Here is a 72,089-nt window from a genome sequence, read left to right on the forward strand (position 1 = left end):
CTTCAAGTTAATAGTTTTAAATCTGAAATTATACGCAATACTTCATACTTTCTATCTTTATGGTGCTTCAGTTTTATGTTAATTTATCCAAAAAAACAAGAGTGCACACGCTGAAATGTCTCGCCTTCTATACTAATCATTGATATTATGTTGATAGTCGTAAGTATAAAGCTAAGCTTTATTACAACTGTCACATAAACTTAACATTAACCAAGATAACTAAACAAAGACCAATGAACCTTGAAAAAGAGGTCCAGGTCAGATGAACCATGCCAGGCAGACAGGTACAGCTAACAATGCTTCTATACAACATATATAGTTGACACATTACTTATAGTTTAAGAAAAATAGACCAAAACACAAAAACTTAACACTGTGCAATGAACCGTGAAAATGAGGTCACGGTTAAATAAAACCTGCTCGACTGACATAAAGATCATAAAATATTTCCATACACCAAATATAGTTGACCTATGGCATATAGAATTAGATAAAAAGACCAAAACTCAAAAACTTAACTTTGACCACTGAACCATGAAAATGAGGTCAAGGTCACATGACATCTGCCCGCTAGACATGTACACTTAACAATCATTCCATACAACAAATATAGTAGACCTATTGCATATGGTATGAGAAAAACAGACCAAAACACAAAAATTTAACTATAACCACTGAACCATGAAAATGAGGTCAAGGTCAGATGACACCTTCCAGTTGGACATGTACACCTTACAGTCCTTCCATACACCGAATATACTAGCCCTATTGCTTATAGTATCTGAGATATGGACTTGACCACCAAAACTTAACCTTGTTCACTGATCCATGAAATGAGGTCGAGGTCAAGTGAAAAGTGTCTGACAGACACGAGGACCTTGCAAGGTACGCACATATCAAATATAGTTATCCTATTACTTATAATAAGAGAGAATTCAACATTACAAAAAAATTGAACTTTTTTTTCAAGTGGTCACTGAACCATGAAAATGAGGTCAAGGACATTGGACATGTGACTGACGGAACTTCGTAACATGAAGCATCTATATACAAAGTATGAAGCATCCAGGTCTTCCACCTTCTAAAATATAAAGCTTTTAAGAAGTGAGCTAACGCCGCCGCCGTAGCCGCCGCCGCCGGATCACTATCCCTATGTCGAGCTTTCTGCAACAAAAGTTGCAGGCTCGACAAAAACCCACTTTATTTTCAAATACTTATTCTGCCAAATGTAGGAACAATTGGAAGGTGTGGCGAGATACACATAATGTATTTTATATTTATATAATCAAAAAGTAAACATTAATCAATAACAATATTTTCATATTTACGTTACAATTGAAGGTACGCTTGTTCATTTATCTGTACTGTCATGTAATGTTGTCATTTTGGGAGTATATTTAACATTGCCATAAAGCGCAGGGTTGGCTAGCAACAAAATTAGGTTCAACCCACCATTTCTTTCTTAAAATGTCCTGTAACAAGTCAGGAATATGGCAATTGTTATATAATAGTTCGTTTCTATGTGTGTTGCATTGTCGTTTGTTTCAGTGGCACTTTAGGGTTACTGTTGTTTTGTTGTTTTCCTCTTATGCTTGAAGAGTTTACCTCGGTTTTAGTTTGTAACCGTTCCCTGATTTGTTTTCTCTAAATCGATTTATGACTTTTGAACAGCGGTATACTACTGTTGCCTTTATTTGTTGTAGTATGTGGTGACTATGTTTTGGTTTTAATTTATTTTGCTCTCTTCATATACATTTTGTAGTATGATATATCTGTTAAATGTTTTGTCAAAAGTCACATATGTTCTAACATATAAATGATTTTTGGAATGCAACCTAGACTTTATTGATTTACTTTCCAATCTACAAATAAACTTTGCTTTCTGAAATAATTTTACATCTCACATAGGTATACTATTGTTGTCTTTATAATTATGCATGCCTTATTTTATTGATTGTGTATTTACATTGTTTCATAGATCAAATTTATTCATTTAGTGTAATATGTTCACTTGTGTTAATGTCATTTGATCGAGGTAAGCCATGTCAATGGATATTTCTTTCTATATTGTCATGTTATACTATTGTTTCAAGTGAGGGTGAAGGTTGGTACCTATTTATACGTTTTAACCCGCGGCATTTTTTTTTACACTTGTCCTAAATCAGGAACCTGAAGTTCGTTAGTTGTCGTTTGTTGATGTTGTTTCTAACTGTTTCTCGTTTTTTATAAAGATTAGAATGTTGGTTGTCCCGTGTGAATGGTTTTACACTGGTCATTTTTGGGACCCGTTATAGCTTGCTGTTCAGTGTGAGCCAAAGCTCTGTGTTGAAGGATGTACTTGGACCTATAATGGTTTTTCTTTTACAAATTGTGACTTTTCTGATTGGCACTCATACAACATCGTCTTACATCTATGTATAATGGTTCTTTTAAATTTCCTTTTCCTTCTCATTGGGCTCATGATTTTGCGTGATAAGGTTTGAATAACTAAAAGTTGAAGCTATTTGAAAATCGTTCGTGTTGCTGGAAAAGAAATACATTAACTATATAAAAAAAAACTGGATCTTGTCGTAGATTTCAATCATTAAACTGTGCGTATTGTTGTGCGTTTATTTTCTACATTGGCTAGAGGTATAGGGGGAGGGTTGATATCTCAAAATATGTTTAACCCCGCCGCAATTTTGCACCTGTCGCAAGTCAGGAGCCTCTGGCCTTTGTTAGTCTGGTAGGATTTTTAATGTTAGTGTCTTGTGTATAATTCAGAGTTTAGTATTACATCCATTATCACTGAGCTAGTATGCATATTTGTTTAGGGGCCAGCCTCCGGGTGCTGGAGTTTCTCGCTACATTAAAGACCTATTGGTGGCATTCGGCTGTTGTCTGCTCTATGGTCGAGTTGTTGTCGCTTTGACACATTCCACATTTCCATTTTCAATTTTATTTTTCTCTTTTATAGATAAAAGATTGACACATTACCACTTAGAAGAAATTAACTGTAGACACAGAGACATGTCTTGCCTGAATGTAATTTGATGGAAAAATGCAAATGTTGAGAATAAAATAACAATGCATTTACTTTAATTTGAAATGCTAACTATGCATTTAAACATTCAGAGTAAATGAACCATATCTGAAAGTGCAGGAATAAATGATCTCCAGGGAAATGAGGAGTTCATATGTTTTTGCAAAGTTTTTCTGCATTGCAAATATTGTTGACTCACCATTAGTGGTTACTCATTTATTGAGCTGATCACAAATTTCATAAGGTAAACTATGAAAAAGTCAATAGACCACGAGTGAGGGGACATGTCCACTTGTATGTTTATCCATCTGATGAGTTAAGCCTTTTTCAACTGATTTTGATAGTTCTTTATTATGTTGTACAGTTACACCACTGTCCCAGGTTAGGGGAGGGTTGAGATCCTGCTAACATGTTTAACCCCGCCACATTCTATATGTATGTGCCTGTCCCAAGTCAGGAGCCTGTAAATCAGTTCGTTTGTTTATGTGCAACATATTTGTTTTTCGTCTATTTTTTTTTTGGGGTTCATAAATTAGGCAGTTAATTTTCTCGTTTGAATTGTTTAACATTGTCATTTCGGGGCCTATTATAGCTGACTATGCGGTATGGGCTTTGTTCATTGTTGAAGGCCGTTTGGTGACTTACAGTTGTTACTTTCTGTGTCATTTTGGTCTCTTGTTGAGAGTTGTCTCATTGGTAATCATACCACATCTTTTTTTATATTAATTTCAATGGAAATGAGATGTGACAATGCCTATTAATAACTCAGACAAAAATATCATTGACCTACCACATTATAAGTCGAGGGTTCCTCTCAAACTGACCATCACCACAAACTAATACGATATTGATTACTTAACTCCCAGAAACAGCACACACATGTCTTGCCGTCACTAATTTTTAGGCCAGACAATAAAATCAGTCAACACCATTCATTCTAATGAAAATAATTACTAATTTAATGTTATAAGTACAAAATATGCATATACATTTTCAATTAACATTTCAGCACTATTATAGAAAACAAAGCAAGACTGGATAAATAAAATCTCTTGTTAAATATAACATCATAATGAGCAATTAATTAACAGGCATTTATTTGATTATCATTTTTACCTATGCCCACATTTTGTCAATGACAATTTATTTATTACATTTTGAAGAATAATTAATTATCTTTTAATCTTTCTTCAAAATACCTGAAAACACTAAATCTAAATAAATAAATAGAAAAAATAATATAAATTATTGGCCTCTTAACTAATTTGATTTGCATATTTGAGGAAAAATTAACATACCTGTTAATTTTTCCTTCAAAATACATAAAAACATCTAATTTAAATAAAACAAAAATGTGTCCCTATTACACAGATGCCTCACTCGCATTATCATTTTCTGTGTTTAGTGCACTGTAAAATTGGCGTAAATATTGAGCATTATAATTAAAAAGATCATATTATAGGGAACATATGTTCTAACAGACGAACGAACAAAGGGACACACAGGTAAAAAAGCATAACAACCCTAAGTGAGGCATTGTAAAATAAATAATTGGCCTCTAGACCAGCTATTGGCTACTGTGAAACAATTGTACATATAACTGTTGTTTGAGGACAAAATTTCACAGATCCCTAATGACAAAATTTCAGACTGGCTTAAATTTTTTGAAACTCTTCCCTTACCCATAAAATTTAAATAAAATAATGCTTTTTACATTTAGAAAATTAATTTAATACCTATCACAAGCGATATATGTTTTTGTGCAGTACATTCTACTCCCTTTTCAACATTACAAAGATAAATACCTGATCAACTTTCAAAGAGGACAAATACACTTCATTATAAATCTCATAGTTTTCATGATAAGTATTACATGATACATACACATCATTTTGTAATATAAATATCTGAGTACCTATATAATATTTGACAATACACATACGGTGGATTCATTATGGTTTGTTGGATGTCAATTTTTCATGGATTTAGTAGCCATGGGTACAGGTAAACAATGAAATTTGATGTTCAAAGAATGAAAAATTTTCTTAAGGCTTTTATGCAAACATCGGCAAAACCATGAAATTAAATATCAACAAACATACAAGTTTTACTTCATCCATGAAAATTGGTACCCACAAAAATAAATGAATCAACAGTACACATCATTTCTGTAACTTGAATATTTTGAGTATATTACATAGAAGAATTTCCTTAAATGTACCCAAAAAGACATTTTATCCATTTTAACTTTTTCTAAAAATAAACATATGGTTGCAAAATATCTTATTGAGTACAACGTTGGCATTCATCTAAACATTCATGACTAGATTTACTTGCAATCAATAAGTAATAATATATTATACTTTTTGATCTTCAAATTCAAGGATTCAAACACTAGCTTCACCCTACAGTCTTCTTGCATGGTATTACACTAGCTTCACCCTACAGTATTCTTGCATGGTATTACACTAGCTTCACCCTACAGTATTCTTGCATGGTATTACACTAGCTTCACCCTACAGTATTCTTGCATGGTATTACACTAGCTTCACCCTACAGTCTTCTTGCATGGTATTACACTAGCTTCACCCTACAGTCTTCTTGCATGGTATTACACTAGCTTCACCCTACAGTCTTCTTGCATGGTATTACACTAGCTTCACCCTACAGTATTCTTGCATGGTATTTTAAATGAAGAATGAGCCATTCTAAATTTAAAAAAAATCTATTTAGCTTTTATCTGGTAACTGGCAGTGATACAAGAAAATTTAAATAATTAAATTCCAACAATAAAGGTTGATAAAAAAAAGCAGTATTATTGGCCATACCTGAGAACACATCTATTCAGCACAAAGCTACTGAAAAAGTTTAACTGACATTAAATCAAGATTTTGTAAGACAACTGTAAATACTACATATATGGATTAATTTAACAGGATTAACAATAACAGAGTTAATGACATCAAGAACAGGATTTGTTGTTAAAAAAATTGTACAGGTTTTGCGGAACCCAGTGTCTTGCCTACTTTGGCAAGTTTAGTACAAAACCAGGATAGTTTAAGAAAGTTATTGAAAATTTAAAAACTTTCACCACAGAGTGAATGTAATGTTAACTGGCAAAAAATCTACTTGTAAGTCCATTTAGAAGAAATATACTGAAAAACCAGAATTTATTTTTACAAAATCTACGTCGATACAATTTTATGATCATAAACAAGCTTCTGTCCAAGTTTGGTAGAAGTCCGGGATAGTTTAAGAAAGTTATTAAAATTTCAAAAACTTTAACCACAGAGTGAATGTAATGTGGCAGAAAACTAAGTCCATTTATAAGTAAAAAACTGATGAACAGGAATTTTTCTTTACAAAATTTACTTTTGGAAATTATTATATGATCATCAATAAGCTTCTGTCCAAGTTTGGTAGAAATCCAGGATAGTCTAAGAAAGTTATTAAAATTAAAAACTTTTAAACATAGAGTGAAAATTTGTGGAAGCCTCTGCGAGTACAGACAATTAGGTTGCTATTTCTCATTTTTGCGACAAAATTTGCAGGCTGGACAATAAAAATACAAACAGACAGTATTTGTACTTGGTGCTGAATTTCATACTAATTTTTGGTTTATTGCTTTATACATAAATCGGGCTGTTAGTTTTCTCTGTGACTTGTTTTACATATGACATTTCAAGACTTTCGGGTATTGAAATAATCACGTTGATCTATTTATTTCTATGATTACAAAGTGCTTTGTAGTTTTAAAGAAAAGGATCATATAAAGTTTGAACGCTCACAAGCCAGGTGGGTTAATTGGAACATTTTACAAATATTAATTTCAAACAACAAAACTCCAAGATGATTTCGAAAAGGTTTGGTTTTACCTTAATTACTGTTTATTTAAAAAATATAAAGGTATATGTAGTATAAAATTGGGGAATTTCATTGGATGATATTTTTCTTAATGATACACTGAATGTAAATTTGATCAAGGAATAATATAACCTCATCAAAAAGTTTGGTCCTAAAAATTGAGAAATTTAAACATGGTGAAAAAACCTGTCTTAAAATAGATTTTTAAAATAATGAAAAAACATGAATATTAATAGTACATGTATACACAATGGCAGTTTACACTTACTAGAGGGTCTAAAGAGCCTGTGTCACTCACCTTGGTCTATGTGCATAATAAGGGCATATGATACAGTTACAGGGGAGGTTATGACGTTGCTAACGTAAAATGTTATTTTCGCAACATCAAAACTGTGACATATCGGTAAAAGATGCATTTTTCAACTGATTTTTATCATTCAAACTGATTTAATTTGAAAAAGAGTGCACGGACCCCTATTTTTTTAAACTATTTTGTTTCATTTTGCAGGGAGAGTATGTGGACCAAATTTTATAAAACTGTAAAAAGTGGATTTTTTTTAATTTTGATAAATATACAGCAAAAAATTATACGTTTTTTTCTCAATTCATGACCATTTGATAAATATGAGTTATTTCTGAATAAAAAATGCATAAATTTTCAAAATACTTATAAAATACAGAAATTACAAATTATTTAACAAAAAACAATTTGTGTTTATCTTTTAAAACAAAAAAGTTATGGCTTTCTTTCGAAAACGGAAATACGGCCAAAAATCCAAATTTTGAGCAAATATACAAAATTTCGACCTCATTTAACTCAAAAAGTAGCACATGAAGGTATATTTTTCATTACATATTTGATTTAATCAGGCAAAAAATAGCCTATATGGAAATTTTCAACAAACCGTAAATACGGGATCAAAACTATAAATTGTTTGCCCTTAAGCAAAGGACACAGAAGGATTCATGACAAAATTGTGTTTTGGTGTTGGTGATGCGTTTGTAGATCTTATTTTACTGAACAATCTTGCTGCTTAATTACAATTATCTCTACCTATAATGAAAGTGAAAGTGGGAAATATTTTGAAAAAATTTTAAAAAATTTACAAAATTTATAAAAATTGTTAAAAATTGACTATAAAGGGTAATTACTCCTTAAGGGGTCAATTGAACACTTTGGTCATGTTGACCTATTTGTAGCTCCTACTTTCCTTTACATTATTGCTGTTTACAGTTTATTTCCATCTATAATAGTATTCAAGATAATAACCAAAAGCTGCAAAATTTTCTTAAAATTACCAATTCAGGGGCAGCAACCCAACAACAAATTGCCCTATTGGTCTGAAAATTTCAGAGCAGATAGATCTTGACTTCATGAAGAATTTTATTCACAGCAGATTTGCTCAAAATGCTTTGGTTTCAGAGATATGAGCCAAAAACTGCATTTTTACCCTAAGTACTATTATTAGCCATGTTGTCCATCTTGGTTCGTGGGCGGGGTCATCAGACACATTTTCAGCTCACCTGGCCCAATGATGATTGTGGCCAAGTTTGGTTTAATTTGGCCCAGGAGTTTCAGAGGAGAAGATTTTTGTAAAAGTTAATGTTGACGGACGACGACGGACGTCAAGTGATGAGAAAATCTCACTTGGCCCTTCAGGCCAGGTGAGCTAAAAAATGAAAGACTGTTTATGAAGTAATAAATGATGGTATTAAAATAAACAAGTCATTATAAATATACAGTTAAAAAGAATTATATCTAACAAATAGGTAATCACAAGGCCATACAATGGTCAAATAAAATTAGGTTCTGTCTGTTTATCTGTATATATTTTACTTATGATATCTGATAACAATATATAATCAGCTACATATGATTTGGTTCAGTAGATGACCTTATGAGCTTTGAACTCCAGAAACATTCTTTTCACAAGAAATCTCTGATATTCGATTATTCTATAATAGTCTGATTTAATATTCTCTTTTGAATATTTGGAATAGCACTGCCACTGCATAATGCAAAAACTTAACAATGGCAGGTATTAAAATAGTAGATAAATAATAAAAAATAAATTTAATCACAACTTATTTTTGAAGAGAAAGTCTTCAATAATGCAAATCAATAGAGAATAATTAATTCAGAAATTATTGCAAGGTTTTGAACGACTGGGTGAGTATTACTTTAATTAGAACAGACATTAAGTTATAACGGTATACATGTATCATTATGCAGATTTTCCAGAAATCGCAAAAACTCATCTTGTTTTTTTGTCCATACTTAAAAAATTGCAATAATAAATGCACTCAATAATTTATGAATTTACAAGATAAATAGAGTATCATAGTACATGTAGTAATTGCTATATTTTAGCACCAAAGCATACAGTGTATTTCTCATGTCATCTAACATGGGCTAAAGTTCTTATTCAAATTCAAAGTCTACAATTCTATCACAGAACAGGTAAATATATGCACATAGTTCTTAAAGGATTTGCATAATTAGGAATCCTTTAATATGCTTGGTTATATACACTTCTGATTGTGGCAGTATTATTTTTTCAGTAGGCTGTGTTCATTGGGCTACTCTTGTTACAATTATAAACAACATGGTAGCTTGAATTGAGGTTACACATATAAGACATGTTTAATAAACATTATTTCCATCTAATCATTGATAAAAATAATACAAAGTTTAAGAATTACAAGAGTGAAGCAATTTTTCCAGGGTTTAGTCATGACTAAATTTGACCTTCATTTTAATAAACAAAAAAAACAAAAACAGATATAAGATTTGAAAAATTGGTACAAACTGTCTCAAGTTATTTTCTTAAAAATAAGAAATTACTATTTCACAACTAAGAATAATAGGAGACAATTAATTTTACAATTGCAAAGGGAGATAACCCATTTCACAACTCTTGAAAATGGGAGACAACCCATATTCCACATCTGCAAATTTTTGAAAATCTCCATGGGGGATTTAGTGCGCGACCAGATTTTTAAGGGTTACAATTTTAGCCACTGTTCTGTGTGCATTGTTTTTTACTCCGAAAATAGTCTAAGTTCTCTTTTTTTTTCTTTTGGTATACTAATGATGAGCTTGTAGGCCTTGATTTCTTTTATTTGCATGATTCTTGTACTATTAAATTATAAAATTGACAAAATAACTGAAGAATAGAGAAAAATGGCATTAAAAATAAAAGACCTTCTTATCTATGAACCTTGACTCAAAAGACCTAAAACTACATGTCCTAAATTAAGAAGGATGAAGACAGATTTTGATTTAGTCTTACTTATGGTCGTATCAGTATCAATGAGAAAATGGATAAAATTTGAGTTATCTTTCTTTGTATTCAGAGGTGTTCTTACCGGTGGAGGCTTATACAGTAACACAGAAGAAGTGAATACAAAATGGCGTCGATTTTAAATCAACAGACACATCACGTCTGGTTTCAAAATTTAAACGGATTTCAAGATAAACGATGTTTTTTTAAGAGTTCATTACAGTTCTCATCTTTCAATTAATTATGATTTTGTTGTGGAACTACAGCAAATGTTGCAAATTGTGCTTGTATGATCAATTGTTTGACCAAATTTGTGTATACAAATTAATTTTGAGGACTGTTACGACCCACTAGGTAATCTGATTACATACAACCACTAATTATGACACCTGTTGTGACTGTTGATTAGCGTAGGGTCGTTAACTTGTCATAATATGTCCCCAGGTAAAATTATAGATTCTTTAAAATTGATCAGAAAAACTTCATAATTGGTAAACAATAATTTTTTCGGGTATATTTGGTGAAAATCGGGATTTTGACTAGTTTTACGATCCTCATATTGGGATTCGGGTTGAGGGATAAAAATCGGGATGTACGAAAATCGGGATAGTTGGCAGGTCTGATATTCATTTGTAAGAACTCTTGAAAATGGGAGATAACCCATGTTAAATAACCTGCCAGAACCTTCCATAAGAACATTATTTATCGCTGTATAAAACTGTATCTTAATCTGGCAAGTCTTTACAATGTGTACAGTTTTCCATCTCATTAATGTATTCTTCAACTTGAATTGTTGTCTCTGCTATACCATACTTTTTTTGTACCATTGCTGATGCTAATTTTAATACTTTTAATGGGTCTGCATCTGGATCTTCAAAATAAAATTGTTCTTAGAATATAATTCAAATAAATTAACAATAAATTCTCCTTTAATTCTGATTGCCTATATAAGGTTGGCTCACAATTTCTAAACAAAAACATCTAATTTTATTATTTAAAATTTGTATCATACACATGAAAATGAGTAGGTTCCAAATGGGTTAACTTTTTTCAGATCAAGCCAAATTAATACAAATTTGGCATAGAAAAATATTTCAATACAATACATATTATAAATTACGAAGTTGTGACCCCTTAATGCTTAATATTGTATTATTTGTGTTGAAAAGTCAGTTTTGGTGCATTTTTCCATAATTTATATTTTCGTTTAGCATTATTTAATGCCAAAATGGTTGTGTCTATGGATTCAATAGTAATCATGGCAACTTTTGTTATGAATATTATGGATTGTAGGTTGGGGCTATGGTTGTTCTAAAAAAAAAATCTGCTCTTTGGTCAGGTTGTTGTCTCTTTGACATATTCCCTATTTCCATTCTAATTTTTATTTTACCATATTTTATACAGTGACAGGCCATTATGTAGATCCATAAAGATAACATACATACCAACAGCTATATGAACAGATAATGCTATTTTATTGAGTGACAAGGACCACATCCTTAAATCGTGTAGATCCTTTACTCCTGGAATGCTATAAAAACTTCCCTGAACTTCAACAAAGTTTAAACTTTTTGGTGTACCTAAAACAAAAATATGTATAACATTAAAAGTCAAATATAATTTATATGACAGTGTAATTGACATATCTATTTTTGTTTTCTTTGATACATATGTCGAGGCTCTGTACTTTGGGTTATTGTTCTATTATAATTTTTGTATTCCTGTCTATTATATTTGCTAATGCTTTGACTATATGTCCTTTTGTGTTTCTTTGATACATAATGACATGGTTCCCCCGTTTTTTTTGAAGAAATACACAATAGGCATACAGATAAGTGGCAAGAAGAACAAGGTAAACTTCTAATCTACATTCTGCAGAGGATATATCTAAAAGAACTATAGACTCTATTCTTTTCATCCTTTGAACGACAAAATTATTTTATATCTCTATCTGTGTGATGTTTACATTCTGACGTCAAACGCGTTAAATGCTAAACAAACCATTCAGTCCCAGTACTTAAAAATCTTTCAATCCTTTATGGGTGGATTTAAAATACATTAATAAAATACAAAAATAAGAAAGCAAATAAAAAATAATGAATGAGGTTGTTAAATTTGATATGTATGCCTTTTTGTGCTTCTTTGTTACATATTTGTATGTTTTTATTGTGATTAAGATTATAACATAGTGTTGACTGCTGTACCCCTATTTTTTTACATGTTTACTAATTGCGTCTGATTGTTTTGTTTACACATTGTTGTCAATATTATGAAATTTGATGCAACTGACATACAAGTATGAGGTTTAGCTAGCCATAAAACCAGGTTCTATCCACCATTTTCTACATAGAATGCCTTTACCAAGCAAGGAATATGACAGTTGTTATTAATTCATTTGATGTGTTTTAGCTTTTGATTTTGCCATTTGATTAAGGACTTTCTGTTTTGAATTTTCCTTGTAGTTCAGAATTTTGGTGAATTCTCTTTTTTATATTCATCTTTAAAATATTTTTTATAATTATAATTTGTTTTAATCAAAGTGCTTGCAAGCACTAAACAGGAAAGGTTGCTTCAATTTATCAGTATGGTTAAGAATTAAATATTGCATTGGTTGTGGTTGATTTCAGTCTGCACCAAAAACTTTTTCAACTACTAGTCCGAAGACCAATATCCTGACATTTCTCTTATTGGTCCAAACAAATTTTTGCAAAAACTTACTAGTCCGAATGAAATTTTACTAGTCTGGGGCATCGGACTAGTGGCTAACCGTGCAGACTGTGATTTAACAGCAATTCTAGACAAAGGAAAATAACTTCAAAATTTTTAAGATGATTTTAAAAGTGACATTATTTTATTTTTACAAATGTTTTAGAACAGATATTAGATTCCTGAACCTTGCAAAAGTCATGTAATTTTCTTGACAAGTGAAACATCATTTTGTGCCTTGAGTATCTGAGCATATATAACATCAAGATTTTTGGAAATGTTCATGGATAGGATGTAGAGAATGTTATGATCATGCAATCTTTACCTAAAAACTTTTTTTGTAATGAATCACTTGAAACGTCTTAAGTTGTAAGTGTCATTGGTTTGACAAATGATGTATACCCTAAAAACTTCAATTTTACCAAAATAGTTGAGTTATCAGTAAATAAAGTTTACCCTCGTCACAGGAGAAAAACAACCTTATCAGAAATACAAAAAAGAAGATGTGGTATGATTGCCAATGAGACAACTCTCCACAAACGACCAAATGACACAGAAATTAACAACTATAGGTCACATGACTTTGAAATTGCCACCCTAAATTCATAGGTATTACTACAGCCTTAAAAAATCTGGGTGAACAGGAAAAGACTTTAACAGTAGGTTAGACTGTATAAATGTTCAAACACTGAAGATTTATTATTATTTGTTGGAAACTAATTTGATTGTTCAATGAATTAATATTTTTTTTAGAGGAGTATGCAGACTTTGCCATATACACAAAAATGCAAGTTTTCCTCAATCCATGAAAATTGATACAGAAAAAAATTATTGAATCCCCAATATACTTATTTAAAGAACTCTTTTTTCCAAAATGTCTTTATACAAGAGTGCACACCCTGAAATGTCTCGCCTTCTATACTAATCATTGATATTATGTTGATAGTCCTAAGTATAAAGCTAAGCTTTAATACAACTGTCACATAAACTTAACATTAACCAAGATAACTAAACAAAGATCAATTAACCTTGAAAATGAGGTCAAGGTCAGATGAACCATGCCAGGCAGACATATACAGCTAACAATGCTCCTATACAACATAACTAGTTGACCTATTACTTATAGTTTAAGAAAAATAGACCAAAACACAAAAACTTAACACTGTGCAATGAACCATGAAAATGAGGTCACGGTCAAATAAAACCTGCGCGACTGACATAAAGATCATAGAATATTTCCATACACCAAATATAGATGACCTATGGCATATAGTAATAAATAAAAAGACCAAAACTCAAAAACTTAACTTTGACCACTGAACCATGAAAATGAGGTCAAGGTCTCATGACATCTGCCCGCTAGACAGGTACACCTTACAATCATTCCATACAACAAATATAGTAGACCTATTGCATATAGTACAAGAGTGCACACGCTGAAATGTCTCGCCTTCTATACTAATCATTGATATTATGTTGATAGTCCTAAGTATAAAGCTAAGCTTTAATACAACTGTCACATAAACTAAACATTAACCAAGATAACTAAACAAAGACCAATGAACCTTGAAAATGAGGTCAAGGTCATATGAACCATGCCAGTCAGACATGTACAGCTAACAATGCTTCTATACAACATATATAGTTGACCTATTACTTATAGTTTAAGAAAAATAGACCAAAACACAAAAACTTAAACACTGTGCAATGAACCGTGAAAATGAGGTCACGGTCAAATAAAACCTGCGCGACTGACATAAAGATCATAAAATATTTCCATACACCAAATATAGATGACCTATGGCATATAGTATTAGATAAAAAGACCAAAACTCAAAAACTTAACTTTGATCACTGAACCATGAAAATGAGGTCAAGTTCACATGACATCTGCCCGCTAGATAGGTACACCTTACAATCATTCCATACAACAAATATAGTAGACCTATTGCATATAGTATGAGAAAAACAGACCAAAACACAAAAATTTAACTATAACCACTGAACCATGAAAATGAGGTCAAGGTCAGATGACACCTGCCAGTTGGACATGTACACCTTACAGTCCTTCCATACACCAAATATACTAGCCCTATTGCTTATGGTATCTGAGATATGGACTTGACCACCAAAACTTAACCTTATTCACTGATCCATGAAATGAGGTCGAGGTCAAGTGAAAACTGTCTGATAGACATGAAAACCTTGCAAGGTACGCACATATCAAATATAGTTATCCTATTACTTATAATAAGAGAGAATTCAACAATACAAAAAATCTGAACTTTTTTTTCAAGTGATCATTGAATCATGAAAATGAGGTCAAGGACATTGGACATGTGACTGACGGAAACTTCGTAACATGAGGCATCTATATACAAAGTATGAAGCATCCAGGTCTTCCACCTTCTAAAATATAAAGCTTTTAAGAAGTTAGCTAACGCCGCCGCCACCGGATCACTATCCCTATGTTGAGCTTTCTGCAACAAAAGTTGCAGGCTCGACAAAAAATGAAATTTAATATTGAAGGACAGAATTTGTTAATAGGCAAGTTTTCATCTATTGAAAGAGTGAATTTTCATTTTTTTGGGTCTAAAACTGATGTTCTATTAATAACCTACCTTCCATTAGTACTACTAAAATATCTCTGACAACAGTGATTGTAGTCACCATGACAATTATAGAGAAAAGGAATGTGCATATTGGATCAGCCATCTTCCATTCAGGCTAAAAATAGAAAAATAAGCATTTTTCAAAACAGCCAACAAAAAAAGAAAGAAAGAAAGAAAAAAACAACACATTTAGAAAAACCAAATAGAAAGCAAATGTTGTATTTTTCATCTTCCTTTAAGGCAATTAAAAACCAGATGCTCTGCAGGGTGCAGCTTGATATGACCGCAGAGGGACAACCCTGAACAGTTGGGGCAAGTATGAACACAACATTCAAGCTTGATACAGCTCTGAAATTGGATTGTGATTAAAATATAGTTGACACAGAATGAATGTGGTCTTAGAACTTAAAAAATTTAAATTGGACATTTACCTATTATGGTACAATATCCAAAATCTAAATACATGTTTAGATTCAGCATATCAAAGAACCTCAAGAATTCAATTTTTGATGAAATCAAATAAAGTTTAATTTTTGACCCTTTCGAACTCAATGTGGACCATTTTGATAAAAGGGCCAAAATATCAAAAATCTAAAAACATGGTTAGATTCAGCATATCAAAGAACCCCAAGAATTATTTTTTTTGTTAAAATCAAACTAAGTCTAATTTTGGACCCTTCGGACCTTTATGTAGACCAATTTAAAAACTGGACCAAAAATTAAGAATCTAAACACCCTTTTGGCCACTAATTCCTAAACTGTTGGGACCAAAACTCCAAAAATCAATCACAATCTTCCTCTTGTGGTTATAAAACTTGTGTTTAAATTCATAGATTTCTATTTACTTATACTAAAGTTATTGTTTGAAAAACCAAGAAAAATGCTTATTTGTGCCTTTTGGTCCCTAATTCCTAAACTGTTGGGACCAAAACCCCCAAAATCAATCCCAACCTTCCTTTAGTGTTTATAATAGTTATCAAAAGTACCAGGATTATAATTTAGTACGCCAGATGCGCGTTTCGTCTACATAAGACTCATCAGTGACGCTCATATCAAAATAGTTATAAAGCCAAACAATACAAAGTTGAAGAGCATAGGGGATCCAAAATTCCAAAAAGTTGAGCCAAAAACGGCTAAGGTAATCTATTCCTGGGACAAGAAAATCCTTAGTTTTTCGAAAAATTCAAAGTTTTGTATCAGGAAATTTATAAAAATGATCACATAATTGATATTCATGTCCACACCGAAGTGCTGACTACTGGGCTGGTGATACCCTCGGGGACGAAACGTCCACCAGCAGTGGCATCGACCCAGTGGTGTTAATAGTTATCAAAAGTACCAGGATTATAATTTAGTACGCCAGACGCGCGTTTCGTCTACATAAGACTCATCAGTGACGCTCATATCAAAATAGTTATAAAGCCAAACAATACAAAGTTGAAGAGCATAGGGGATCCAAAATTCCAAAAAGTTGTGCCAAATACGGCTAAGGTAATCTATTCCTGGGACAAGAAAATCCTTAGTTTTTCGAAAAATTCAAAGTTTTGTATCGGGAAAACCCGGAAATTTATAAAAATGATCACATAATTGATATTCATGTCCACACCGAAGTGCTGACTACTGGGCTGGTGATACCCTTGGGGACGAAACGTCCACCAGCAGTGGCATCGACCCAGTGGTGTTAATAGTTATCAAAAGTACCAGGATTATAATTTAGTACGCCAGATGCGCGTTTCGTCTACATAAGACTCATCAGTGACGCTCATATCAAAATAGTTATAAAGCCAAACAATACAAAGTTGAAGAGCATAGGGGATCCAAAATTCCAAAAAGTTGTGCTAAACCTTGTGTTAAAATTTTATTGATTTTAAGTTACTTATACTAAAGTTATTATCCGGAAATCATATGTCTTATTTTTGCATTTTAAAAAAACGTTCACCCATCCCTAACTGCTTTACGCTTTACTGATACTTTTTTAATTTCTGAAGTATTTTTGCTCCAATTGTTTTTGAATTTTTGTATTTGGAATCCTCTGGTTTTATTCATGTAGTACAATTAAACATTTTGCCTGCTAACCTCTACTTTTCTTTTTATGATTTTTTTTGTGAATTTTTTATGATTTTTTTATAGTTTAAAAAGCCATTTTTTTGTTCCTTCATTCAAATACAATCAATGTATATATCAGTCTTTTATTAAGCTTGAAAATTGAAAACATCCTTAAGTCACTATGAACATGATGAAGTGTTAAACCATATAAATAATATCTTACATATTGTAAGAAATATTAATTTATGTAAATCCGTAACTTCATACTTTTCTCTCTCTTACCTTAAAATATATCATAATAGCGGCAATCAGTACGCCAACACTTTGTATAAGATCTCCCATTACATGGATGAATGCTGCTCGTACATTTATATTACTTTGGTGAGAATGGCCACTGTGATTGCTATGGTCACCCTCTTCTACATCCTGGTTAATTATAGTTTTATAATTTTGTCGTGCAGGTGAATCATGGGAATGAGAACTACCTCCATGACTATGGCTGTGCTGATGTAGGGTTAACCCCATGCTAAAAATACATAAAAACATCAATGAAAGAGGATTCCTTTGTGTTATTTATAGTTTTATAGTTCTGTAATGCAGGTGAATCATGGAAATGAGAAATTCCTCCATAACTATGGCTGTGCTGATATAGGGTTAACACCATGCTAAAAAATACATTAAAACATCAACATGGTATGGGTGTCTTTCGCCATCTTGGATTGTAAATCAAAGAGCTACAGCGCTGAAGGCAGTTAACCAAAAACCAAGGCAAACGTAATTATGAAAACTATGGCAATGTTGCTTCAACACTAAACATTCATATATAGTACATTTATGTTTATCTAATGAATTAATTATTAAGGCAAATAATTTATATGTTATCAAGGTTTCAAAAGCAATGCATATATCAATGTATATCAAGTTTTTATGGTGAGTCTGCAGTGGTACAAATTCGCAATGATTGCAGTTGTTCTACTTGGTAGTTAACGTTGGTTTTAGTTGACTGCTAGTAGTACAAGTTGACTTAGTAAGAACAGTAATAGTATGAATGGACTGGTTTCCCTGGAAAGAAAACTGAGTTTGTGTTCTATAGTACAAAAGTTATGAGACACGAATCAGACAAATGTTCACTACTACAGGGATCAAAGGTGAGGTCTGACTGACCTGCCCGTAGTAAATGTGAATTTGTTATTTTGTCTCATACATGAATATATATGGTTTACGGGTAGGAATCTCGACGCTTTTCAACTTCTCAAACTGGAAGGGGTAGGGTGACCCTAGGGACTTCCCCTACCTTTCAGTTGATTTGTTATATTGTCCAATACATGAATATATATGGTTTAGGGATGGGGGTCTCATCGGTTTCAAGGTTCTCAAACAGGAGGGGTGGGATGACCCACAGGGACTCCCTCTATACTTAATCTGATTAGTAATATTGCCCATAGATGAATATAAATTGTTTAGGGATGGGGATCTCGACCGTTTTTAAATTCTAAAACAGGAGGGGTGGGGGTGACCACAGGTACTTCCCCTATATTTCATTTAATTAGATATATTGTCCCATACATGAGTATATATGGTTTAGGGGTGAGGATATTGACCATGTCCAAGTTCTCAAACAGGAGGGTGTAAAGTGACCCCAGGGACTCACCCTATATTCCATTTGATTTGTTATATTGTCCCATACCTGAATATATATGGTTAAGGGGTAGGGATCTCAACAGTTTTCAAATTCTAAAACAGGAGGGGTTGGGGTGACCCAAGGGACTCCCCCTATATTTCATCTGATTTGTTAAATTGCCCATACATGAATATATATGGTTTAAGGGTGGGGATCTCGACCGTTTTTAAATTCTAAAACAGGAGGGGTGGGGTGACCCACATGCACCGACTCTCCCTATATTTCATTTGATTTTTCATATTGTCACAAACATGAATATTTATGGTTGAGGGGTTGGGATCTCAACCGTTTCCAAGTTATCGAACAGAACGGGGTAGAGTGGCCTAAAGGACGCCACCTTTGTATATCATATGATTTGCTTACATTCAGGTATTATATAATATAGTTGCATTATTTGTGAAAATAAAGTAAGAAACTTCCAGCTACTTTAATTGACCCTTCAAAATTGAGAAAAAAATAACCCTTCAAAATTGCAGTAATATGTTTACACTTTAAAAACATCTCACATGCATTATCATCATTTATCACTGATGAAGAAAATTTATAGATTAGATATACTGTTCCCAGCTGTCACATTGTATTTGATTTTGACATTAAAATTTGTCAAAAAGTAATTTTGAGTGTCTGTATAAAATATTTTCTGCTTTTTCTTTCTTTTACATCTATCTTTTGGTTTTCAATTCTAGTGTTAATATTCATTTACCATGCATAGATGTATTTTGTCACCTGAATGGATTTGTCAGTAGTTGATCGCAAAAACACAGAATTACCCTTATCCGCTTCCGGAATCGGATCCGATATTGCAAAATTTTGTCTTCACGGCAGCCATTGTTATTGTGTTTACAATGTTGTTTTTGTCAATCAGATACGATTTTACACATTATTTGTCGGCGATTTTCTGTATAAAGCTAGCGGTTGAACAAAATGAACATCGCTGTCATGAGTTATAATGATGAAAATAAGTTTTTATATCGTTGATTTGGAGACTTTAGTAAAAAGGTTTGCAAAGATACTTCTTATTTTCTTTCAAGTAGAAGGTGACTCCGTCGAACGTAGCTAGAAACCAAGTCGAATTTCTGCCTGCAAAAGTGGCAGTTCGCGGACCTCAGAACACCGCTTATTTGCACCCCTGTCTCCAAATTGAAAAGATACAAAAAAATCATCTTGAAATTGCCGCCAACAGCATGAACAGTTGAACTAATAATATAATAGACTACTATATACTAAGTATTGATGACAAACAATATTCCTACGACTTTTGCCATTTGGGAAATCTAAACTACGTGTCTTAAGAGATTTTCGGCGATTAAATATTTCATACAATTGTTTTTTGACATCTTAGCCAAAAGCACACGTCAAATAAACTACACAAGGATTCCTAATAAGCACTACTTCTTATGTGTAACTTCAAAACTTTTGGATGAATCGACGATCATTTAAGGTTTTTCTGGTCATATTTTTTGTAATCCAGAATAAAAAGTATTTAAAAAGTGTTCAATTAGTTATATATAACATAGTAGCCAGCTAGATGATAACAATGGCAAGTATTTCACCATTTATTGGGTAGAATACAAATCTAGGGTGCTCGCATAATGCAGCTTAACTGATAAAAACACAGAATGCATGGTCCAGATTTTCGATCAAGTAAGCAAAATCTGATGCAGGAATGCAGATAACTAATGTGAATTTGCATTTAAAAAAACAAATTTATAAGATTATAACTTATAAATATTAATATGATTACAAGTGTTGATTATTCTGCTTGATTTTTAATATTTTTAATTTTGCATTTAAAGGGGAGGTTACTCTGAAATAGTGCATTTTCTGAAGGAATTTACATGGAATTTTGTTATTTTGTATTTTAGCCAGGAAAAACGCATTGTGATCCTATCTTTTCTTTTGATTATTCTCAAATCTTTTTCTAAAATCTAACTTCTCGTATTTTATTTTACAATTCTATCATTTAGTTTAGCTTCTAATCACATAATGTTGATTTTTTTCTTTAAAATATATATGCAAAATGTGTCATTTTGTCATGACCTGTAGCATGAGAAATAGTGCTGTGACCTATCATTTTCATGATTTTTTTTAACATATATCAATAGATACTACGTTTTGGCAAAGTATGAACAAATTCTATCATTTATAATTTAGACTCCCATACCATTTCTTTGCTAATAATATAGTTTAAGTGGAAATAAGGCACAATCATTCATATCTTGTGTTGGTATGTGTACAGAGGAAAAGAATCCAAGAAAAACAAAATTCCTCAAAACCCAGTGGCAAAATAATATGAATAACTAAGTTCTTTAATGTGGTAACACACATTTTGACTAAAATTAATTTGGCTTGTTTCATTTTCATGAAATCCTGACAAAATATCTGAATTGACCCTTTGACAAAAATATATAAATTTCTAAAAAGCTAGAACCAATTTATGCTGGAAATTTTCTAGATTTTTACAGAGTTATCTCCCTGTAGTGTATTGTATAACCTTTATCACCTTCTACTCCGTATTATTTCAAATTATAATAAAAAGACTTTAATATTTATAGCTGAGTTCTGAATAAATGTAGAAGCAGAAAAAATGTCAACAAAGAAATGCAGTCTAAAGTTTATCAAAATTCAGTGTAGAAAAAATGACTGACTTGGATTTGCTTCAATTTTTGGTGTTTTCATTCCCCTAATAAGCACCACATTTAGGCTATATCATAGCAACCAGTTTTCATTGGCGGAGGAAGCCGGAGTGCCTGGAGAAAATCTACGACCTTCGACAGGAAAACTGAAAATCTAGTCAATTAAGATTTGAGTCAAGTGTACACCAGCCGGGTTCGAAACTCACAACCTCAGTGTTGACTGGCTAGTGATTACAGAAGTAACTACTTAGACCACTTGGCCACTGAGGCCCCTCGACTGACTTGGAAATATGCTACTTTTTTTTGAAGTTTTATTCATTCTATTTCTTATTACTTCAAAGATAAGTAAAAATCTGTTAGCAAGACTATGCACAGTTTGTGATCCATATTCTACGGATTCATTAGTATTGGTGGGATACCAATTTTCATCTAGATTTCCAGGGTAAATGGAAACCATGAATTTAAATGTTGAACAAAGTATAATTTTTTCATAGAATTGTACATTGTTGTACATTGTTGTATGCAGACTTTAGCAAAACCATGAAATCAAATATACACGAAAATTCAATTGTTCCTCAATCCAAGAAAACTGACACCCACGAAAATAAATGAATCCCCAGTAGAGCCAGACATTATTCAGTATGGTTGAAGACTACTAATATCCTCTGGTTTTACTTTCATGGTGAGTTTCTGTCTGACCATTATTGATACCCCATATATATATTTTACATAATTTAATTTTTATTGGATCCAGTAAGAACCTGATATTCAGTGGTTGTAGCTTGTTGATGTGCTTCATTAGTGTTTCTCGTTTTTCTGTTATATAGATTTTATTAGACAGTTGGTTTCAATTTCCTGTTTGAATGGTTTTAGTCTTGTAATTTATCTAGCCTTTATAGGGTGCTGTTCAGTGTCAGCCAAGGCTCCGTGTTAAAAAGCCGTACCTTGGCCTATAATCACTATGGTTTACTTTTACAAATTATGACTTGGATGGACAGTTGTTTCATTGGTACTTATACCACATCTTTTTATATCTATCTACAAAAAATGTGTTTTTTACAGAATACTTACAATAAATTAAATGCCACGCCACAGGAAGCTATTATTAACATCACTGTAGCATTAATATCATAATCGTTAGATATCAACCTCTTGATGGCCATATAAACTACGATACCAGTTAACACCCACAGCATTAATATGGACGATAATGCACCTAAAATTTCTAAAAAAAAAATGAGAAAGAAATTTTAGAAAAATAAATAAAAAAATCTAAAAATTAGCAAAGAAATTAACTGACTAGTATTAACAAGCTAAAATGTGTTTGCAAAATAAAATGAAATTGCCTACCTACCTACCCTATTTTTTTTCAGCCATTAGCATAAACACATGTATTTTATTTTTGGCCTTAACTATACAATATAATTTTCATTAACCAATGTACATTATTCCATTTGGCGGCTTATGGTTCAAGGTTAACATCATTCTATGGTAGCATTTTGTTCAAGGTTAACATCATTCTATGGTAGCTTTTTTTCAAGGTTAACATCATTCTATGGTAGCATTTTGTTCAAGGTTATGGTTGATTTACTGAAATTGTTTATTATCTCATTATTGATTTTAGATATACATTGAGTCATAGACCCAATTTATTCTTTCAGTGAATATTCACTTGTGTTCTAATGTCTTTTGATTGAGTTGAGCCATTTCAATTGATATTTTACAGTGTGTCTTTCTATGTTGTGATGTTATACTATTGGTTCAGGTAAGGGTGAAGGTTGGTACCTATTAAACTGTTTAAACCCGCTGTATTTGTTTGCACCAGTCCTAAGTCAGTAATCTGATGTTCATTGGTTTTTGTTTGTTGATGTGGTTCATATGTTTCTCGTTTTTGAATATAGATTAAACAATTGGTTTTCCTGTTTGAATGGTTTTACAATAGTCATTTTTGGGGCCCTTTATAGCTTACTGTTTGGTGTGAGCAAAGGCTCCATCTTGAAGCCCGTACTTTTACCTTTAATGGTAAGCTTTATACATCTAATAACATGAATAGTGTAACATCACAACATAAAAAAAAGACACACTATAAAATATCAATTGAAAAATCTTATAAAAATGAGTTACCTGCTCTATACCACCCAAAGCTAAGTTTCTTGGTCGGTTGTCTCGAGGCAAGCAGCAAGGCTAACAAGCTCACCATAAAACTGGCAAAGTCTGTCAACAGGTGAGCGGCATCAGATATGATCGCTAAACTTCCAGCTATTACTCCACCTTATAAAACATTAAAAATAGAAACCAGTGAAAAAACTGGCAAAGTCTGTCAACAGGTGAGTGGCATCAGATATGATTGCTAAACTTCCAGCTATTACTCCACCTTATAAAAAAAATTATAAAAATAGAAATCTGTGAAAAAACTGGCAAATAGTAATTTTTTAGGGCCCTTTATCATGTTATATAACTTGCTGTTCAGTGTGAGCGAAGGCTTCGTTTTAAAGACCATACCTTGACCTATAATGGTTTACTTTTATAAATTGTGACTTGTGTGGAGAGTTGTCTCATTGGCACTCATACCACATCTTCCTTTATAAAGTCTGTCACCAGATGTGCGGGATGGGATATAATTGCTAAACTTCCAGCTATTACTCCACCTTATAAAACATCAAAAATAGAAATCAGTGAAAAAAACTGACAAAGTCTGTTAACAGGTGAGCGGGATGGGATATAATTGCTAAACTTCCAGCTATTATTCCACCTTATAAAACATTATCATGATTATGAAAATAGAAATCAGTGAAAAAACTGGCAAAGTCTGTCAATAGTTGAGCGGCATCGGATATGATTGCTAAACTTCCAGCTATTACTCAACCTTATAAAACATCAAAAATAGAAATCAGTGAAAACGGCAAAGTCTGTCATCAGGTATGATTGCTCATTTCCAGCTTTACTCAACCTTATAAAACATCAAAAATAGAAGAAAAGTGAAAACAGCAAAGTTTGTCACCAGGAGGGCAGCATCAGGTATGATTGCTAAACTTCCAGCTTTACTCCACCTTATAAAACATCAAAAATAGAAAAAAAGTGAGAAAAAAAACTGACTGCAGGTTAGTGGCCTTAGATACAACTGGAAGACTTCAAGCCACCTTATAAAACATTAAAAATAGAAATCAGTGAAAAAACAGGAAAAGTCTGTCTGCAGGTAAGCAGCATCACATACAATTGGTAAACTTCCAACATTTATTCCACCCTAATAAAACATTAAAATTAGGAATCTGTGCAATCAGTGAAAAAGTTGGCAATCAATGGACATTAAGACAATCATTAATGTCTTTATATTTGTTATGAGCAATTGAAATGCATTGATTGTCCAAAAAAAAGGGGGTCCAACCACCGGAACCTCCTCCGCCCCACCCCACCTCCACCCTGGCTCCACCACTGATTTATAAAATGATTTGTTTCTAGAACTTAGATCCAGACTCAAACCATAAAATCTTACCTATAATTTCTGCGACCATAAATATGAGACACAGCACACTAGCTAGAATCAACCTGTTCCTGGCTTTCTTGTCTACACCAGCTGTGCTTCGTAATGCATGACAATGGTCTGTAATAAAAATTGTTAAAATTCTGAAAAGTCTTAAAATTCTAAATATTGCGTTTTTTTTATTGTGATTGTTAAAGAATTACAAGTGAATTAGTTAACAACAAATTAATTTCAGAAAGGCTGCTTACAAAATAATACTGCAAATTATTGGGTCTATTTGACACATTCCCCATTTCTATTTTCACATTCTCAATTTTATTTCCACACCAAATAAACTAAATCTAATTGATTAAAGTATCTGAAATATGGACTTGACCACCAAAACTTAATCTTAAACATTCACTGATCCATGAAATTAGGTCGAGGTCAATTAAAAACTATACGGCGGGCATGAGGACGTTGCAAGGTACTGACATACCAAATATAGTTATCCTATTACTTATAATAAGAGAGAATTTAACATTACAAAAAATCTTAAATTGTTTTTCAAGTAGACACTGAACCATGAAATGAGGTCAAGGACATTACCATTGGACGTGTAACTGAGGGAAACTTCATAACATGAGGCATCTATAAACAAAGTATGAAGCATCCAGGTCTTCCATCTTCTAAATTATAAAGCTTTTAAGAAGTAAGCTAACATCCTGCTGCCGGATCACTATCCCTATGTAGAGCTTTCTGCGACAAAAGTTGCAAACTCGACAAAAACAGTGCAAAATTTTCTTAATAAAAATACAGAGTAAAAAATACTGTCAGCATAAACAGGACTTGTCTATGTGACCTCGAACTATTGTACTGTCAATGTTCTTAAGGCATCTAACTGGTGGTCTAATTAAAACAAAATTCTATTTTTTATAGGGAACTTTACCTTATCAGAATATCATCAAGATCTACCTTAAATAAGTTACCTGCCGAACCGTAACTCTAATGGTCCTTGATATATTTTTTTTAATTTTTGTCGACCATAGACTGATAGACTTGAGCTCCCAAATTGTCAAAAAATATCAATAGGACCTATAACATGTATAAGCTAAGGTTCCACTGCTACTGTAAAGTCAGAAATTATTGAATGCATTTATTATTGCGATTTTGTCATTTGAGACTAAAACGCAATTTTAATTCAAGGCCGTAGCTACCCTTGAGGCAAGTGAGGCAAATGCCTCACTAAAATTTCGACACTGATTATTTTTTTGATACAAATATATCAATATAATAGTCATTTGTTGTTCTGTCTCAACCTTAATTTCTATATAATTTGTCATCATTCCTTTTAAACTATTCTTCATGGATATAACTCAGCATCTCAACGGCCGGGTGATGTTTCTCGATAACATTAACCTAGTAATGATAATCATCATGGATCTCTGGTTACAAACAGGCTCTTGCAGAAAAGGAAAAGCGACACTGAAGGTAAAGAAGGAATAATTCTAGTAAACTAGTTTTTTTGTGAACAGAGTTTGAGTATTGCATATAACTTCATTAGAACAATCCAAAAACGATAAGTAGATTGACAAATCAAGTACTGGTCTTCGGAAGGGAGCAGTGCTGTCTGCGTATTCATTTTTTCGTTTAACCAACTCTGGACAAATCAAGTCATCGCAAGGGGGCAGTCCTGTCTGCGTATTCATTTCACGAACTTTTATCTTTCTCTTTACAGATAAATAAAATATAAATAATATGAAACATGCATGGATTAGTTTCTATCCATGTTTCTTTAACCTTAAAAATTGAAAGAATATCCAATATTCCAATTTGATATTATTGAGGAATGGTAGAACCTTATACACAGGATTTTGTCTTTACTTATTCGGGACTACGGAATTTCGGTTCTTTATATTTGGGGTTTCGGAATCGGACACCCCATACCCCTAACCCCTAAATTTATAGATTCTGGAACTAAAATACCACCAGCTATTTTCAGAAATAATTTGAAATTATGGACCTACATGTAAACATCAATCAAAGCCTTAAAGGCTGTAAAAGCAATTGCTGCCATGTTAATGTTTGGGGACTTTTATTTTTCATCCACATATATACAAGAATTAAACCTGACATGAGTGTTGTCTAGTTAAAAGTAAGAAGGTTTTAACTTTATATAAATAAAAGACTTTAGCAGAAAGTCATTTTTAATATGTTTTATATTTCACAAGGAGACAACACGTTTACCAGGCTAAAGTTGGGGTCAAATATACATGTGCTGAAACATATAACTCAAAAAGAAATCATCATGGATTATCCCCTGGTAGTGTTTGTAACTTCCTTGGCAATAATTTCCTTTATTGATTTAATTTTAACAATTTTCATTATTAATTTATATTTAACCATTAACACAAATGATTAAGTTAAAACATTTCAACTTTCCAGACGCAAATGTTAAACCAGATGCTCCGCAGGGCGTAGCTTTATACGACCACAGAGGTTGAACCCTGAACGGTTGGGGCAAGTATGGACACAACATTCAAGCTGGATTCAGCTCTAAATTTGGATTGTGATTAAATAGTTGACACAGCATAGGTTTCTGACACAGAATGAATGTGTTCTAATGAACTTAAAATTTTTGTTTTCTCTTAGAGCAATTCACTATGCTGTTGAATATTAATCCTCTCAAAAAAATGTTTGAAGAAATTTTCTTTTTTATTTATGAAATTTCAAATGAGAAATATTGATCCCAATTTTTTTAATCACATCCCCCTTTCCCTTATTCCAAAACTAATCTCAATTAAAATTTCTAATGGAGTTTGCAACAATAACTACTCATTTAAATACATCATAAAATATTAAGATGTAAAAAAACTGCTTGTTATCACTGAATGGTAAAGATTATTTTAATTTTTCAGTTGGTAGTAAAAAGTGAATATACATTGTATATTGTATATAACAAAGATTTAAGTTGATTCTGGACAAAGAAAGATAACTCCAATTAAAAAAAAATCTTGCTATTGCACAATATTTTGCAATTAGATATTTCTTGCTTACTATTCTGGACAAAGAAAGATAACTCTAATTAAAAAAAAATTTGCTATTTCACAATATTGTGCAATTAGATATTTCTTGCCATTGCGCAATACTGTGCAATTGAAAAGACTTGCTATTGCACAATACTTAATATAATAATTTTAGATCCTGGTTTGGACCAACTTGAAAACTGGGCCCATAATAAAAAATCTAAGTACATTTTTGGATTCAGCATATCAAAGAACCCCAAGATTTCAATTTTTGTTAAAATCAGACTAAGTTTAATTTTGGACCCTTTGGACTTTAGTGTAGACCAATTTGAAAACAGGACCAAAAATGAAGAATCTACATACACAGTTAGATTTGGTATATCAAAGAACCCCATTTATTCAATTTTTGATGAAATCAAACAAAGTTTAATTTTGGACCCCGATTTGGACCAACTTGAAAACTGGGCCAATAATCAAGAATCTAAGTACATTTTTAGATTCAGCATATCAAAGAACCTAACTGATTCATTTTTTGTCAAAATCAAACTAATTTTAATTTTGGACCCTTTGGACCTTAATGTAGACCAATTTGAAAACGGGACCAAAAGTTAAGAATCTACATACACAGTCATGACAGTTAGGTTCGGCATATCAAAGAACCCCAATTATTCAATTTTGATGAAATCAAACAAAGTTTAATTTTGGACCCTTTGGGCCCCTTATTCTGTTGGGACCAAAACTCCCAAAATCAATACCAACCTTCCTTTTATGGTCATAAACCTTGTGTTTAAATTTCATAGATTTCTATTTACTTATACTAACGTTATGGTGCGAAAACCAAGAAAAATGCTTATTTGGGTCCCTTTTTGGCCCCTAATTCCTAAACTGTTGGGACCTAAACTCCCAAAATCAATACCAACCTTCCTTTTGTAGTCATTAACATTGTGTTTAAATTTCATTGATTTCTATTTACTTAAACTAAAGTTATTGTGCGAAAACCAAGAATAATGCTTATTTGGGCCCTTTTTTGGCCCCTAATTCCTAAACTGTTGAAACCAAAACTCCCAAAATCAAACCCAACCGTTCTTTTGTGGTCATAAACCTTGTGTCAAAATTTCATAGATTTCTATTAACTTAAACTAAAGTTATAGTGCGAAAACCAAGAAAATGCTTATTTGGGCCCTTTTTGGCCCCTAATTCCTAAAATGTTGGGACCAAAACTCCCAAAATCAATACCAACCTTCCTTTTGTGGTCATAAACCTTGTGTTAAAATTTCATAGATTTCCATTCACTTTTACTAAAGTTAGAGTGCGAAAAGTAAAAGTATTCGGACGACGACGACGACGCAGACAACGACGCAGACGACGACGCCAACGTGATAGCAATATACGACGAAAAATTTTTCAAATTTTGCGGTCGTATAAAAACGGGAAAGAAATAAAATATCTTACAAGACATAAACATGTAAAGAATAAATGTATATTTCAGCTTAATAAAAATATTTTCATAATTTTACTTTGTCATCATTTTTAAAACTAAGTTCCAAACATTATTGCTCAGTTGATATGTGTCCTTCTGATGCGGTACGAGCACAGGCACTTCTTTCTATCCATAGGAAGGTCGATTATCCATATAAATAGTTTTATATATTGTATAGGGGCCAGCTGAAGGACGCCTCCGGGTGCGGGAATTTTTCGCTGCATTGAAGACCTGTTGGTGACCTTAATTCTGCTGTTGTATGTTTTTCTATGGTCGGGTTGTTGTCTCTTTGACAAATTCCCCATTTCCATTCTCAATTTTATTATACGAACAAGAACCAACAGCTCTACGTTGCTTTGATATTTATCAATTTTCAGGAAACATTGCGAAAAATGATCTTCAATATTTCGAAAACATGTGAAATAAAATTGCTAACACGGTGGACCGTCGAGTGTCAACAAACGTAGTAGACTTGTTCACTGAAAAGACGAGGATAATGGTTTCATCTGACATTTGTTATGCAAACCCAGTTTTGATCATGATATTTAAAAAGACGTACTTTTTTTCAAGCTATGTATTAATAAACTAGAAAATTCCAAATTCCAAATTGTAAATATCTCTTCATCTGGACCGACTTGGCATCTACTACGTTTGGACGGGTCCATTTCATTAGTAAGGTGATCGATAAATATTACGGAGTTTTGACAGAAAAGGAAAACGAACTTATTGTTATGTGTTTTCAACAAGGGTTGAAAATTAAAGACTTCTACAGCGGTCTCTCCTCCAAAGTTAAATGGCAGGGTGAATTCAGTGACAGCTTTAACATCCAACAAGGAGTTAGACAAGGGGGTATTCTATCAACCCACTTATATAAAATATTTGTGGAAGATCTTCTTAAAGAACTGGAAGAAAACTCATTAGGCTTTATATTAGGCACAATATACTGTGGCGCACCAACATGTGCTGATGATGTAGCACTACTGAGCTCAAATCCAGAAGAACTTTAGGTGATGCTTAATATTCTACAGAGATATGCAAACCAACATCAGTATACTATTCACCCGACTAAATCCAAAATTATCCACTATAGATCATCAAAAAATCCCGAGCCTTACTCCTGGAACATGTCGGGAAAGAAAATTTCTGCTTCTGAAGAAACGGTACATCTGGGTGTAAAACGAACATCTAGAAAGGAATGTGATATCAACATAGAGGATCGCATCAAATCTGCAAGAAGAACCAAGTATGCTCTAATGAACTCAGGTCTGCATGGAACCAACGGCTTAAATCCCAAAATCTCCGTTACAATATACAAAAGCTATGTATTACCTAGACTCTTGTATGGCTTGGAAGTCCTAACTCTTACCAAAACTCAAATGGAACTACTGGAAAAGTTTCACAAAGAAACTCTCAGATCAATTCAATCTTTCTCTAAAAGAACTGCTATTCCTGCCATTTATTTGCTACTGGGTGTCCTACCGGTAGAAGGAGAAATCCATAGAAAGAAACTGACACTCTTACATGCAATTCTGTCCTGTGACAACTCTAAATTAAAGGAAATTCTTAAAAGACAAATATCCGTCAATTCCGATAATCCTAAAAGCTTCTTTCATCAATCAATTTTACTGCTACAACAATACAACCTGCCAAACATTCTTGACTCCAGTATAAAACTTCCTTCAAAAGGTGTATGGAAAAAAATCCTGAGATCCACAATTAACAAATACTGGACCTATGAACTACAAGAAAAGGCAAAGTCAAAATCATCATTGAGTTCACTCAACACAACCATTTTAGAGATAGGTACTGTCCACCCAGTCTGGGAATCTGCATCACAGAGCTTGTTAGATGTACGGAAAAGCATGATCAAAGCTCGTATGCTCACTGGTACATACTTGGTACAAGCCGACAAATACAAATTTAGTCAATACAAGATAAATGCAACATGCCTGCTGTGTCAGAGGGAGGACGAAGATTTAACGCATGTCTTAACATTCTGTCCAGCTTTAAGGGAAACTCGTATGAAGTATTTCCTTCCTCTCAAAATCCTGGTCACAAATATCATAGGTTGCAAAGGATGGGAACAACTTTTTAACATTAACCAAAACATTGTAGCACTTTTGCTAGATTTCTCAGTTTTCCACAGTATGCAAAACCTCAGTAAAACCCAGAAGATGAATGTCGAGTCACTGACTAGAGACTTCTGTTACAAAATACATATCTGCCGCTTACAGCTTCTTAAGAACTTAGAAAACAAGTGAAATTCAAATGGAAATATGTGAATGCTAGGAATGATTAGTATAGACAATGTACTTTAGTAACTTTTGTACCTAAGCAATTTTTACTTTTTTACTTATGATGGACAAGTTGGGTTTTAGATTTTATGCCTCCAAACATGTACATTTTATTTTTCTAATCCTGTGAATATTTTTCCATCCCAAACTTATTTGTATTTTTATCTCTTAACCATGTTAACCTTGTTAACATCTCCACCATATGTACAGAGCACGTCTACTGGCCCTTTTTTACATTATTAATTTTGTCGATTATTTTTACCTTTTTTTGTTTATTTTACTTTTTAACCCTATTGTAATTAACTTTTAAAAATATAAAATAAATCTTTGATTAACCCACTAATGTAAATACTCCTGATTACCCATTGCGGGGTGTTCCTTAGATAGGAAGCTAATACACAAGAAAGAAAGAAAGACAAGGGTTTCGTTCCGCTAAATTATTTGCACAAATAAAGTTTGTCTATTTTTAGATTACAGATAATAATTTGACACTACGCATTAACCTGTGTAGTGATTTTGATTTTACGATAAATGTATGAATGAACGATAATTTTATGAATGAACAAGAGCACCTGACCTCTTAAAGAAACACAAATTAAACATAAAAAACCGTATTTATTAGGAGATAATTCAGTTAAATTTTCAATACTAAATCAACAACTGAAATGAATCCATATTTTGTTGAAACATCGTACGAACGGCGGAAAACGGAATCGCATTTATAAAAATGTACTTTTTTTCACTCGGAATTCTATGTTATTTAATAGTCAAACGGTTGACCCTTTAAATACAAAAATACATCTACAAGAACATATTCTGAAACTTCTTAAATCCAATAACTTTTTTTTAAAGTTTCAAGCTATGTATTGCATTAGAAAACATACATAGGTGTTAAAGAATGACTGACCAGGAGCCTGTTTAACAAAATACTATGGCTTGATCTGGGCGGAGTCTCTGATCTGGGTCACAAAGATGGCCATACGCGACGGCATAAAAGCAATTGCTTTAAAAACTCCATTCCAATTCCCCTGTACCCATATCATATATACTCTATAGATAGAATCATATACATTTATCTTATCTCATTCTATCCCTAGTTTGTCTACTCTTTGTCAGCATAAAAGCGAGTTTAATATTTTGTAACTGCAACTGTATGATGGTGCTTACAGGAAAGCTTAATTCCCTTTTGCAAACAAAACTGTTACTACCGATGCTGCTACCAAATTGCTGATGGAGAAAGGATTGGAAAAAGACATTGATCATTGTGTTGATGATAATGTGCTTCCTTTAGAAACACAGACTGCCCTAAAACGACTGAAAACTTGGAAAAGAGCATGCATGAGTGGCGAGAGATTGTGCGGGCTTGCCATGTTCATCGCGATAAGGATATCAGCACACCAAATTATGATTCTGAAACAATTTGACTGAACCGGCCATGGAAAAATTTGGCAAACTCTACTGAATCGATGTTTGTTCTATGTTCTGGCAGCAGACTCAAATCAGTAATATTTGGATGATTATCTTGCATATAAGTTTAAATAAAGTTGTTAAAAATTTGGTATTAGTAAAAGTCTTAAAATATAAAAAATTATATAAAAAGTGTCCAAATTCAAAACATTATCAAACTCTCTAAAAATGCCTAGAATGCAGGATTTTGCACCATTCATTTCATACCTTCCAAAAAAAAATTTGCCTCGCTTCGCTCGGCTCAATGATTTTGCCTCACTAAAATAAGATGCCTAGCTACGGTCTTGTAATTTTTGCGATATTGAGAAAAATCCTGTATAATTCATCTGAAAAATTGCAAAATGTGACTTTAAATTATTGCGATTATAACCCTGTTGCATTTTTAGCAATAATAAAAACATGGCAATAATTTCTGAATTTACAGCACCTAAACGTCTACTGAGTAAGAATTATAATCAAATGTGTACTTGTGCACAGTGACTATGATCATGACAGATGATACATGTGGAACTGGCTGGAGATTCTGAGATCTGTCCCATTTTTTGTTGCGTTTGTGTTGCTAGACCTTTGGTTTTATGTGTAGTGTTTCGACTTTTCATCTCTTTCCGTATTTTTCAACTTTTTTTAATTGGAACATTTTGTGTAACTTGTTTACCTGAATAATTCAGAAGTTATATTTCCCTGATCTGAGTATGGGATCATGATGAAGGGTATTTGAAAATAATACCCAGAATGCATAAGATAATGAAGAGTATTTGAAAATACTACCCAGAATGCATTAGATTCTGAAAGCTGCATTATCATGATGGAGAAAAGGGGACATGGAGAAGGATTAAATTATTCAAATTTAATACTTATGTTATCATATCTGTTTTTTTCTCAATGAGCAGTTTTATCTTTTTTTTCATAAATCATCTATATTAAACCTGGCAACATTTTCCTGTTTAGGTTGATTTATAAATAGATTCTGTAAATTCAGAAATTATTGTTTGCATTTATTATTGCAAATTTTGAAAAATGGACAAAACTGTGAGCCTATTTTTTGCTATTTCAGCAATATTATGCATAAAAATATATTAATCAAATATCACAGTTCTTATTATTACGATACTCACACTGTGAGTTACATTTATAAAGACCTACAAATGTAGCAATACTTAATTTACAGTACAAAGCAAGTTGATCTGTGAATTACTGCTCACTGATGCTACCCAGCCAAAACTGGATAATTTTTAATATTAATAAGTGAAAAAAATTAGAAAGTGTTTGGTAAACAGGAAGTTGCTGAGTGATGAACCTGAAAATGCATCACATCGTATAGCTGACTTATTTAAACCCTGAAACCAAATTTCAGATATCCTTATGATGTAGTTCCTGAGAAGGATGCAACGAAAAATATTCATTGGATGGACAGACAGACAGAGGTAAATCAGTATACCACACTTTTTTAAAGCAGGAGTATAAATATGTTTACTTTGACAAAAAGAAAAAGAATATTGATAAAGTTTTTACTGACCTCCACTCTCAGACACACTTCCAGATGGCAATGACAAACTGTAAATATGATAAATAAAATAGTGTTTATAGATTAAAATCATACATATATTATTACATGTTAAACAGAAGTCTCAGACTCAACAAAAATGTTTATATCTAAAGGAATATTAAATGAGTACATACTTTCTAAAATCATATAACATTTGTGCCAACAATTCGCCTTTTCAGAATCTAAAGGCCTATGGGTAGTGTCATTGTCCGTACAACAAAATGAAAATAACGTTATTTCATTGGTTGAATTTCAATTGTTTAGAAAGTGTTTAGCCAATCACAACATTTTGGTGTACTGTGAATTTTGAAAATACTTCCCAGAATGCATTAAATTCTGAAACAATAATTTTTCTAACTGAAATTATTCAGTCCACTTTTCATAATTATTCACACCTGAAACTGTACTTACTTTTTTATCTTGTTTAATCACCTATTTATATTCATATCCATTTGTTAAATAGATGTATTTTTATTTTTGGACCCCCAACAGTTATACAAAAAATGAGATAAAATCTATCTAATTCATATATAATAAAATCTATGAGTCAAGTATAAACAGTCTAACAAATTATGTAACAATATTTCTCTAATACAAGAATTGCAGCAATACACAATTTTTTTGTCCTTTATCTGTCCAAAGGGAAATAATCATAAAATTCAATTGCTGTTATAGTGTTAATTTATACTGTAGAAACATTAATTTTGGTTGGGTTAAAATTTCGTGGTTTTGTCTCTCTATAACATTTCATGGGTATTAATTTTGTGGTTTCCTATTTATGTATGTAATGTAAATGAAAGTGAAGCCTAGCAAATCCAGAAGTTTGGTGGTGAAAAATGGTAAAGTTAAGGAGGAAAGGTTTAAAATAGGAGATGAGATAATACCAACAGTCTCAGAGAGGCCAGTTAAGTGCCTCGGAAAATGGTTGAACAACGCCTTGTCAGGTAAGTTGAATGTGGAAGATACATATAAGCAGTTGGACGCCTGGTTAAAGGCAGTAGATAAGAGTTGACTACCAGGAAAGTACAAGGCATGGATTTACCAGCATGGGATATTGCCTCAATTGCTGTGGCCACTTCTTGTGTATGATGTACCAATGACAACGGTAGAGGGAATGGAAAGAATATCAAACAGTTACTTACATAGTTTCAGCAGTGTGGGCCTATACAGTTTAAGAAGCAAGTTACAGCTACCACTCAAGTCAATCACTGAGGAATTCAAGGTGACCAAGGCTAGACAACATCTGACGTTAAAAAACAGCAGGGATGAGAAAGTACGGTCAGCAAAAGTAGAAATAAGAATTGGAAGGAAGTGGTCGACAAAGAAGACAATAGAAAATGCTGAGTCACGATTAACACAGTGAGATAGTTGGCAGAGTTGCAGTTGGAAGACGGGCTGGATGTTACACCTACAGCAAAATGGAGAACAGCAACATTGGGAGAAATAAGACACCTGGTACAGAAAGAAGTACGATCAATGGAAGAAGAAAGTAGAATGGTAAAGGCAGTGAGCATGAAGAAGCAGGGAAGCTGGTTAAACTGGAAAGGAGCAATGCAAGACAGCAGAAGTTAGGATGGAATGAGATCTGAAAGAATGAGCCACATAGGTTGCAATTCAAGCTGAAGTCAGTATATGATGTATTGCCAAGCCCATCTAGCAACATGAGGATTGATAGATGACCCAAAGTGTGTTCTTTGTGGTAAACAGTAAACTCGGAGCATATATTATCTTCATGCTCGAGTGCTTTGAAAGACGGGAGGTATACATGGCGACACGACAAGGTATTAGAGACACTAGCAGACACCCTAGAGAGAAACATCAGGTAGCCAAGGAAAAACAAGGAAGAACTTACTTTTGTCAATTTTGTTAAGGAAGGAGAGAAAGGACAGAAGAAGAAGGTGGAAGGAAGCGGTTTACTGGTAACAGCAACTGATTGGCAAATGTTGGTGGATCTGAAGCAGAAGTTACAATTCCCACCACAGATTGCAGTAACAAACCAGAGATCTGACATCGTCATTTGGTCCGCCTAAACAAAACAGGCAATCCTGCTCCTGAACTAAACCTGCCATATATAGGAAGAAAGAATAGGAAATGCCAATGAAAGAAAGAGATTGAAGTATCAAGATCTACTTGCAGAATGTAGAGACAATGGATGGAGGGTTTGGTTATTTCCAGTGGAAGTGGGAAGCAGAGGGTTTGTAGGACAGTCTATGTGGCGAGCATTGAGAGCACTTGGTATTGTTGGAGGGGAAAGAATTAAGCTGATTGGTAACTTGTGTAAAGAGGCAGAGACAGCATCGATGTGGTTATGGAGAAAAAGGTCAGAACCGTGGAAGCAGCAAGAGTTGTTGTCCATTCGTTTGATTTGCTTGAGCTTTTGATTCATCATTAGAGAAGGGACATTCTGTTTGGAATTTTCCTCTGAGTTCAGTATTTTTATTATTTTAGTTTTCACAAGCTACCATCAAGCTACCATCAAAAGCTGTATAAATCTAAAAATAATTCCAGTTTCAGAGCAAATAGGGGGGAAGGATCTTTATCAGGACTATGGGATCGGGTGTTTTTAGTCTCAGGATTTCGGGATCGATCCTTTCTGGATCCGGGAATTCTTTTTTCAAATTTTTCGGAATGGCAGGATTTAAATTTCTTTAAATTCTGGACCTCAGGATTTCATGTTTTTAAGTCCTTAATTTCAGGATTAGGACCCCTCCTAACCCTAATCCCCCCCTTAAATATTGAAACATTTGGAAAAGTAATTCAGCTTTACCTGTTAAACATTGGAATCATTCTCCTGAACTTTTTCCAAAAATATTTAAATAAACTTGCATAAGTTAAGCAATAACAATATCGGTATGATCCTGTTATCATGGTTATATATATATTATGATATTTTTTCACAATCTGATTAAAAAACAGATCTTCAGTGTTCAAGCCTTGCTGTCTTATAACAATTATGATTTAAAGAACAATCTCGTTTTAGCACATGCAATTATGACCCGACAATTGTTTGTTCAAAGTTCACATTTAGGATTTTGTATATTTTTATAATGTTATCTTTTTATTATTATTCCGAGTCTTCATTGCGTTTCAATAATTATTAGTTTGTTGTATTTTACCCGACAATTGTTTGTTCAAAGTTCACATTTAGCATGTTTAGGATTTTGTATATTTATATAATGTTATCTTTTTATTATTATTCCGAGTCTTCATTGCGTTTCAATAATTATTAGTTTATTGTATTTTATACTATTCAAAAGATACTTGTATTTTACACTTAACTATAATCCTTTCATTCAGATTAATTATCAAAGATTTATATCCGTCTTTATGATAAAAGGTTCTGTAACAAAGAATATAGATAATTTGACACTAAGTGATAACTGCCGAAAGCAATTCTTGACAAACTTATACGAAGCATGTTTTTAATCCCTAATCCCCGCTTTCGGCAAAACGCGAATTATTATTTAATAAAAAGATATATGATTGGTACATTTTCCGCATGTCAATCAGTCTTTTGAATTTGTGTTTTATATTTGTGTTTATGTTGTTATTCAGTTATGTTTTAAATATATGGATGCGAAATAAATATGAATACTTTCCAGCGACTTAGACTTTATCTAAGCTACCGCTAGTTTCCCCTGAAACTAAGGAATATGACAGAGGTGACCAACAACCTGGTCATACAATGTCGACACAATTCTTGCGTTACTTGTAAATGGAGTAGTTTTAATTGTTCATACTTTTTATCCCATGCAATGTCGACACAATTCTTGCGTTACTTGTAAATGGAGTAGTTTTAATTGTTCATACTTTATAGCCCATGCAATGTCGACACAATTCTTGCGTTACTTGTAAATGGAGTTGTTTTAATTGTTCATACTTTTTAGCCCATGCAATGTCAACACAATTCTTGCATTACTTGTAAATGGAGAAGTTTTAATTGTTCATACTTTTTAGCCTATGCAATGTCAACACAATTCTTCCGTTTCTTGTAAATGGAGTTGTTTTAATTGTTCATACTCGGAGTGATGTCATATCAGACTATCTTGTTGCAGATCAACATGGTGTTATTAATCGTTTTTTTAATTTTCATCAAAGTACAGTAATGCTATATGCTTGACATTCTTAATTTACATTGCTGATCTTTGACTTAATGGACTGATAATAATTTATAATAATATTTTGCACCCTCCCACAGACGAACTGACACTATTGTTAGATTGCAATAGGGGTCGGGGATCTTTAAATTAAAATCTCATTTTACAGATAATAATATTGAGGCTGAGGCTAAGAATACAAACTGGACATCTTATTTACTGAGGCTAGGAATACAAATGGGACATCTTATTTGCTGAGGCTAGGAATACAAACAGGACATCTTATTTGCTGAGGCTAGGAATACAAACAGGACATCTTATTTGCTGAGGCTATGAATACAAACAAGACATCTTATTTGCTGAGGCTAGGAATATAAACAGGACATCTTATTTGCTGAGGCTAGGAATACAAACATGACATCTTATTTACTGAGGCTAGGAATACAAACAAGACATCTTATAATTTACTGAGGCTAGGAATACATACAAGACATCTTATTTGCTGAGGTTAGGAATACAAAATGTACAAACAGGACATCTTATTTGCTGAGGCTAGGAATACAAACAAGACATCTTATTTGCTGAGGCTAGGAATACAAACTGGACATCTTATTTACTGAGGCTAGGAATACAAATGGGACATCTTATTTGCTGAGGCTAGGAATACAAAGGGGACATCTTATTTGCTGAGGCTAGGAATACAAACAGGACATCTTATTTGCTGAGGCTAGGAATACAAACAGGACATCTTATTTACTGAGGCTAGGAATACAAACAAGACATCTAATTTGCTGAGGCTAGGAATACAAACAGGACATCTTATTTGCTGAGGCTAGGAATACAAACAAGACATCTTATTTGCTGAGGCTAGGAATACAAACAAGACATCTAATTTGCTGAGGCTAGGAATACAAACAGGACATCTTATTTGCTGAGGCTAGGAATACAAACAAGACATCTTATTTACTGAGGCTAGGAGTACAAACAAGACATCTTATTTGCTGAGGCTAGGACTACAAAGGGGACATCTTATTTGCTGAGGCTAGGAATACAAACAAGACATCTTATTTGCTGAGGCTAGGAATACAAACAGGACATCTTATTTGCTGAGGCTAGGAATACAAACAGGACATCTTATTTGCTGAGGCTAGGAATACAAACAGGACATCTTATTTGCTGAGGCTAGGAATACAAACAAGACTTCTTATTTGCTGAGGCTAGGAATACAAATGGGACATCTTATTTACTGAGGCTAGGAATACAAACAAGAAATCTTATTTGCTGAGGCTAGGAATACAAACAAGAAATCTTATTTGCTGAGGCTAGGTATACAAACTGGACATCTTATTTGCTGAGGCTAGAAATACAAATGGAACATCTTATTTGCTGAGGCTAGGAATACAAACTGGGCATCTTATTTGCTGAGGCTAGGAATACAAACAGGACATCTTATTTGTTGAGGCTAGGAATACAAATGACATCCTATTTGTGGAGGCTAGGAATACAAACAAGACATGCTAGGAATGCAAACAGGACATCTTATTTGCTGAGGGTAGGAATACAAACAAGACATCTTATTTGTGGAGGCTAGGAATACAACCAGGACATCTTATTTGCTGAGGCTAGGAATACAAACAAGACATCTTATTTGTGGAGGCTAGGAATACAACCAGGACATCTTATTTGCTGAGGGTAGGAATACAAACAAGACATCTTATTTGTGGAGGCTACGATTACAAACTGAAAATCTTATTTGCTGAGGGTAGGAATACAAACAAGACATCTTATTTGCTGAGGCTAGGAATACAAACAGATCATCTTATTTGTGGAGGCTAGGAATACAAACAACAAGACATCTTATTTGTGGAGGCTAGGAATACAAACAGGAAATCTTATTTGCTGAGGCTAGGAATACAAACGGGATATCTTATTTGCTGAGGCAAGGAATACAAACAAGACATCTTATTTGTGGAGGCTAGGAATACAACCAGGACATCTTATTTGCTGAGGCTAGGAATACAAACAAGACATCTTATTTGTGGAGGCTAGGAATACAACCAGGACATCTTATTTGCTGAGGGTAGGAATACAAACAAGACATCTTATTTGTGGAGGCTAGGATTACAAACTGGAAATCTTATTTGCTGAGGGTAGGAATACAAACAAGACATCTTATTTGTAATGTTTGTGGAGGCTAGGAATACAAACAGGAAATCTTATTTGCTGAGGGTAGGAATACAAACAAGACATCTTATTTGCTGAGGCTAGGAATACAAACAGATCATCTTATTTGTGGAGGCTAGGAATACAAACAACAAGACATCTTATTTGTGGAGGCTAGGAATACAAACAGGAAATCTTATTTGCTGAGGCTAGGAATACAAACGGGATATCTTATTTGCTGAGGCAAGGAATACAAACAGGACATCTTATTTACTGAGGCTAGGAATACAAACGGGATATCTTATTTGCTGAGGCAAGGAATACAAACAGGACATCGTATTTACTGAGGCTAGGAATACAAACTTAAGTAATGGTTAATATTTTACCTTAGTTGTACTTGAAGTTCTTGATCATTCCTTTATCAATATAGCAAATATGTTTATACAAAATTAAAGACAATTACTGCATTAATATCTATTTACAGTTGTATCAGTATACATGATAATATGAGCAGGGGTTCAAATTAGTGGTGGTCCGAGGTCCGCGGCCTTCCACTTTTGCAATTGGACCTTTGTTTTGGTTACTACATATGCCTGAAGGACCTTCACTATGAAGGAAAATAAAAATTAACTTTGCCAACCTTTTTCACCAAAATTTCCAAACAATCTCAAAATTTATTTTCATCTTTATTTTTCATGACAGTGATGTTCATTTTGTTCAACCGCTAGGTTTATACCAAAAATCGACAACCAGTAATGTGTAAATCCGAGCAAAATCATATTTGACTGACAAAACAACATTGAAAAACAATGGATGCCATAAAACCGGAAATGCAAAAAATTACAAAAATTAGGGCGAATAAGGGTTATTCCTGGTTAGCCGATTAAATACAAGGAAAAAATAAAACTTTCAGGCAGGGGACAAAATACTACATCTATGATGATGAAATATAAACACAAGAATTGAAAACCAAAAGATATACTTCTGAAATGAAAGAAAAAGCAGCAAATACATGTATTTTATACAAAAACTCAAAATTACTTTTAGTTCACACATGTTCATGTCAAAATCCAAACCAGATGCCCCGCAGGGCGCAGCTTTATACAACCGCAAAGGTTGAACCCTGAACGGTTGGGGCAAGTATGGACACAACATACAAGCTGGATTCAGCTCTAAATTTGGAATGTGATTAAATAGTTGACACAGCATAGGTCTCTGACACAGAATGAATGTGGTCTAATAAACTTAAAATTTGTTTTTTGCCTTTGAGCAATTCACTATGCTGTTGAATATTAGTCCTCTCAAAAAATGTTTGAAGAAATTTTCTTTTTATTTATGAAATCTGAAATGAGAAAAATTTACCCCCCCCCCCCCTTCAATTTCTTTTTCACATCCCCCTTTCTCTTATTCCAAAACTGATCTCAATTCAAATTTCTAATGGAGTTTGCAACAATAACTACTCATTTAGGTACATCATAAAATATTAAAATGTAAAAAAAGGGCTTGTTACCACTAAATGGTAAAGATTGTTTTAATTTATCAGTTGGTAGTAAAAGTGAATATACATTGTATATTGTATAAAACAATGATTTAAGTTGATTCAACTACTATTCTGGACACTGAAAGATTACTCCAATTGAAAATTTCTTGCTATTGCGCAATATTGTGCAATTAGATATTTCTTGCTATTGCGCAATACTGTGCAATTGAAAATACTTGCTATTGCACAATACTGTGCAATTGAAGATTTGCTATTGCACAATACTGCATGTGCAATTGAAAATGTCTTGCTGTTGCACAATACTGTGCAATTGAAGATTTCTTGCTATTGTTGAATACTGTGCAATTGAAAATTTCTTGCTATTGCACAATACTTAATATAATAATTTTGGATTTTGATTTGGACCAACTTGAAAACTGGGCCCATAATCAAAAATCTAAGTAAATGTTTAGATTCAGCATATCAAAGAAGCCCAAGAATTCAATTTTTGTTAAAATTAAACTTAGTTTAATTTTGGCCCCTTATTCCTAAACAGTTGGAACCACTCAAACACCCAAAATCAATCCCAACCTTCCTTTTGTGGTCATAAACTTTGTGTCAAAATATCATTGATTTCTATTTACTTAAACTAAAGTTATAGTGCGAAAACCTAGAAAATGCTTTTTTGGGCCCTTTTTGGCCCCTAATTCCTAAACTGATGGGACCAAAACTTCCAAAATCAATCCCACCTTCCTTTTATGGTCATAAACCTTGTGTTTGAATTTCATACATTTCTATTTACTTAAACTAAAGTTATAGTGCGAAAACCAAAAGTATTCGGACGACAAAGACGCTGACGCCAACGTGATACCAATATACGACCAAAAAATTTTCAATTTTTGCTGTCGTATAAAAACATGTGACAGTAATTTTCTTTATCATTATTAAATGTTGATATTCCATGCAGATTTTTTATAGTGTAAAAATATTACTACAATTCCAAGAGGTAATAAATTTCTTGTCAATTTTGAAGGGCCAGTAAAAATCTAGAAGTGTCTGACTGTTCACAGAGGAACTTAAATATATATACATTATCACTGAACTAGTATATATTTGTTTAGGGGCCAGCTGAGGGATGCCTCCGGGTGCGGGAGTTTCTCGTTCATTGAAGACCTGTTGGTGACCTTCTGCTGTTGCTCTATAGTCAGGTTGTTGTCTCTTTGGCACATTCCCCATTTCCATTCTCAATTTTACAATAGTGCAACTTGATATGATACACTTAAACAGCTTTGAATTTGAACTGTTTAATATAATAGTATAACTAGTATTTAATTACCAATAGTTGAGACAACACACCCACCCACAGTGACACCCTTCCAAATACCAAAAAAAAGATTATTTGAATTTATATAATAAAATACAAGCTAAGATAATTACATTAATTAATAAACATATTATGCAACAGTGATTTAACAATGAAACAAGCTAAAATTAACCTAACACAAAAAGCACATCATCAGTTTTGTATCTTACAGAGTTAAGAAATATTTCAAGTAAAAGTAGGACCTGGAATTTAGGTTGTGGACCTTTCAGTTTGGAGTGTCGTGTCAAAGGTCCTGACCCTTCCAGTTTTCAATGTTAATTTGAACCCCTGATGAGGCAGGCATTACCTGTGTGAATTATTTTTTAAATTCAAACATGTTATTAATAAAAGAAATGGAAATACTGTAAGGTTTCCGATTTTGGTTCTGTTGTTTGGGATTTAGTTGTAACGTTATTTAAGTTAAGACGTCATATTCAATGAAAACAAACAAACGCTGTCCACAGGTAACGTTTTTTCATATCAAACAATTATTAAAAATGAATTGGTATTGAGTTCCTTTCGTTCCTTATATTTTACTAAACTGATAAATATACATATTATTTAAAGTCTCATGCAAACAAGACGGGAAAAGGAAGTAGATTTCTGCGCCGATGTGGGGATTTAAAAAAGTCTGAAAAAAAAGTTAATGATTTTGAGTTCATTAGTAGAATGAAAATTTCGTGAAATTTTCCTGAATTTTTTCATTCTTTCTTATTTTTATTTTTCTACCGTCCCCATAATATTGTACTTTATACAAGCTATTATCATTTTGAGGACTTTCAGAAAGATGAGCTTTAACTAATCATGCTAATGGGATAATCCTCTTCAAAGAAATATTATTTATTTTACCACAAAAACCAAGTAAAAGGATGTCAGGATATAAATTCAATACACTTACTGTTACATGCATGTACAATGTAACCATGCTTACAACAGGTACAGAAGTAAATATTAAACAATTACTGTCTTTTGGTGAGGTAAATGTGTGGTTATATTGACTTTTGAAAAACTGTAATTCACTGAGGCCAATGGCCAACATGAATATTAGTTTTTCAAAAGTCAACTTAACCCCATGTTTACCGAAACAAAAGACAGTAATTGTTTTATTCCATTTTCCGAGAGAAATGTATGTCGTGATCATTATTTACCACAAGAGTGCACACACTGAAATGTCTCGCCTTCTTTACTAATCATTGATATTATGTTGATAGTCCTAAGTATAAAGCATTATTACAACTGTCACATAAACTTAACATTAAACAAGATAGTTAAACAAAGACCAATGAACCATGAAAATGAGGTCAAGGTCAGATGAACCATGCCAGGCAGACATGTACAGCTAACAATGCTTCCATACAACAAATATAGTTGACCTATTACTTATAGTTTAAGAAAAATAGACCAAAACACAAAAACTTAACACTGTCCAATGAACCGTGCAATTGAGGTCATGGTCAAATAAAACCTGCAGGACTGACATATAGATCATAATATATTTCCATACACCAAATATAGTTGACCTTTGGCATATAATATTAGATAAAAAGATCAAAACTTAAAAACTTAACTTTGACCACTGAACCATGAACATGAGGTCAAGGTTAGATGACATCTGCCCGCTAGACATGTACACCTAACAATCATTCCATACAACAAATATAGTAGACCTATTGCATAAAGTATGAGAAAAACAGACCAAAACACAAAAACTTAACTATAACCACTGAACCATGAAAATGAGGTCATGGTCAGATGACACCTGCCAGTTGGACATGTACACCTTCCAGTCCTTCCATACACCAAATATACTAGCCCTATTGCTTATAGTATCTGAGATATGGACTTGACCACCAAAACTTAACCTTGTTCACTGATCCATGAAATGAGGTCGAGGTCAAGTGAAAACTGTCTGACGGGCATGAGGACCTTGCAAGGTACACACATACCAAATATAGCTATCCTATTACTTATAATAAGAGAGAATTCAACGTTACAAAAATTCTGAACTTTTTTTTCAAGTGGTCACTGAACCATGAAAATGAGGTCAAGGACATTGGACATGTGACTGACGGAAACTTCGTAACATGAGGCATCTATATACAAAATATGAAGCATCCAGGTCTTCCACCTTCTAAAATATATAGCTTTTAAGAAGTGAGCTAACACCGCCGCCGCCACCACCGGATCACTATCCCTATGTCGAGCTTTCTGCAACAAAAGTTGCAGGCTCGACAAAAACAACCCTTACTGAAACAAGAGTGCACACACTGAAATGTCTCGCCTTCTTTACTTATCATTGATATTATGTTGATAGTCCTAAGTATATAGCTTTAACAACTGCCACATAAACTTAACATAAACCAAGATAGCTAAACAAAGACAAATGAACCATGAAAATGAGGTCAAGGTCAGATGAACCATGCCAGGCAGACATGTACAGCTAACAATGCTTCCATACAATAAATATAGTTGACCTTTTACTTATAGTTTAATAAAAACAGACCAAAACACAAAAACTTAACACTGTGCAATGAACCATGAAATTGAGGTCATGGTCAAATAAAACCTGCAGGACTTACATATAGATCATAAAATATTTCCATACACCAAATATAGTTGACCTTTGGCATATAATATTAGATAAAAAGACCAAACTCAAAAACTTACCTTTGACCACTGAACCATGAACATGAGGTCAAGGTTAGATGACATCTGCCCGCTAGACATGTACACCTTACAATTATTCCATACAACAAATATAGTAGACTTATTGCACAAAGTATGGGAAAAATAGACCAAAACACAAAAACTTAACTATAACCACTGAACCATGAAAATGAGGTCAAAGTCAGATGACACCTGCCAGTTGGACATGTACACCTAACAGTCCTTCCATACACCGAATATACTAGCCCTATTGCTTATAGTATCTGAGATATGGACTTGACCACCAAAACTTAACCTTGTTCACTGATCCATGAAATGAGGTCAAGGTCAAGTGAAAACTGTCTGACGGCCATGAGGACCTTGCAAGATACGCACATACCAAATATAGTTATCCTATTACTTATAATAAGAGAGGATTCAACATTACAAAAAATCTGAACTTTTTTTCAAGTGGTCACTGAACCATGAAAATGAGGTCAAGGACATTGGACATGTGACTGACAGAAACTTCGTAACATGAGGCATCTATATACAAAGTATGAAGCGTCCAGGTCTTCCACCTTCTAAAATATAAAGCTTTTAAGGAGTTAGCTAACGCCGCCGCCGTAGACGCCGCCGGATCACTATCCCTATGTCGAGCTTTCTGCAACAAAAGTTGCAGGCTCGACAAAAATCAGCCTCCTGCAAACATTTGCTGCGAGTCTGCTGCGAACTTTGCTGCAGACTTGCAGCGAACACAGAGTTCGTGTTTGCAGCGTGTTTTCTGCAAATACGCTGCAGGTCTGCTGCAAACAATTTACCATGCAAATGAGTGTTTGCTGCAGACCTGCAGCAAACATATTTTTGCAAATCAATCTTTCTCCTGCGGTTGCTGCAGACCTGCAGCAAACATTTATATGCAAATGAGTGTTTGTCGCAGACCTGCAGCAAACATATTTATGCAAATTAATCTTTCTCCTGTGTGTTTGCTGCAGACCTGCGGCAAACATTTTTATTCAAATCAATCTGTTATACAATTAACTAATGTCATGTTGTGTACACATCATTTTATCTATACATGTACGTATTACACAGCAAATTCTAAAAAAGTTATGTGACACCCATTCATAAAATAATTCAATTACTTTATTATCGTAGCATAAGTTTATACCTTTTAACATGTTTAATAAGTTAAATTAATTCCAAGTACGTTCTCAAATGAATTACATGCATGAATCTAAAGTTAAAAAGATTAATTTGAAATTTACTTTGCGCATACATATAAACAGCTAGTTAAATTAAAATTGTCACAAAATTCAACTAGACTTACATATTTTGTAAGTTATAATCTCTGAGCATATGAGGGAGTACTGTATAATGCATGCATGCATGTTACATATTTGAAAATGTATTTTTAACCTTTATGCAGATATCTGTGGAGGGAATTAATGAATTTCATAAGTTTACGATGAATTTGTACTTACAAATAACAAATGAATAATGTCTTTCAAAACTAATATGTTAATTGCCAAACTATAATGCCTCCCAGAACACTAATATATGATCATATGACACGAACATCACCAACATTTTCAAATCTTTATCTTCCAGGAAGTTACCAATAGGCATGCTCAGTCGTTTTATGTAGTTTCTTGCAATGCTCTTGCAAACATATAAAATTTTTAAAGATTCCTGCAATCTAGAGCTCTGCGAACATGCCTTTATATTCTTGTTTTTCCTGCATTCTTACTGCAAACATATTTGTTTCTGAGCAAGCTAGCTGCAAGCTTTTTGTTTGCAGCAGACCTGCAGCAAGTTTGCAGCAGATCTGCAAAAATTTCAGTTCTGTAAGGGCAATTGTACATCAAATGTTTGTTAACAAAATTATAGTACAATGTATACACGTGAAAAAATGTCACGATTTTCTGCCGTGAATATACTTTTAACGCAGGTGAATATGCTTATTTATTCAAAATCCCATTCATTTAGAAAAACATACTAAAGTTTTACCAATATCATGAATATAGAATAATAAATATTATTACAAAAAAAGCCCTTTAATGGAGCAGGACCCCTAACACTAAAAGAAAATAAAGTGTCAGGACCCCAAAAGTATAATAAATAAAATTTCAGGATCTCTAGGGTAAAAAATGCAACTTTAGGATGTGGTACTCCAGATAGTGGAGGAAGGAATAAAGAATAAGAAGTGACACAAATTATATGTGTCATCAGACCAGGTCATATGACACTTTTAAAATTGGATTCTATAAATAATTATTGAATTGCATCAACAAACATATTCTACGCATAGTTCTTTAAACTCACTTCAAACATTATAGAGATAGGCAACGTGTGGTTGCATGCAGCATGATTTAAAAAACATGAAACATGACTGCATCATGCATGCTGCCGTTTGTTCAACGTTCCGAAACGTGAAGGTAAAATCATTTATATTTACCTGGACTGTTCAATGAATTTACGTTCACTTTCTGTGAGGCTATCAACTCCTACAGAGCTACATCTGTGTGATGTCTTAACTGTAACTCTTGGCAGGAGACTGTCGGACTCACTCATTTTTTTTAAATGTCAACAAACTGGTTCTTAAACAAATGACAAAGTCATATGTACCAGTTTCCCGCGAAAATTAAATCGGGAGGCTAATTTCGGCCTAAAATTTAAAGTCTGAGTTCAAAGTACATCTGATAGAGGATTTTTAACACTTCTTGTAAAACAATTTGACTGTAATTAAAAACGCTCAAATTCAAGTTTAAGGATGTACTAAGCCTACGGTGAAATTAGATAAATAAAGAATTTACTAAAATTGATGCTATCATGATGTACTATAATTTATCGCTATTTTGATCTTTATTAGTGATAATTTTTCGTATCATGCTACGCTTGAGATGGAAAATTATCGCTAGAAACTAAGCAGGCGCGTGGCGATGCTAACGAAATTGACATGAAATTGACAACATCGTCATAGGTAAAATAGCGATAAGAAGATTACCTTTCTCGCTTTCGACGTCCGGCTCAAGCGAGAAAATCAATCTCGTTGAGATGATTAACGATAATCTATAACTATAAGCGATCAGAAGCCGGCAGAGCAAAATAAGCTAAAAACATATTGATAGGTCATAGAGCTCTTTTTCGAGATATTTGATCTTTAACTTGAGATATGACAAGAAAAGGCTGACATTGACTGTTACCTTTTATTGCATCAATTTTTGGTATGACTTTGGTCGGCTCAATTCAAAAGAAAGAGAAAAGTTAAGAATCTGCTTAAATTTTGGTAAATAACCTTTTCATGATGAGCTTTTACTTCATATATTTTGTTCATTAAAGTCCAAATGTTATGTCGAAATTATCAATTAACAGTTAAATACAATTTAGACAGTGCTTTACATACAGGGTCATAAACAGTGATTCATAACAGTACAAAAACAAGTCTGCTAGTAAAAGGCACAATAGATACCCATAGGAATACCAACAACCTGTCGATAAACATTATTGCCGAAACATCCAAAAATATATATAAAAAAAGAAGCTAAAAACTATCCGGGGAGCCGTGGTGTAGTGGTTGGACTACTAACACAAACGAGTTACTGGTTCGATCCCCGTTCCGGAGAGAAAATGTCAGGACTGAATTTTCACCTCTCCTTTGACACCATTTGAAGATATGGTCTTGAGAAACGACGATAGTCCGTCGGAAGGGGACGATCATGGTTGACCCGTGTTCAGAGAGAGCCATATCTCAGTCTTGTACGTTAAAGACACCCTTGTAGATTTCGAAAAAGAGACGGCTAATGCCGCTACAACTTGAGGCAGCTCTCGCACCTGCAAAGTGGAAAGGGATTATTATAAGTTGCAATAACTTGTTTCCCGTGCAATCCACTATAAATATGTTTAAAGTTAAAGTGTTAACAGCTTCAATAATCTCACCATACCTCCATTAAATATCAAGCATATTTACCTTACTCATTAGGCATGTTAGGGTAGCATGAATTAAGGCTTAACGTCATGTGACGATGTGTACATGAAATAGTTTGCATTGTTAAGTCATGCAGACCGCCCACCTCAGAATTAAGTCTCGTTACATTATTGCATACAAAAATGCACTTTAATAATCTAGGATATTATTTCGTAAGCGAATTATTTCAGGCGTAACAATAAACTCCCATCTACGCTAGCCAAGGGTTACGTTCCACTCCCGTGAAGAGAACGGGAGTGAATCGTAACCCTTGGCTAGCGAAGATGATAAACTCCATGAGTTGACTCATTATAATAATCTATGAAAAGAAGACGCATATTTGCTAAATAAGTAAAACATTGAAGACGCATCACACAAATTTGCTATCCGCATAACTGAGTTCAATATTATGTCCATTAGGAGATAACTGTATTGTATTTTAAGCTCCGACGGCATCAATTGGTGATTTGATGGCTGCAAATTAGGTTTACTGGCGACGCGTTAGTATTATCATGCAACCATCAAATTACCAATTGATGCCGTCGGAGCTTAAAATATATTTATTGTTAGATAGTAATGTTTCAAATTATATTAATTTACAATTGTCCAATATTTTGGAAGTCCTCATATTGATTTATTTGCTTCACGGTTTAATTACAAAGATCACCATACTGTTCTTATAGACCAGATCCGAATACTAAACTTGTTGACGCTTTTACTTTTAATTCGAGAACAAACTGTAATTACATTGTTCCTCCTTTCAGCAAACTAGGAGTAGTATTGAGGAAAATTGTACAGGACAAGGCAGATGCAATCGTAATAGCCCCGTTATGGCCAACTCAATATTGGTTTCTGAAAATTCTACAGGAAAACTGTAATTTGTGGATTGTCCCAGAATTCTATCTACCAATGAAGAAATCACTTAACAAAGCAAAAGTTCATCCACTCCTCAACAAACTCATTCGGAACTGATAGAAAATAACGTTAAAACATACAATCATTTAAACTATGTCAAACGGCTAGGCTTGCGCGTATACGTTTTCATACCACCAATTGTGAAATTAATTGATGCCACGAAAAGGACAGGTTGTTTGTTACCAAAAGATTCCAATTTTGATATAATTTTTACAAAAATGAACCTTACAATACAAATGATGATTATTTAAAGGGTCATAGCTTCATAAATTTTAAAGGAAGTTGCCAAAAAATATATATTTTTGTCTTTTTAAAATAGTATTATCACAAGTATTTCTATGTGAAACTTGCAATTTTTTGGCCCGATTTAAAAAACATAAAAAATTGAGGGCAAATTTTAACCCTTCGTGAACCTTCTCCATTGTGAAGTTGTCCAAATACGGAAAACGAGGAACTTTCGAGAGGAACAAAGTAAAAAATAAAGTGTTAACGCAGAATTTGTGTATACAATTTAATTGTTTAACATACCTACATCAATTTGATAACCAGATTTTAATAAAAGTATGTATCAGTGATCAATCAATGTAAATAATCATATAAAAGTACATGCGATGAGCTAATATAATCATATATATCATACGATAATTAGAGAAAGGTTCCGATTTAAGTATTTTAGTTAAGAAATTAAAGATATTCATAGATAATAAGTTTTTAACGATTTTTTTTACTAACTATTTAAAAACATCTACTTCTCATGATAAATTCACGTCAGTAGATATTATTCTAGCCATCACGTGTCAAATAGACAATCCGGCATATCAGCGGACGGACCATCGCACTTAGGCGTAGACCACCGCACTTCGGCGTAAACCACCGCACTTCGGCGTAGACCATCGCACTTCTGTGTGACCATCGCACTCCAGCGTCCCCATCGCACCTCCGAGTACTTCATATTTATTTCTCTTTTCATACTTAAAATTTAAATTTTCTCTTTAGCATAATATTAATTGAGTACTTACATCTCCGACAGTTTTGCTATAACTCCCGCCATTATTTGAGAATGCAGAATAAATCTTCAGTTGACTTCTGCAATATACAGAAATACTAATTGTTAACGGAGTGTTGTTATATGGAGAGTTAAAATACAGCCGTTTATTATATTATAAATAAGAAAAAAAAAAAATAATCAGATTTTCCAATTGATTTAAAATACCACTGAAAGATTTTTTTTCATTGAAAAAAAAAAGAATTACCAAAGAGAATACACAAGGTCGGAAAGTAATGATAATTTATACTGGCGATGTGCGATAAAGACATTTGTCGCTATTTTCCGGAATTTTCATTTGATCCTTCTGGCTGATCATTTTCTTTCTCAGCACAGTAGAGTGATCTGAAAATTTATCGCTAGAGACTAAGGGCGCACATGCCGTTATCAATGCAATTAACAACGTCGTCATAGGTAAAATAGATATAAACCAAGGTTGAGTTCAATATCATAGCAGCTACGTACCTGCTATCAATACCTATGTAGCAGCTAGTCTATAGCTACACGTTCAATAGTCAAAATCTACGTAACATTACGTACATTTGTAGCAGCTACGATATTGAACGCGGCCCTGGTTATCATTGGTCATCTCAACTCGTTTCGGTTCAAGTGAGAAATTCAATATCGTCGATATGACCAACGATAATACTTGCGCATGTTTTCAGTAATTAACTCACCTGCACGAGTATGATTGTTACTTACTTCATTCCAAAATTGATAAAATGGATTTCAAAAAAGGAGTATAGGCTTACAGTAAATGACATCATGATGACAAGAAGTTTTTCCTAATCAAAATCTCTGTCGTTTCTTTATCCCCTTTCATTTTTTTCAGTATAGTTGAGTAATATTTATGTTATGGCCACCAATGGGTCTTCAATGTAGCGAGAATTCCCGCACCCGTAGGTGTCCTTCAGCTGGCCCCTAAATATATGCTTTCTTGCATTATCTTGAAAATTTTCTCGGTAATTTTACGAAAATCTGGGATCTAATCTATCCTCATAATCTCGCGGGCTGTTGCAATGGTTGTGGAGACAAATGATAACTGAGAATTAGAAGTTGAAGGACAAGGAAAATGGCAGTAATTTAATACCTGGCCGGGTAAACTTCATTTAAAAAAATTGTTGGAAGGGAAGAAAGTGACGGATCCAGAAATTTTCTTGGAAGGGCGGCCACGGACTGTCTAAAAGGGGCCTCACCCAGCTCCATTCATGCTTCAATGATTCCCTACATAATATTTTTTTTGGCACAAAAGGGTTGGGGGGGGGGGGTCCTTATCCGCCTCAGGGAGCGACTTTTAAAGCATTCATTGTCAGTCATCTCTCCCCCAGCCTCCAACATTATTTCAATGGTAAAACACAAGATTTAATCCCGAAAATGTTGTGCAACCATACTGTAAAGAGAAATTCAAGTAGTCCGTTTATATTTAGGTGTGTTTGAGTACTTTTTCCTTTGTGCTTAAAATTAAGAAACACAAATATACGATACGTCAGATTTCATTATATTTGTATGTTACGGCAAGTTTAGAAAAATATACATTTACATAACATTATACAAATTCTCCTAGCAAGAAAACCATATTGTTTGGTAAAATTGAAGTACCTTTATTTCTGACTTTCTCAATGCAGTTGGAAATCTTTTAAGGTCGTCTCGATAACGCAGACGCATATTTAAATATAGATAGAGGAACGACACTTTGCACAGGACACAACGATGTTGTCTTATATTATCAATAGTGGTGAATAACGTAACAGGCGGAAACCCGGTTGAAATAGAACAAAATAATCGAAGCTCTTTGTTAGAGAAGGCGATAAATGCTTATTGTAATCTATAATACTAAAATTACGAGATCCAATTTGTCAGCCGTCATCACGTAAAAACGACGAATCACAGAATTCAACTTTATATATAACTAATATAGTACAAAGGTGTAGATTAAAAATCACACCACTCCAGGCCCTTTTGTTTTCCACGTAATTAATATTGCCAATAATTAAGAAGTTCCGGGTCGAGTCCGCTACCGATACCAATAGTATATTCACCTGTTACCTATTACCTTATCTGTACGTTCCGCATCTGACAGGCGCACCACCAAACGTTGTATTCAGGACTAATATTCTATATACACGGGTCATAACCACAGGGTTAATTTGACACTACTAAATTGTAAAATTGTTACCTATTGTAGTATTTTAATCAGTAAGACTTTCTAAGATAACAATACGAATACTTAAAATTTGGACTAAAAATAAGGCGTATAGGTACAGTTTTCAATTTGTTAGTGGGCATGACGTAAAACAGCAAAGCAAAGAATTCAACTTTGTTTATAACTTACATAGGACAATGCTGTGGATTAAAAAATACTCCATTCAAGGACCTTTTGTTTTCCAAATAATTAATATTACTAATAACTGATAAGGTCCAGTTCAACGGGTTCAAACAGAAAGACTTGAAAGCAGAGAAAAACTGTGTATCTTATAATTTGTCAGTCGTCATCACGTAAAAACGACGAATCACAGAATTCAACTTTATATATAAAATATAGTACAAAGGTGTAGATTAAAAAATACACCACTCCAGGCCCTTTTGTTTTCCACGTAATTAATATTGCCAAGGATTTGTATAGTCTCTACTATACAAATCCTTGATTAGATAGGTATCTCAATTGACCCATATATTTCATCTTTTCGAACTGTCATTTTTTTACTTTATAAAGTCAACCTGTAGCTTTGATATATAATAATGATAGAATCTGAAGCGAGATGCTATATAAAATACTCTTGCTTTGTACGTTTTAAAGACAAAATATACACCACAAACATGCCCTAACATAAAAAGGTGCACTCGATTTTTCTCTTTTCGATACAATCGTTACCTGTTTTGGGGAATTTTTTCTTGATTCACATAATGGAAGGGCAGACACGAAAATTTCTGAACTAAAAGATTGATATGTTCTCCGTCCGTGATAAAACAAATCGGAGGTTATGCATTTTCTGCATCCAACTTATAGATACTATATATAAAAAAGAAGATGTGGTAATATTGCCAATGAGACAACTATCCAGAAAAGACCAAAATGACACAAACATTAACAACTATAGGTAACCGTAAGGCCTTCAACAATGAGCAAAGCCCATACCGCATAGTCAGCTATAAAAGGCCCCGATAAGAACCATGTCGTCGACTTGATATCTTATTGTTTTGCATTACTATGTAATAGATACATTGAAAACTTATGCAAATGGTGTTTTTAAAATAAGAAAATTGTCGTTTTATTTGTTTCTATTAATTTTTTAAAATTTTGTTACTATATCAAACATTACAGTTAACTTTTATCGCTTTCTCGATAAACACAGAGCTTCGATTCTTTTGTTCTATTTCAAAAGTGTTTCCGCCTGCATATATCAAGACAAATTAAGATTTTAATCTGCTTCCTCTGGACTCATACACATGGGCTCGATTACCAAATATTCGTATGTATTATTAATGTTTTTAATGCTCCATTTATTGGCATTGTGTTTTTCTGGTCTGTGCGTACGTTCGTACGTTCGTCCGTTCGTCTGTTTGTTTGTCCGTTTGTCCAGCTTCAAGTTAAATAAAATTGAAACTTAGTACACATTTTCCCTATGGAATGATCTTTTTAATTCTAATGCCAAATTACAGTTTTATCCCATTTTCATAGTCCACTAAACATAGAAAATGATAGTGTAGATGAGGCATCCGTGTACTAGGGACACATTCATGTTCATTCAAATTTTCGTCGTACTAGTATCGCTGTAAATTTGTGTTAAAATTTTAACGTCGATATCAATAAATATTTCATTGTTTACGAGAAATATGCAATTTACTATCATTGTTATAAATCCTAAATATGGCCAATTATATTATAGTTTAATAAAGAAATTTATGAAACATATTTATATCCGCTAACCAAGCCCCTATTGAGATCGACAAACTCAACAAAAAAGCTTTGAATACAATACGGATATTTCTTAGAATTGATGGTCATCCTATAAAAGTTACAAGTTTCAAGTTTTCAAGTTTTCAAGTTTTTTATTTCTCAAGACCCTTAACCAGGGTATGTGAACAAATACAATTGAATACAATTTAACACAATATAACAAAATAGGTTGATTAAATGAACAAGTTAACATATATACATGATATACATTTCCAAATATATGGAAGACGAACATATTATATAAACAGTAACTTCAATCATTTTACTAAAGAAAGTAGTATTATCGATCCTCATGCCCCAAAAATATATTCCTTTGTTGTCTTAAGTAGGTGTGAAGTGTCTCTTTTGTTTATTTTTTGGGGTGTCTAATTTTTTTTTTTTTTTTTTTTTTTTTTTTTTTTTGGGGTGTATAAATTTCTTTTGTTTTTTATTATGTAAGTTTGGGGTGTATAAATTTCCTTTGTGATTCTATATTTGTGATTGTGAATATTGAGGGGGTTCTACCTGTCCAAAAAAATAGATACATCAAGGGGATAGTATAAATATCCTCGTCTCCTGAGTTAGACAATGTTATAAGAGTATAACCGATGGGGATCTTACAAGTGATGGACAATTATTATTTTTGATCAACCTTCCTGTCTTAAAAGTACGAATGCAATTATTTGTTACATATGTATCACTTCACTCTGTACATGCATGTTCAAATAATGAAGTGTCCTTCTTGAATCAGTGGTAAGAATAAATTAACGTTGTTTTAAAAAAGAAAACTTTATTAATAAAATATAGACATTTGTTAGTTTAAATCAAATACACAATCAGAATAAACAAACGAGTCAATCACAGTTTATAATACAACAATGAATACACGAGTTCGTTATTAACACTCTCTCTCAAAGTTCTGTAAAGTTTAAGGTTTGGAACGGAACTCGTCTGTCGTTTAACAGTTCCTGTATTTCCTGTGTTAACCCCAGTGCGTGGTTTACATCCTCGATTATTTTTCTATGCATTTTAGTCAGTTTTTTCAATAAAGTTTTGGGTTCTTTTTTTCCGCTTCTAGTCTTCATTCTTTTTTCCAGCTTTTTTATCTTCTCATCGTGAGGAGATCTGGGGAAAAAAACGAAACATGTTATTTTTGATATTTATCAATTATATATACAAAGGGGAATAACTCAGATATACAATCCATCCAAAAATGACTATTGTAAAATTCAGATTTTGATTCAAAGATAAACATAGTTGATATGGGATATTGAGTACTTCTACTACCATAACTAGAATGTGTTAATGTTTGTGTAAGTCCAGGGACAAATATTACATGCATATTACAGACGAAAAAAGATAAACAAATAAAAAAAACGCCAAATACGTTTCTGTAAAAAGTTGAACCAGATAAAAAGTGAGACAATTAAGTAATTTAAAAAACACATACGTACCCACATTCCTCTCTTCCTCCCTCAATATTCTCCTTACAGTGTGAAGCGCATGAATCACACCAAAGGGGATAAATGCATTCCGTCTCCATTGAAATCGGGGGAAATACCCTAGAAAATTAGAGAAAAAGAATAGTTCAATTGTTTTGTAGACGAAACGCGCGTCTGGCGTATATATAAAATTAGGCCTGGTATCTATGATGAGTTTATTTATTAATATAAACCCTAATCGTAATACGAAAAAAAAACTATCTCTCTATTTTCATATTGAATATCGTTTCATGTTATACAAATCAGATTCTACCCATTATATAAAATTTTAGAAAAGTAAACACACGACTTACACACTTGGAGGTGAAATTTCTATCTGTAAACTTTCCCAGTGGTTATATTCGCTGAACTCAGTCCTTGGCGGAGAGAATCTAAAATGCCTGCTGTCTTCAATTTCTTTTGTAGGAGAATAAACTGGTGGTGTCATACTAAAAAAAGATAGTGGGCGAATTTAATTGAAATTGTTAATATTTTTTGAAAAAAAAGAATAGTTCAATTGTTTTGTAGACGAAACGCGCGTCTGGCGTATATATAAAATTAGGCCTGGTATCTATGATGAGTTTATTTATTAATATAAACCCTAATCGTAATACGAAAAAAAAAAACTCCCCCGCCCAAAAAAATATCCCCCGCCCCAAAAAAAACCCCAATGATATTTATGAAACGTGTAATCAGTAAAAAAAGTTTTGAAGATTACTGACAAAAAAAATGTACCTTTTCCCGAAAAGATCGCTACCGTCGGATATGTCTTTCAACAGCATTTCGAACTCACGATCCTGCATCTCAAGGAATGCTTCAGCCATTCTTCTTTGTATTGCAATGTGTTTGGGATACAATTGTCTTCAAGTTATTTTATACCATGTGAAGAAGAAAAGGATTACTTCATTTGAGTATTTTTAGAAACATGACGGTATTGAAAGATTGTGTGGCGCAATCTCTAAAGACATCTGTCCGAATTGTAACACAGTATCAAAGACACTTGAGTATCATGAAAATTTATTCATTTTGTAAAAACTTTTTTTATTGTTCTTTAGTAATTTTGACCTAAGTTGAACCACGAGGACCATTTGGTATGGAAGCGTCATCATTCTATTTTTGGTCTCACCTGCCAAAGTGCGTCACTTTTCTATGATGCAATAATTCAAGCTGAACATCAGCACAAGCATCATTTTCTTTTTGATAAAAAAAAACTTGAACATGTAAATTATGACCTCAGTTGAACCACGAGGACCATTTGGTATGGAAGCGTCATCATTCTTTTTTTGGTCTCACCTGCTAAAGTGCGTCACTTTTCTATGATGCAATAATTCAAGCTGAACATCAGCACAAGCATCCTTTTCTTTTTGATAAAAAAACTTGAACATGTAAATTATGTATTTTCAATAAACAGATGTCTATAGAGATTGCGCCATTTTCCGTTTAATATAAATAGCATATAGTTTAATATATAAAGGAAATACAGAAAAAGACAGAATAGAAAGTATGGGGCTAAAGTTTTAATTTCATTTTGTTTTACCATGACCTAGGTCATGGTGTTTTTTTTCAGTTTTCTTTAACGTGTATCTTCATGGAATATTTAAAGTATACATCAGTGTATTTTTTTTAGATTACAGGGGTATGCTGTAATTAACATCCCATCTAAACTGGTTACAACTATAACGTTATAACATGGATATCCATTAATCATGGAATATCCTATCTGTTCCCCCATTTGTTTTAAATAAACTATTCTATCTGACATTACTTTTTTATCACAGGGATAATGTACTGTCATATAGAGTAATTTTTTTAGCCCTTTTTTGCCAAAAAATTTACTTTTTCGTAGGTAAACTGATGTATACACATGCCTTTCCAAAACATGCCTTGTCAGTTGCATATTTACACGATATAACATTATATTTTTTCTGAATTTAACTAGGGTAAAAAAAAAAAAAAAGGCGTTTTAGAAATACAAAAGGAATTTGTGATACAATAACATTGACATTCATCTTAGTTGAATTATTCATGAAGTACTTCAGAATTTTTTTAAACACTTTCCTACATTTTTTCAAACATTTTTTACCATACTTTTGTTGTTAAAACGTTTGTTTCTTTATAAGTGTACACATCTTATACACCCCACCCCATCCCACCCCCCTCATTTTTCTTCAAAATAAAAAAAAAGTAATAAAATAACAAAACCAAAAATAATAATGAAAATTGATAATGGAAAATTCACTGTAATTGTTTTTGTAAAACTTGAGATCACGGGTCGTTATGTTCTCAAATTTTTATCTCCGACCCCCTTACCTCCGTCGGATATTTTCGCGCTGCACAAGTCAGATCAAATTACAATTACAACAATGGTGGTCAAACGTCTTCTTTTTGTGCTTATAGTATTAGTCTGTGTTTCAAAAGTTAGAAGCTCGTGTGTATCACATACGAGGTGTATGAAACTGTCATCTACATATCTCAAATGCGACTTCCCTGGGATGTGTGTGCGGATACCCGCATTCATAAGGAAAGTGTTATGTGTGTCTGGGACAATTGTGGAAGCAACAAAAAGACAAGGCCTTCAGCTCCACGGTTGTAAGGGTAAGTTGTGAATTACAATCAATAAAACACAAAAAAAAAGGTAGGGGGAATGGGGTATGGGTGTGGGTACCCAATCTAGATTCACATTGATAGAAAAAAAACACAAGAAAAACTCTTCAGCACGTCATAATTTTTTTTGGAACTAGGTCACCCCCGATATAATAAAGCGAACATTCACATTGTGTGACTGTCCCGAACTCAAGAAGAGATATGGAGAGAAGGGGGAGGGGTATGGTAGTATACATGCATCTTCCTCTATTTGAAGAAAACGGAATACGCACCACGTACATTTTATTTATTCACAAACTGATATATACGTATATCATACACTCCTTTTTTTTTCTTCTTCGGAATAGGTGTATATTTAATGTCACAATACATAAAAAGCATTATCATCTAGCCGGTCAAGTGTTGACAGATTGAACACAGGGTAAAGTGGGTTGTATCAAAACAAGTTTGTGTTCAATCAATTATAAAAACCTTACATATTTCTTTCTTAAATGATTGAACAAAAATTTTTTTTTACCGATTCACCCTACATTTTTACTTTTTTTTCAGGCAATCGCTTTTAAAGCAACTAGTTCAAAATTTAAGTGTTATTTTACCGCAACAATTGCTAGAGAAGAATGGGGGGGGGGGGGGGGGGGGGCATTTCAAACAATGTTCTCACCGGTTTATATAAACTACAATATTTTTATTGAAAAAATGGTGCCCTCTTTTAGTATAAGAAAGTGAGGGGGGTAATTATAAAATGGCTAAATATATCAAGAATTTAGGTTACACCGGATATTAATTGTAAAAACGTTAATAACCAGTGGCGAATAGTAACATAACCTTACAATAAGCGGTAACTGTAAAATAATTAAACAAAATACCCCATGACGCTTATATGTTAAAAAAATTAATATTTGTACAACAGAAAAAAGATTTTTCAATCAAGTTTCATGAGTTTTTACTTTTTTCTTTACTAGAGCTACACCACAAAGAAGAAGAAGAAGAAGAAGAAGAAGAAAAGAAGAAACAATTGTTTGTTAAACCAGAAGATAGAGTAGCGCTTATTCCTTTTCGGGGAGAGACGGGTATCGAGGAGAGACCCCGTAAAAACACTGACACCCCCCTAGACACTCCCTGTCCTCCAACAACAGGGGGTTTCATGGATGTACTAGGTATGAATCTTTATTTTATTGGAGGGAGTTAAAAATAGAAATGAATATTAATTTTCCTGTAAAAACAGTTCTCTTTTTTTGTGTTTTGTGTCAAATGTGTTTAAACTAATTAATCATATGTGTTTAGTATAGAATACAATAAACTAGACGAGGTAGATGTATGGGGGAAACAAATCATTTCAAATTTAAAAGTATACATGAAACTCTTTTTGTACGTGTGACACAAAAACTGTCACAGTTTGACATATTCTTATTAGTGTTTACATTTTTATTTTTCCAGATAAACTCCTGAGTTGTTTAGGTGGGGTGTTACTAACCCTAGTCATTTGGTATGTGAAATGGCGGGTCGTCCGCAGAAAGAGGAGGACAAGGAGAAGAAAAGAAGTGTATGGCACACCATTGCATACAATGAGACGCTGTATCTCCTCACCAAATGTTAATTTTTAAAACTATTGTAGTAGAGCATGTATATATTTTTATGTAGTACGAGACACAACTTGTTTTATCTTTTTCATTCTTTTATATGTTAGCTACATCTGTTTTACACCCTGTCGTCTTTTTTATATTTATAATTTTTTTTTCTTTGAGTGTCACTCTCCCGTACATTATCTTTTATAAGAAGTGAAAAAGTACCATGTGTTTTCGACTTTTAAGTTTAAATAATTATATTTGAGATTCATGAAGATTGTTAAGTTTTAATTTTTTACAGATGTTGAATTGTATTTTTAGTGTTGGATGAAAAAAAAATGTAAGACATTTAATGGGGTTTAACTTTATATATATATATATACACTCCTACATGGATACCAGTGGATCATCGGATTTATCAAATCGAGATGGTTAAATAATCAATTTGAAAAATGATCATTTAACTATCCAGATTGGATAATCCACGAGTTGAAATAATTCTGGTTCTCTAATGATTGAAAAACTAATTTTTCATTTTTTTTTGTTAAACATAATTTCCTTCGAGTGCCTTTTTACATTCCACAAAGTTGTCAACTTCATTCACACTGGTAGCATCCAGTGGTGTTAAAAAGTTATGATCCTTAAACTCATCCAATCATCGTCCGAGATCACTGGCAGCCACGCGTCAACTACTTGTTATATGCAAAGGGGGGTCGGAAAGGGGGTTACGCTAGCACAGAATAAAAGAAATGAAAATATTTGGTCGTGATTTTAAAGATTTTGTTTGGGTAGTTGCAAGATTTGAAATGGATAGACTTTAAATTAATTTCTGAGTAACGTGATACAATTATTATCTACCTCTTACTGTATATTTTTTTTTTGGAACATTTTTTCCCCCGGTTAACGAAGGTACGACTTATCCGTCGAATCATAATGTTATGTCTTTTTCAAGAACAAATAGTTTGATAGTATAATTAAAGAACCAATATTGTAGAATTAAAGTTGTAAATAAACTATATTTAAAAAAAAACATGTCTTCTTTTTTTTATTAGTTATAAGGTAGTGTGTATGTCTTATCTATATATTGGTATCGTAATACATTTTGAAATATCAGGGGGAAAATACCTAATGTATTCTGTGGTACTTCTGCATTCGGAACCTGTATCTGGTATGATAATGCAACATCTGTGTTAAAAAAACGTATAGCAATGGCTTAAACGAATTCAAACACACACACACACACACACACACCCTTTTTATCAGTAATTAACTCTTGTGTAATATATCAAATAACATTTCTCTTCTCAGATGGAAGAGTCTCAAGTTCTTACAGACATCATAAACTGTTTTACTTCCATTGATCAGTTGCTGACATTTGCTCACACATACGGGTTACAGGATGATCCGACTGTTCAACTCCGACTCGCTCATTTAAGAAGACAAACAAATCCGTTGCATATCAAATGCACCACATGTGGAGAACTTTTTCGCGACCAAGAAAAATACGATTTACATGTTGTATATCACGAGACAATTAGAGATTTCGACTTGAACGTATTTGATGAACCTCATTCAGTCTCAACTCATGCTCAAACTATCAACCCCCATAAGAGGAAAACATCCAGTTTGGTGTCATCCACTGATACAACCCAGGGATCCCCGCCGACCAAAAAAAAAGCAAGTGTTCCCCAAAACCAGTATGGTGCCGGTGTAGACACCCCTTCTACACACAAAATTTCAAAGAAAAGGGAACGAACCTACACCAAAAATGGGGCCATAGACACTACTTACGATGTTAAATTTTCAGATAACTTACAAAATAAGAAGTTGATGAACATAGTCGATGATTTACACAAGATATTTGACGATGTTCTCGGTCAGGTCCGTGAAGGATCCCAGGACAACAGTCTTGCTCGACTTATCATTGAACACAATGGGTTAACGGACCCCATTGTCGTTCCTTTACAAGAATTGAAAAAAATGGACGCATCTACGGTAATGGACGAAATAGGGAAAGTTTTACAAAGCAACGAAGAGTTACCTGTAGATGACAGTTTTTCTGTTACAGTAGGTCGAATCGACATTCCATCCGGCGGAGGGAGGGTAGGCATCACAAAGTTGATGGGCGAAAATAACAGTATAGAACGTAAACGCTCACTCATTAGTAGATCTAGTGAAACTATGTGTATGCCTATGGCAATATCCATTTGCTTCCTGAAATCTTGTCGTACCGTATCACCCGATGAATGGAAGACACTAACGTCAGAGGACAAAGGGTGTATGGCGGACAAAGTTTTGAAATATAGGTCGGTCCCAATGTGGTTCTATAGACATGTAATGGACAAAGGGAGAAAAGCATGTATCAACTTCGCAAAACGTCTCTGTAAATTAGCCGATGTCCGTACCGATAAGCCGTGTAACATCAAAGAAATAGAACGGTTTGAAAAGGTAGTAGACTTGCAAATTTTAGTCATTTCGGCAAAATTGGGAAACAAATTCATTCGCATTGGCGAGAATGAAACAGACCGAAAAAAAGTCTTTCTTTACCTGATTGAAACGGACGAATGTAAACATTTTGCAGCCATAGTGAGTATTACAGGATTCTTTTCTTCTAATCACTTTTGTACACACTGTCTGAAACCGTACAGTGACAAAGGTACACATTCTTGTGAGACCACGTGTACCGTATGCTGCAGTTCAAACTGTATTTTAACAGACACCCTTTTGTCTTGTCGGGCGTGTAACAGAACCTGCAGATCCATTGCCTGCTTTCAGAGACACACGGAGGAAAAGAAAGTAAAGAAAGGACCGTCGTACACGGAATGTGAAAAAAGGTACCAGTGCAAAACATGTAAAAAAGTTCTAATTACAGAGGAACGTCCAACCGAGCTTCATCAATGTGGAGAATGGAAGTGTCCCTGTTGTCTGGATTACCAACCAGAAGAACATTTATGCTACCAAAGGGCTATCAATACCGAGCTAACCGATAAACAGATGATATTTTTCGATTGCGAAACAACACAAGACACACTTCTACAATGTGAAAGCGGGCATTTACCGTCCGTCGAGAGATGTCTAAATTGTAAAGACAAAGACAAAGCGTGCACGCAGTGTAAACTCTGTCAAAACTGTGGCAAATCTTCGTGTGGGACAAATGAACATAAGGTGAATTTCATCTGCATGCAAACAGCGTGCGATCGCTGTAAAGACAAACAGATATCTCATGAACCTAAATGCAACTTTTGTGGAGTTCGATGTTCGATGTGCGATAAAAAAGAAAAGAAAGTATTTAAAAACGACCCCTGTTTGAGTACATGTGGTTTCAGGGAAAGAATATTTCGTGGTGAACACGCCACTGATGCATTCTGTAGAAGAGTATTCACCGAGCAGTATAAAAACGGGGTTGTCTTGTCTCACAACGGATCTGGCTACGATAACTATTTTCTAATTGACTGGTTGATTTCAAACTCTATCCGTCCAGACATTATTTTCAACGGAACGAAAATTATGTACATGTTGGTAGGTCGAGGATTGAACATCAGAGTTTTAGATTCGTTAAATTTTTTACCCATGAAGCTGTCAAAAGTTCCTAAAGCGTTTGGCTTGAAGGAATTGAAAAAAGGCTACTTCCCTCATTTTTTCAATACAATGGATAATCAAAGTTATATCGGTCCCTATCCGGACATTAAATATTACGGCTGTGATTACATGAATACAGACGATAGAAGGGATTTCTTGACTTGGTATAGGACGAAAACAAACGAAGAGTTTGACTTTGCGAAAGAAATAAGAGAATATTGTTGCAGTGACACAACGATCTTACGGGAGGGAGTGTTGCGATTTCGCGATCTTATGTTGGAGGTCACGGGTACGGAGAACACGGAAAACACAAGCCGTCAAAGCGTTGATGTTTTGGATTATGTGACCATTGCAAGTGTGTGTATGGGTATTTACAAGACTAATTTTTTAAAAGAACAATATGACGTGGAAGTCAAGATGCAAGACACTGATCATATCGAGATGAAACCTATGAAATCTACACAGAAGGGCTTCGATATTTGGGATCAAGAAACTTGGAAGTCTTCCGACATGTTCTTATCCGAAAATTCACAGCGATCATTTGGTCAGCGAAAATTCGTCAGAAGTCCACTGGCCCATGTACCATCAGAAGGGTACACAAAGAGATTTAATCACAGCCGAAGTTCAATACTATGGTTGGAGTGGATGATGAATGATGAAAACGTGTTTATTCAACATGCCTTGAATCGTGGGGAATTCAAAATTCCTGGAACCAAGTTTCATGTCGATGGGTATTGCCAAGAGACCAACGATGTCTTTGAATTTTTAGGGGTAAGTGTTATCTATTTTCTTTGACAGAGGGGGAAGGGGGAGGGATGGGGAGTGACCCCTCCGCCCCCCTCCCCGGTCACCGCCGCCGCCGCCGCCGCGGACCGGGCGCGTTTTTATGGCACGCTGCCGGGTAACTTGGACACGCGTATTGAAGATACGTCGTCATGGCACACGCGAGAGGGATTTCATTGGACACGCGTTTCCCACATACCAATATACACTATAATTTAATATATATTTTTTTGTTACAGTGTCATTGGCATGGATGTAGGAAATGTTTCCCGTGTGAAAGAAACGAAACGAAAAGCCCTTTAACGAAACAGTCGATGGAGGAATTGTATGTGATAACAAAAAAAAGAGAGCAGACTATACGAGGACTTGGTTATGGTTATCGACGGATATGGGAGCACGAGTTCGCCTCTCGATTGAATTCAAACACGAGATTGAAAATATTTGCAGAAAATCATGAAATTGAAGAACGCCTTGACCCACGCCATGCATTTTTTGTAAGTAAGCAGCACATAATTAAACATAAAAGGTATTGGAGAATAAACATGTTTGCCTATTGCTCTGAAGTTAACTTTCTTGAAATGTAAGATTGTGTTATTATTTCACCCGTATCACATTTAGTGTTGTTCTCATTCCTCATTATAATTTCTTTTTTTTACAGGGTGGACGAACCGACACGACAAAGTTATATCATAAAGTGGGAAAAGACGAACAGATTAAATACGTAGATTTCACATCTTTATACCCATGGACAAACAAATATTGTCGCTATCCACTGCATCACCCTGAGATCATCACTAAGAATTTCGAAGATTTGGATAAATACTTTGGATTGTGCCACGTTAAAATTTTACCACCCACAAACCTGTATCACGCCGTTTTACCTTACCGTTGTAACGGAAAACTCACCTTCCCACTCTGTAGAACGTGTGCTGAAACAACAAATCAATATAAATGTACACACAACGATCAGGAGCGATGTATTACCGGTACATATGCTACACCCGAAATTATGTTAGCACAAAAGAAAGGGTACCGCGTATTAAAAGTGCACGAAGTGTGGCATTTTCCAGATAGTACACAATACGACAAAAAAACTAATTCTGGGGGATTGTTCACAGACTACGTTCAGATGTTTTTGAAAATTAAACAGGAGGCAAGTGGTTTTCCTCCCCATTGCACATCAGAAGAAGACAAACGAGAATACATTCGATTGTATAAAGAAAACGAAGGCATTGACTTAAACTATGATAACATCAAGGTAAATCCAGGGTTACGTAGTCTTGCCAAGTTGTGCCTCAACAGTTTCTGGGGGAAATTTGGACAACGGCTGTTCCTGAAAAGACATTCTTTTTTCCACGAATCAGAGGCTGACAAATTCTTTCAGATAGTATCAGACCCTACTAAAGTAGTCGAAAATTTTCACATTGTTTCAAACGATACAATACAACTAGAATGGTCACAACATTCGAAGTTCCCTCCTGTTGATGTGAAAACCAACATCTTCATTGCCATTTTCACAACAATGTGGGCTAGATTGAAACTGTACGAAGTATTAGACATGTTGGACGAACGAGTGCTTTACACAGACACTGATAGCTGCATCTACGTCAGTAAGAAAGGGAAACCGGAACCATCGTTAGGCAATTATTTGGGGGACCTCACATCCGAAATACCTGCGGACGAGGGATATATTGTTGAGTTTGTTTCCGGTGGACCGAAAAACTATGCTTATCGAACACTAAAAAGTGAAACGTGTAAGGTCAAAGGTTTTACACTCAATTTTACGAATTCGAATATTGTCAATTTCAATTCTGTCAAGGAAATGATAACAAGTAACAGAGATATGTGCAAAACGTTAACAAATCCTACTAAAATATGTCGACTGCCTAACCAGAGAAAACTATTCAGCAGAGAAGAAAAAAAGAAATATAAATTCACGTATGACAAACGTGTTATTCTGTCCAACTGTAATACAGTCCCTTATGGTTATAAATAAAAAGACTATTCTGCAGACTAAATAAACTTTTATTGAAACAAATTGTTAACATTAGTTGTACAATAAAGAAGTCAATATTTTAACCATCGAATGTTTTCTTTTTTGTTTGATGTACCAGGCAAGATGTCTCTCCTCCCGTTCCCCTTAACGAAAAGGCCTCCAGACTGTGTCAATGAACTCCCTTTCCGTTCTGCTATTAATCTCTTTGGAACATCAAGTTTATGTAAAAGGTCTTGAAACTGCGTACTTCCAACGGGTGTTTTTCTCTGTCGTGTTGATACGGTGTACTTAATTATATCTAGAATGTTTGAACCAGTAATGGTTTCCCCGTTCAGTTCTAATTCTCCTTGCTGGTTATGGTTAACCACATCTTTGTCTTGGGCTAAAACGAATCTGTACAGCTCGGTAGCATGTTTTTTCAAATTGTGAGGGAAGGAATATCCTATCACTGACATAAAATTATTATCGGATTTTTCATCGTGGTCGTTTGTCATTCTTTCATCTTTTCCCGGATTTGTTGGTTCGATCGGTTGTGGTTGTTTCATGAGACGTTCATATCGTTCCTTAGATATGAGTATTAGCTCCTGTGCCATTACTGCTCGTCTAGAAGTGACAGAACAGGTTTAATCAAGAGCGAAGTCAGTGTAGGATGTCTCACTAAAATATTCCTTTTCCGCCTGTATGTGATCGATCGAGATGACAAGGAACGAATGTGTAGTATGTAAGGTCGTAGCTTTCTTATATGATGGGGGTTTATCTGCAAACTACCTCTGTAAATATTCAGTGATATTTCCGATATGATATTCATTTGTTCGTTCGAGGCTGACTGAATCAACACTTTCCGTTGTCTGGGGTCAGCCTCATACAAAAATTTCAGAAATGTACTGTTTGATGTAATCCGCAACGGCATTTTTTCACAAATGGTACTTTACTTCTGTCTGTTCTACTTTTTATTACTTTGGAGCATATACAATCGTGACGTCATCGGTTGGAAAAATCGAAGTACGCAATCGGTACTTTTTATTAGTATACGGGGCCAAGTCACAGACAAGATATCCCCCAACTGAAACACTACTGATAGCTTTATCATAAGCTTCTTTGAAATAATTAGTCTCGCCAGGAAATGCTTGACTTGCAAAGTAGAGGAGTTGTTTTTTATCCCTGTTATTGGCCATGAGTACAAAAATGTGAGTGTTCAAGCTTATGGACCTGAAATGTGTTCCTTTTTCAAATAGGTTTTGGGTAATGAAAATTACCGAACAGTTCCTGTGATGTGAAAGTGCGGTAGCAAGGTGTAAAGCCTCTTCACTCTTACTGATTATTCTCATCATGTCATCAAGAACAATGACAGTGTGCGTATCAGGATGGGTCCATTCTATAATGTCACTTCTTGTGGGGAATCCCTCGTGCAAGATGAAATTGGGTATTGTTTTTTCAGCATGTCCAAACACAGGTTGAAACTCTGAATAACAGTATATTGTTTTGACTGGTGGTGTCTTAAACATGGTCGCTGCGTGTGTTAGTAATTTCATTATAAAAGTAGTCTTTCCACTTTGAGTAGCCCCTGACACCATGAACGTGCAAGGACTTTGAAACGGTAAAATTGTGTTAGAAGTTGTCATCTTAACGTCTAGATGAGGTATGAGGGAGTAAGACACATAATAGATGACTAAATACAATGTACAAAAACACATATTTTATTGACACAAGCCGTAAAAGGTGTTGACAAAATTGAATACAATACGATCGTTTACATTAAGGTTTGAATCAAACATCTTGACAATACAATTTAATGAATATTTAAAGCATAGTTTCAACATGAGAAATGTTAGCACAAAATATCCACAGCGAGAAGAAGACTTTGGCTGTACTTGAATATTAAAACATTCGTATTTGCTCACATTACAATTCAAAAAATGTTTTAGTTCTTCTCCATAAAATTCAGGGGGCTTGCCAAAACTGTCGAAGAAAAACCCGTTGGACTTATTCTCTAACACAATGGCTATCTAATGTTCTCCTGGTCGATCACTCGTATGGTTGTTCACGATGTAGGCACTAGGGTAGTGCAATATATCCTTTGGTAAATTGTTTTTAGCAAATACTCCTTTCACACGACGTCGTATACAAGGATTTGATCTGATGGCACATTCTAGTTCGTATCCATTCATGATTGAATGTAGCGAACGTTGCGGGAATGATCTATCTCTAGAAACGAATCAAATACTCCAAATGCTATACAAGTTACAGCAGAGGGTAGTCCAGTCTTGAACTTGATTTCAACTCGCACATTTCCGTGCTTCACCAAGTTTATATAGTCATCTCCGAGTCCTTTCGGGTCCAATGGAAAAGCGTACAAGGTATACCCTTTTCCGAAATCCTCTCTAGTTATGGTGAGTCCAACATCTTTATTTAACTTTTCACACACTTCAAATAAATTTGTGTATGCCGTCGCATACTGTCGATTATCTCCAAAGTCGAGTTTTAATGGTCTCGATGGAACGCTCTCTCCGTTTACATACAGCCCTACGTCGGTGGCATCGTAATGATTGAAAAAGAAGGGGTTGGTACCGTACGTACCATTACCACTTTCTTGTGATATCAACCCAAGTACTAGAGTGCTTGGACGGAGTGTGAACATATTATCCCAAATGAACTCTCTGGAGTCTTTATTGATGGTATTTCGTTTAACTTCCGTCCGTTGAAAATAGTAACGAACAGGTTTGGTTTCTATCTGTTTCAAATGGTTAACAATGACGCCCGGATCGACTTTGATTTTGCAGGCCTTATAAACACAATCTAGCAACTGCAGTTTATAGCTGGGGGTGTCTTCGCCCGATATGATGAAAAATTGATCGGTACTGCGATAAAGCTTGATATACAAGTCAACGCCTTGAATTAAATGACGATCCAGTGAAAATATGTCTTCAAACAGGGGGCCCTCCATTTCAAATTCTCTACTGCTCTTGATGAAATCACGACGGAGAATCAATCCGGTGTTAGCTCCGTTTTTTCCATCCGTATTGGCTAAATCACCGGAATCTTTCATGAATAGTTGTGATTGAAGCTGTGATTTCTGTTCGTCGGTACCACTGGTGAGTATAGTTTTGAGATAAGCTTTCCATGGGTAGTTTGAAGTATTCAAAGAGACAAGTTTATTGTTCATATACACGTCCATCTGAGACCACATAGCTTGAAGAGGTAAATTTACAATACTCGATGTATCTGCATCGTCAAATGTCGTTCCATCGGCCTTGATGAGTTTTGCCCGTACGTATAACTTACTACGTTTTAAATCCATGTATTCCGGACCTTGTCCAGAAACGAAAAAATCTACAGTGGATACA

General features: G+C 33.9%; 1 protein-coding gene and 2 long non-coding RNA genes across 3 annotated transcripts; 1 reads left to right on the forward strand and 2 right to left on the reverse strand.

Annotated features, from left to right (window-relative positions):
* Window positions 1-3,957: 3,957 nt before the first annotated feature.
* On the reverse strand, window positions 3,958-49,460 carry LOC143054507 (proton-coupled zinc antiporter SLC30A2-like). The gene is made up of 9 exons (XM_076227535.1): window positions 49,332-49,460; window positions 35,095-35,132; window positions 25,345-25,452; window positions 23,976-24,122; window positions 22,923-23,076; window positions 17,817-18,060; window positions 15,498-15,603; window positions 11,616-11,750; window positions 3,958-11,041 (listed from the first exon to the last, which is right to left on the reverse strand). Exons 1-9 carry the CDS (start codon window positions 49,445-49,447, stop codon window positions 10,896-10,898), a joined length of 1,194 nt encoding a protein of 397 aa, XP_076083650.1. The 5' UTR covers window positions 49,448-49,460; the 3' UTR covers window positions 3,958-10,895.
* A 7,706-nt stretch (window positions 49,461-57,166) lies between these two features.
* On the reverse strand, window positions 57,167-58,908 carry LOC143054661 (uncharacterized). The gene is made up of 3 exons (XR_012971772.1): window positions 58,533-58,908; window positions 58,192-58,299; window positions 57,167-57,862 (listed from the first exon to the last, which is right to left on the reverse strand). It is a non-coding gene; the product is annotated as an uncharacterized LOC143054661 (long non-coding RNA).
* Window positions 58,909-63,563: 4,655 nt separating this feature from the next.
* LOC143054805 (uncharacterized) lies at window positions 63,564-68,826 on the forward strand. The gene is made up of 3 exons (XR_012971824.1): window positions 63,564-66,737; window positions 66,989-67,243; window positions 67,408-68,826. It is a non-coding gene; the product is annotated as an uncharacterized LOC143054805 (long non-coding RNA).
* The last annotated feature ends 3,263 nt before the right edge of the window (window positions 68,827-72,089 follow it).

Source organism: Mytilus galloprovincialis, chromosome 12, assembly GCF_965363235.1.
Source record: "Mytilus galloprovincialis chromosome 12, xbMytGall1.hap1.1, whole genome shotgun sequence".
NCBI classification, from domain to species: domain Eukaryota; kingdom Metazoa; phylum Mollusca; class Bivalvia; order Mytilida; family Mytilidae; genus Mytilus; species Mytilus galloprovincialis.

Bases quoted from the DNA above. Each gene is read 5' to 3' on its own strand.
- LOC143054507 (XM_076227535.1), bottom strand. From the start codon at position 49,447: ATGAGTGAGTCCGACAGTCTCCTGCCAAGAGTTACAGTTAAGACATCA. The intron at 18,061-22,922 runs GTAAGTATTCTG...ATGTATTTTTAG, and splicing joins GGCGTGGCATTTAATTTATT to CATGGGGTTAACCCTACATC. The intron at 11,751-15,497 runs GTAGGTTATTAA...TTTTTGTTTTAG, and splicing joins TTTAGTAGTACTAATGGAAG to GTACACCAAAAAGTTTAAAC.